Source organism: Mesoplodon mirus, assembly GCF_964341445.2.
Source record: "Mesoplodon mirus genome assembly, chromosome: 10".
Taxonomy (NCBI): Eukaryota; Metazoa; Chordata; class Mammalia; order Artiodactyla; family Ziphiidae; genus Mesoplodon; species Mesoplodon mirus.
The window spans coordinates 71,207,691-71,279,779 of record NC_138986.1 but is presented as its reverse complement, the minus strand read 5'-3'; the positions used below and the strand labels follow the sequence as shown (position 1 = coordinate 71,279,779).

The 72,089-nt window shown below is 42.0% G+C and overlaps 1 protein-coding gene across 3 annotated transcripts; it reads left to right on the top strand.

Annotated features, from left to right (window-relative positions):
• Positions 1 to 17,887: 17,887 nt before the first annotated feature.
• On the top strand, positions 17,888 to 71,458 carry MRAP2 (melanocortin 2 receptor accessory protein 2). 3 transcript variants are annotated; one of them, XM_082633339.1, is made up of 4 exons: positions 17,888 to 18,091; positions 33,728 to 33,860; positions 55,101 to 55,200; positions 69,880 to 71,458. In XM_082633339.1, the coding sequence occupies exons 2-4, from the start codon at positions 33,734 to 33,736 to the stop codon at positions 70,271 to 70,273; spliced, it is 621 nt and encodes a 206-aa protein (XP_082489465.1). In that variant the 5' UTR covers positions 17,888 to 18,091; positions 33,728 to 33,733; the 3' UTR covers positions 70,274 to 71,458. The 3 variants fall into 3 exon arrangements, with proteins under 3 accessions (XP_082489465.1, XP_082489464.1, XP_082489466.1); XM_082633338.1 differs by lacking the exon at positions 17,888 to 18,091 and adding an exon at positions 18,768 to 18,862; XM_082633340.1 differs by lacking the exons at positions 17,888 to 18,091; positions 33,728 to 33,860 and adding an exon at positions 48,271 to 48,373.
• Positions 71,459 to 72,089: the final 631 nt, after the last annotated feature.

Sequence of the window (72,089 nt, the reverse complement as noted above, 5' to 3'; positions counted from 1 at the left end):
ATAGTGGCTGTATCAATTTACATTCCCACCAGCAGTGCAAGAGGGTTCCCTTTTCTCCACACCCTCTCCAGCATTTATTTTTTGTAGAAGTTTTGGTGATGGCCATTCTGACTGATGTGAGGTGATACCTCACTGTAGTTTTGAGTTGCATTTCTCTAATGATTAGTGATGTTGAGTATCCTTTCATGTGTTAGTTGGCAATCTGTATATCCACTTTGAAGAAATGTCTACTTAGGTCTTCTGCCCATTTTTGGATTAGGTTGTGTTTTTTTTTTTTTTGATATTGAGCTGCATGAGTTGCTTGTATATTTTGGAAATTAATCCTTTGTCAGTTGCTTGGTTTGCAAATATTTTCTCCCATTCTGAGGGTTGTCTTTTTGTCTTGTTTATGGTTTCCTTTGCTGTGCAAAAGCATTTAAGTTTCTTTAGGTCCCATTTGTTTATTTTTCTTTCCATTTCTCTAGGAGGTGGGTCAAAAAGGATCTTGCTGTGATTTATGTCATAGAGTGTTCTGCCTATGTTTTCCTCTAAGAATTTTATAGTGCCTGGCCTTACATTTAGGTCTTTAATCCATTCTGAGTTTATCTTTGTGTATGGTGTTAGTGTTCTAATTTCATTCTTTTACATGTAGCTATCCAGTTTTCCCAGCACCATTTATTGAAGAGGCTGTCTTTTCTCCATTGTATACTCTTGCCTCCTTTATCAAAGATAAGGTGACCATATGTGCATGGATTTATCTCTGAGCTTTCTATCCTGTTCCATTTATCTATATTTCTGTTTTTGTGCCAGTACCATACTGTCTTGCTTACTGTAGCTTTGTAGTATTTTTTGAAGCCTGGGAGCCTGATTCCTCCAGCTCTGATTTCTTTCTCAGATTGCTTTGGCTAGTTGGGGTCTTTTATGTTTCCATATAAATTGTGAAATTTTTTGTTCTAGTTCTGTGAAAAATGGCATTGGTAGTTTGATAGGGATTGCATTGAATCTGTAGATTGCTTTGGGTAGTATAGTCATTTTCACAAGGTTGATTCTTCCAATCCAAGAACATGATATATCTCTCCATCTGTCTGTATCATGTTTAATTTCTTTCATCAGTGTCTTATAGTTTTCTGCATGCAGGTCTTTTGCCTCCTTAGGTAGGTTTATTCCTAAGTATTTTATTCTTTTTGTTGCAGTGGTAAGTGGGAGTGTTTCCTTAATTTCTCTTTCAGATTTTTTGTCATTAGTGTATAGGAATGCATGAGATTTCTGTGCATTAATTATGTATCTTGCTACTTTACCAAATTCATTGATTAGCTCTTGTAGTTTTCTGGTAGCATCTTTAGAATTTTCTATGTATAGTCTCATGTCATCTGCAAACAGTGACAGTTTTACTTCTTTTCTGATTTGGATTCCTTTATTTCTTTTTCTTCTCTGATTTCTGTGGCCAAAACTTCCAAAACTGTTGAATAATAGTGGTGAGAGTGGGCAACCTTGTCTTGTTCCTGATCTTAGAGGAAATGGTTTCAGTTTTTCACCATTGAGAACGATGTTGGCTGTGGATTTGTCTTATATGGCCTTTATTATGTTGAGGTAGGTTCCCTGTATGCCCACTTTCTGGAGAGTTTTTATCATAAATGGATGTTGAAATTTGTCAAAAGCTTTTTCTGTACCTATGAGATTATCATATAGTTTTTATCCTTCAATTTGTTAATATGTTGTATCACATTGATTAATCTGCATATATTGAAGAATCCTTGCATTCCTGGAATAAACTCCACTTGATCATGGTGTATGATCCTTTTAATGTGGTGTTGGATTCTGTTTGCTAGTATTTTGTTGAGGTTTTTGCATCTATGTTCACCAGTGATATTGGCCTTTAGTTTTCTTTTTTTTTTTGTGGCATCTTTGTCTGGTTTTGGTATCAGGGTGATGGTTGCCTCATAGAATGAGTTTGGGAGTGTTCCTCCCTCTGCTATATTTTGGCAGAGTTTGAAAAAGATAGGTGTTAGCTCTTCTCTAAATGTTTGGTAGAATTCACCTGTGAAGCCATCTGGTCCTGGGCTTTTGTCTGTTGGAAGACATTTAATTACAGTTTCAATTTCAGTGCTTGTGATTGGTCTGTTTATATTTTCTATTTCTTCCTGATTCAGTCTCAGAAGGTTGTGCTTTTCTAAGAATTTGTCCATTTCTTCCAGGTTGTCCATTTTATTGGCATAGAGTTGCTTGTAGTAATCTCTCATGATCCTTTGTATTTCTGCAGTGTCAGTTGTTACTTCTCCTTTTTCATTTCTAATTCTATTGATTTGTGTCTTCTCCCTTTCTTTCTTGAAGAATGTGGCTAATGGTTTATCAATTTTATCTCCTCAAAGAACCAACTTTTAGTTTTCTTGATTTTTGCTATTGTTTCCTTCATTTCTTTTCCATTTATTTCTGATCTGATATTTATGATTCTTTTCCTTCTGCTAACTTTAGGGTTTTTTGGTTCTTCTTTCTCTGCTTGCTTTAGTTGTAAGTTTAGGTTGTTTATTTGAGATTTTTCTTGTTTCTTGAGGTAGATTTGTATTGCTATAAACTTCCCTAATAGAACTGCTTTTGCTGCATCCCAAGGTTTTGGGTTGTCATGTTTTCATTTTCATTTGTTTCTAGGTAGTTTTTGATTTCCTCTGATTTCTTCAGTGATCTCTTGGTTATTTAGTAGCATATTGTTTAGCCTCTATGTGTTTGTATTTTTTACAGTTTTTTTTTCCTGCAATTGTTATCTAGTCTCATAGTGTTGTGGTTGGAAAAGATACTTGATACGATTTCAGTTTTCTTAAATTTACCAAGGCTTGATTTGTGACCCAAGATATGGTCTATCCTGGAGAATGTTCCATGAGCACTTGAGAAGAAAGTGTATTCTGTTGTTTTTGGATGGAATGTTCTATAAATATCAGTGGAGTCCATCTTGTCTAATGTGTCATTTAGAGCTTGTGTTTCCTTTTTTTTTTCATTTCTATGGTCTGTCCATTAGTGAAAGTGGAGTGTTAAAGTCCCCTATTATTATTGTGTTACTGTTGATTTCCCCTTTTATGGCTCTTAGCATTTGCCTTATGTATTGGGGTGCTCCTCTGTTGAGTGCATAAATATTTACAATTGTTAAATCTTCTTCTTGGATTGATTCTATGATCACTATGCAGTGTCCTTCTTTGTCTCTTGTAATAGTCTTTATTTTAAAGTCTATTTTGTCTGATGTTAGAATTGCTACTCCAGCTTTCTTTTGATTTTTATTTGCATGGAATATCTTTTTCCAACTCCTCACTTTCAGTCTGTATGTGTCCCTAGGTCTGAAGTGGGTCTCTTGTAGACAGCATATATACGGGTCTTGTTTTTGTATCCATTCAGCCAGTCTATGTCTTTTGGCTGGAGCATTTAATCCATTTACATTTAAGGTAATTATTTATATGTATGTTCTTATTACCATTTTCTTAATTGTTTTGGGTTTGTTTTTGTAGGTCTTTTCCTTCTCTTGTGTTTCCTGCCTAGAGAAGTTCCTTTAGCATTTGTTGTAAAGCTGGTTTGGTGGTGCTGAATAAGGAAGCAGGAGTTATTGATTTAAACCTTCCATCTTGTATAGAGCTAAACCTCTCCCACCCAAAGAGATGTCTGAAGTGGAGCCCACAGTTGATTGCTCTTTGATGATTCAGTGTTCATTCTGCTTCCAAAATCTTTGGGGACATCCATTAGAGTTTGGCAAAAACTGTGCTCTCTAGTCAGCAGTACAAGCCCTGAGTTTTCCTCAGAAGCTGAAGGGAAAAACTGTTTTTCAAACAATGTAATTGCTATCTAAAGCCAGAACTTGCCTCATTTGTCAGATTTTTGAGTTAAATGATTTCACCTGGTCCTGGGAGGGAACTGACAGCTCAGTGTCTCATCCAACCTCTACGGATAACTGTTTCTGGTGACTAAAGGAACTACAGGCACATTCATAGTCTGAATTTAATCAGGTGACATGCTGCTTATGGATTCATTTAAGCAGTATATAGCTTAATCCTCTCCGGAAGATTAAAGGGCACTGATTTTCCCGCCATGATGAGGAAGAAAGTGCTTTGTGAACGTCTGATTTTTTCTTATATGGCAAATAACTTACCAAGGCTGAACCCACAGGGCTAAAAATGAAAGAGGACATGGTAGAAAATTAAAATAATTGGGAAGTCCAGGGACAAAGGTGGACTCAGGTGGTGGGGTCGGTAAGAGGCATAGCTGGAGGTGGGATGAAGGGATGGGTGCCCAGTGACCCACTGATCTGCATGCTACCTGGAAAAGACCTCTCTTCCCACTTGGCATGTTTGTCTTGCTTGATTGACTGCTTCTATTCAAATATTCCACCCATCTGTCTAGATTTGACATGGTTTGGTATAACCATTCTGCTCTAATATTATGAGTTTAGCTAAATCAGATTCCAAGAGCAGTTTATAATGAAAGCCATTTATTTATTTATTTGTTTGTTTATTTATTTTTAATAGCTCTTTATTGGGGTATAATTGCTTCACAATACTGTGTTAGTTTCTGTTGTACAACAAAGTGAATCAGCCATATGCGTACATATATCCCCATATCTCTCCTGAGCCTCCCTCCCACCCTCCCTATCCCACATCTCTAGGTAATCGCAAAGCACCAAGCTGATCTCCCTGTGAAAAGCCCTTTATTTGGAATGTGAGAGAAATCGGTCTGATGGGAATGACATCTCCACCTTAGTTTCTCAGTTCCATCCCTTTCTCCTTTTGACATTCATCTAGCCTATCTTGGTGGACCAAGTCCCAGGTCCTTACCTCTGGCAGATCTCAAAGGTGATTCAAAATGGGCACCTGCCCATTTTGCGAAGGGTTTATGGACCCTCCCGAGAAGGTATGAAGCTCACTTAGCAGACTGATGCCTGCTACTTGACACTTGAACAAACCCCTCCCTCTTCCTTCGCCAGACTCCTGACTGATCACAAGATGAGACTGTCCAATCAGACTCAAAGGAATCAGATTTTATCCAGGGTGGGTCAAACTTTCCTGGTAATTTCAAGGAGACAACTAATCAAAAGGCACAGGGTAAGCAGGGACCAGCCTAAGACTGTCAACACAGGTCTTCAGGCCCTTTCTTGAAGTACTGGACCCACTCTAGCTCAGGGGAATACAGGAGGTCTCTAAGGGATGTGCCCAGGTCATATCACATACAGAAGAGGACGGATTTAGTCTTGCAATCTCTCCTTTTTATACTTAGCTGGTTACAGAGCTTAAATGCCTGTGAAAGGGAGCCCTGCCCCAGAAGTTCACAAAAACCATGTTTGTTTACAAGAAGCAATCCTAGGCAACCTAGTACCCAAACCTTTCCTTAGGGAAGAACTCTCCCACGAGGAATTCAATTGCTTTGCTTGGCAGGAGACCTGTCATTAGCATCTTTACAAGGAGATTAGACCAAGCTACCTTCTTTGTTTCCTAGGGGCACCTCTGTCCCCTTAATGAGGAGAGTGGGTTGCAGACCTGCTGTTGAATCTTGTCCTCCCAGAGATAAAGTGCCTTCTCCCTTGGAAAGCCTGAGGGAGCCCTGCACTGGGGAATCCATGCTGAGAGCAAATGTCACAGAGTCCATTTTTCTCAGCAAAGGAAAATGATGTTCTGAGATCTCCCAAAATAGCAGATAGTGAAAACCTTCTTTTCTGTTTGAAAACTACTGCCTGGGGAGTTTTCCCCCCTCATTATGTTTTGCTTATGTGCCAGAGTTTGAGTTCCCTAAGCCATTATCACATCTTGTGAAAAGGAAGCAACCCAGCTCTAGAAAATATTCTTGGGCACAGAGAAAAACCACAACATGGACATGAACTACAACAAGCAGCTGCATCATCTCCCTGGGAGAGGTTCTAGTTTCATGGAAAGCCTACTGGAAGCAAAACCCACTCAGATCTTGGGGTGAGGCTGTTTTTTTTATTTTAAAAATTTTTTTATTGAAGCATAGTTGATTTACCATGTTGTGTTAGCTTCAGATACACAGCAAAGTGATGCAGATATAGTTATATGTACATGTACACATATATGATGGAAAAGATACAGGATATAGCAAGACATTCAATATAATTCTCTGTGCTATATAGTAGGTCCTTGTTGATTATCTATTTTATATATAGTTGTGTGTATATTTTAATCCCCAAATCCTAATTTTATCCCCCTGCCCACCACTTTCCCCTTTGGTAACCATAAGTTTGTTTTCTATGTCTGTGAGTCTGCCTCTGTTTTGTAAATAAGTTCATTTGTATCTTTTTTTTTATATTCCACATACAGATGATATCATATGATATTTGTCTGATTTACTTCACTTAGTATGATAATCTCTGGTCTTCTGCTTGGAAGTAGGCCATCCTTGATTCCACTTTTCATGTGACTCTGGAATTGAAACAAAATTCGTTGTTACTTGTGAGGATTGGATGGCTGATGCCTTGTTACCAAGAGGAGCATGAACAGATTCATTGACTTGCCCAGAGCACAAAATTACTTACTTTGGGACTCGGACTCAAAATCTCGTCTTTTCTCCACAAGGCCAAGACTGTGGCCATGTGATTACTGCCAACATCATGAACAGCTAGGTGTAACCGCTGCTGCCCCTGATGAGTATTTACCTGTGACAGACACCATCCTAAGCTCTTCACATAAGTGACCTCCTTCTAGTTGCAACAATCCTGGAGACAATGTTTATCCCCATTTTGCAGATGAGGAAACTGAGGCACAGAAAAGTGAGTGGCAGAGCAGAGATTCGACCCTGGGTCTCTCTAACTCGGCCCCTGCCTCCTCACTGCCTGCTGCAATTCTTCTCCTTCACTGCTCTGAGCCCACCAAACAACTTCATTCCATTCATTGATTTTTAACTTTTTTTTTCTCAAATGAACAAGGGTGAACAATTATTTTGCTAGGGCACAGACACTGTGAATTTTGAGCTCTCTTCAGGACTGAGCTTTTGCAGGGTTTCCCATCTGCCTAGATAGATGTGAGTTTCACATAGTTTTCACCTGACATCCTTTCCCTTCCACTGAATATTCCCTCTTTGTCATATATTACATATAGTATATTACACGTAGTATATAAATAGTCTATATTTTTATAAATATGATACATTTATGTTTATATATGTATGCATACATATGCATATGTATATTGTATGTGCATATATACATATGTGTATGCATATATACACACACACACACACACACATAGGTACATATATACATATCTCCTCTCGGATTCTAGGTCTAATCTGGCTTTGCCCTCAGGTAATGAGAACTTGAAGAGGTAGCATGCTATCATCTTTTCATTAACTTCTCCCTCTAAAAAGAGACCTGCTAGAAACCTGCCAAGGAAAGATGTGTTTACTTTTCTTAATTTCCAAGTGCAGAGAATGCCTGTGATGTCCCAAGATGACTGCACTTCTGGGTAAATAAAATCCAGTCGTAATAATGGATTATACAATCCAGTTCAACTATTGGAAAGCAAAAAGGCAACATTTCATTAATCAGAACATACTGAAATCACTGAAAAAATAATCATGCAATTCTCAAAATAACCAATGCTTGAAGGTGGAGATGAGGGCAGACCCCTGTTTCATCCAGACATCACTCCTACACATGGACCAGCATTTCTGTTGTACCAAGCATTTTTGTTATCCATACTCAGATCCTTATCTTACGCTTCTAGTTTCTTTGAAGTCATATGAAATGGCATAAGTTTCCATCTCTGAGGTACTGTAATTTCATGAAAACAGCATACTTTAGAAACACAATGTAAGAACAGCATTTGATCTTTATGAGTTACGGTTCTCTATGAACAAACGTGGATAAAGCACGTGCTATGTGCTGGGTATGGAGTTTAAAAACATGGATAAAATACAATCAGCCTTTGAGAACTTCACAGCTTAGGAAAGAAAATATATTATGCTTGTAATGAGCACTGCTTCTGAGGTTTAACCTCTTTGCTATGTTAAAAATGCAGGAATTTTCAGGGAATTCAGGATGTGTTGCCCACTCGGGAAGTCTGAGTTGGGATAGCAGAAATCCAGGCCCATAGGTCAGGATGTGGCTTGCACAGAGCCTTGGGGCAGGGGCTCGTGAGGCTGGATTTTCCTCTTTCCCCATGACTCAGGGTGCGCTCCTGGGCCACTCACTGGACACTCTAAGCCTTTGCTTTCTTGTGTGTAGCAGGGAGAATCCCTGATCCGCTCACCTCGTGCCATCATCGTGAGGTCAAATATGAAAAAAACACACAAAAACATTTTGAAGGCTGTGTCAGGTATCTGTAGCCTCCACGAAGGCATTTTTTTTTTCTTCCTGTTTTGCTCACTCTTGCATCCCTAGCATCTAAAATAATGCCCAAATCATGATAGATGCACGATGCATATTTATTGAATGAATGCATTCCATAATAAAAGAACTTGGCTTTTTGCTTTAAACTATTCCAATTTATGGTAATTGATTCTATTCTATTTTCTAAAAGCAAAAACTCATTTTATATAACTTCTAGAGTCACCGCATCTCAGGGCTGGAAGTGATCTTACACAGCACCCAGCCCCACCTTGCAGGATGACTTCAATTCCCTTTGAATCCTTGCTTAGTGGCCTGTCCAGCCTGTTCCAGATCACAGCCTCTCTCAGGGCCCCTGGGCAGAAGTTCCCCTCACTCAGCTGAAACCTGCTGCAACCTGGGGCCACAGAACGATTCTCCTCCCAACTCCTACCCCTTCACTTATTAAAGGTATCACCTCTCCCTGAGATTTCTCACATACAGCCTAAATTGTAATTTCTCATTTATAAACTTAGGGTCCTTTATAACTATATTTCTTGTTAATGAGATAAGTAGAAATTTAGAATTTTTAAACAAAACAAAAACTCTTACTAGTACATGACTGCTGTTATCCACTGCAGGCTCTTGCAAAGGTGAACGCTGCTGGCACCACCTCTTGGCAGACATCTGAAAAATGTCCGCAAATGTAAAATGAATATTCAAGTATAAAGAGAATAATCGCTGTGAATTTTGTCGTATCTGCCATTATATAAGATAAACACGAATACCATGGCAGCAAACTTATAGTAGAAAAAAAGTGAAATATACCAATCTCTCATGAATGAGATATATTGTGGCACCTACTCAATGAAATATTACAGCTATTAAATGGGATGGTCATCAAGATTATATAAAAAAATAGAAAATGCTTACAGTATAATGGGATTAAGTGAAAAAACATATACAAGTTTGTGAGCACCATGTGATTATGATGTAAACATAATTGTAAACAGCCATGCTTTACAACTGTCTAAAAGTAAGGGCAAAATGCTATCATTGGTAGTTTTATTTTATGGTGGTGAAGTTATATATAATTTTCTTCTTTTTAACTTTCTGTTAAGTGCTGGGGCTACTTTTAAAATAATAAGAATTTTGGGACTTCTCTGGTGGCCCAGTGGTTAAGAATCCACCAGCCAATGCAGGGGACATGGGTTTGAGCCCTGGTCTGGCAAGATCTCACATGCTCCATAGCAACTAATCCATGAGCCACAGCTACTGAGCCTGCGCTCTAGAGCCCGTGAGCCACAACTACTGAAGCCTGTGAGCCTAGAGCCCGTGCTCTGCAACAAGAGAAGCCACCGCAATGAGAAGCCCGCGCACCACAACGAAGAGTAGCCCAAGCTCGCCGCAACTAGAGAAAGCCTGCGTGCAGCAACCAAGACCCAATACAGCCAAAAATAAATAAATAAAATAGGGCTTCCCTGGTGGCGCAGTGGTTGAGAGTCCGCCCACCGATTCAGGGGACGCGGGTTCATGCCCCGGTCCGGGAAGATCCCACATGCCGTGGAGCGGCTAGGCCCGTGAGCCATGGCCGCTAAGCCTGCGTGTCCGGAGCCTGTGCTCCACAACGGGAGAGGCCACAACAATGAGAGGCCCACGTACCACAAAAACAAAAAACAAACAAACAAACAAAATAAATAAAGAAATAAAATAAAAAAATTTATTTTAAAAATAGTCTTTAAAAACATAATAAGAACTTAAATGTTTTTACATTTATTTAAATTTTTTTTCTGAGATTTTATATGCAAACACGTATACCCAGATGCACACACACTCACACAGACTCACAGACACACACACACACACACATCCTCATTATTCATCTTCTTCACTTTGAGTCAGCTTCTACAAAATAGAGACATGCATTTTGGTGGAGCCAGAAATATGAAACATAGTTTTAGGGATAGTTTGAGGTGAGGCTGAAGTATGCTGAATGCTTTCAGCTCATAGGGGCATATTTCTATCCTTGTTAAGCATTAGTTTCCACATCTATAAAATGGGGATAAGCAGCAATTTCATAGGATTGTTGTGAGGATTGAATGTGATGTCTCCAAAGCACTTGGCATGGCATGGAGTAAGAGCTCTGAGTATTACTGTCTTCTACTCTGAGATCATTGTAAAATTGCAGTGGATTGAAATTGTGTGTGTGTGTGTGTATGTGTGTGCAAACGAAGAGTAGCCCCCACTCACAGCAACTAGAGAAAGCCCGCGGGCAGCAACGAAGACCCAACACAGCCAAAGTTAAAATTAAAAAAAAAAAAAAAAAAAAAAAGATGGTGAGTGCAAAATTCCCCTGAGGCAAAGTTACCAGGAAGACAAAGGTGGAAGGAAGGTGGACTCCATGGGAAGATGAAGCTATTCAGGGCTGCAGGACCTCATCTTGTTCTCACTGGTAGGGTTGCCATGCAGGTAGGTAGCATGCAGACAGAGAGAGGCGTGCCTGTGGAAGGGACACCCACATGGCTGTAGCCTCCAGTATCAGAGCTAGCGTGAATATAGGTTTTTACTCTGGAATAATTCCTGCACGCCTTGTATTGGCTGTGATACAGTTTAAGGAAAAAGAAGGTGCAAGTAGCCAGGACAAGCCAATCTCTCCTTCTTTGCTGTCAGACTCGATCAGCCCAGAGCCAGCAGACTGAATTGTCCTCATTATTGCGTGATGGTAAACAAGCAGCCACCAGAAATTCACTCCAAAATTCACAATTTGATTTGGAGGAAAAGAAACATGCAAGCGTCTTACCCCTAGGTTCTTCATGACCATTTTTTTTTCCTTAGATTCCATATATATGTGTTAGCATACGGTATTTGTTTTTCTCTTTCTGACTTACTTCGCTCTGTATGACACAGACCTACTAGAGCATGGACTTGAGGATATGGGGAGGGGGAGGGGGAGGCTGTGACGAGGTGAGAGAGTGGCATGGACATATATACACTACCAAACGTAAAATAGATAGCTAGTGGGAAGCAGTCTCATAGCACAGGGAGATCAGCTCGGTGGTTTGTGACCGCCTAGAGGGGTGGGATAGGGAGGGTGGGAGGGAGGGAGACGCAGGAGGGAAGAGATATGAGAACATGTGTATATGTATAGCTGATTCACTTTGTTATAAAGCAGAAACTAACATACCATTGTAAAGCAATTATACTCCAATAAAGATGTTAAAGAAAAAAAAAAAAAAAGAAACATGCAAGCATTAGAGCCTCTAGCTACAAGTTATCACCACAAGGCTATAGTTTCTCCCTGAGCCACTGTCTCTCTCTCCCTGGTGGTGTAAAATGTATTCTAGTTGACATTAAAGAGTGGCTGACAGCTCCATCGTCTTGACTGAATGCCAAACATGAACTAAAATACATTAGGTGTTTTGTCCGCCTGGTGCCCCGTCTGTGGGTGGACGCCTGCACCATTCTGCCGGAGGAGCAGTAGGATTAATGGCAAGGGAGAGCTCCAAGCAAATGCTCACGTCTCGTCTCCGAAGGGAAGGGATGGGGTGGATACCCCGAGGAGGGGGTCTGTGTGTGCACGTGTGTGCAGGCGGCGTTCCCAGGCGTGCGTTTGCTGCACGCAACAAAAGGGAACAGTTTGCGAGGGAGAGCAGCTTACCTGCACTCGGGAACAACTGTGCTAATTTGAAGAGCCACAGGACGACCAAGACAAGGCAACGACATTCAAGTTATGCAAAGAATAAGGAAAAGGTGACAATTCTCAAATCACCTAAGAAAATTGGTGGAGAGCTCCTAGTATGGAAGACTTGAGAGAGATTGTCTACTGGAACGTGGCCGGCTGCAGCCTGTGCCCCTCACGTCATAGGTTTCTGAACCCTCACCCTCCTATTTATTTTAGGAAACTTCATTGAGCAACTATATAGAGGCCAGGTGTACTTTCTGCTCCCCTGGATAACTTTGCATAGTGGAGTGTGTGTGTGTGTGTGTGTGTGTGTGTGATTTTGCCTTGGATTTGGGTTGATTTTTTTTTTTTTTTACATTTTTTTCTCTTAGATTTTGCAATGAAGGGAAGAGTTGGCACACAAATAATGGCTAAGGACAAATTATAAATTTTACACCATCTTTTTGATTAAAATGGAAACTGTATAATGTTTTTATGATAGATTATCCAGTTCTTTGAAGAAAACAATTGAGTTACAGGGTTAATGCTGTTGTACTATATAGTTTAACATCTGAATACAATGTCAATTTTTCGTTCCCATCGTTTTCTTCAGTTGATCCTCGCCTCATTACTGGGCTCACTGAATCATTGCCAAGTTTCCCTCACCCAGACATGTTAGCTATTAGGGATGTGTCCTTCTGTGAGACAAGTCTGGATTTTTACTGCTTCCTGCTGGCCCATTGGCATGAGTCCTGGCCAAATGGAAAATAAATGGGGCTGTCCCAGGTCTTGGAGCAGCACTGAGCCCTGCCTTCAGGTCCTGGAAGCTGCCCACCAGCCATCGCCAGCGGGTCACGCTGAGCCCACGCTCCCTTCTTTACTCCCCCCTTCCTTTTCCCTATCCCCTCTCCACCTCTGCTGTGATTTTCCTAATGCCTCCAGGTTTTTTTTCCCCAGTTCATTCTGCTTCCAAATCTTTCCTTGTTGTCCAGACACTTGCTGTCTTTCATTGTCATTTATCTTTTTCCATGAGAAATTTCTTAACCAGCTGTCATCCTGAACAGCTGGAAGGGAATCTCTCTTATGTTTCCTTAAATATCCACCCTTCCCTTCCCTAAATTTCCCCATCCCCGGTAGGGTTCAGCATAAAGCATGGTACGCACCATTGAATGAACAAATGACTGAATTTCTCAAAAGTAATCCAGATAACTACTCTTTTGTCCCCAGCTGTTATCTTAATTGATTTTCTTACTCTGGTGTATTTCATCAATGATTTCCTCTCTCAACTCTGCCTTCAAATTCTCTCTTCCCTCTGGACCCTCGCTGTCAATCTATAAACAGGTTTAAGTCTCTTTTGTTGGTTACAAATGAATAAAGGCAAAACACATGCAACTTCTCCCTTAACTCCGCATCCCATTCATTTATTCAACATATATTACTGGGCCTGCTGTGTGCCGGTGTTGCTGCCGGTACCAGATGAAGACAGAACAGGTACTGCTCTCATAGAGACAGTGAGGGGTGCAGGTGATAAATATACAAACACGGAAAGCTCTAGCTGGAGCTCTGTTATTTAAGGCGAAGCCGCTTGGTGCCTTTGTTAGAAGACTTTCTATCCCCCCTTCCTGCAGGTTGATATGCCTTGGTGACAGAGTGTGGGCTGGATTTCAGTCTCCTGGTCCCCTGGGCCTTCATAGGCCTGCACAAAGGTCCTCAGCAGTCGCACCCGCCCCCCTCCCCAGCCTCCTTAGAGAAGTAGCCTGCAACTGCAGCCCTTATTCCTGACGCAGCAGCAACCTGGTCTCAATTCTTACCACGTGACCTCCATGTAAAGGCCAATGGGCTTTGGTTCTTAATCACATGACCTTGGGCCTTAGACACTGGTGCCCATTTCTCCGTCGGGTTCCATCTTCCTCCTCTTTTCCGCCCCCAATTTCCCTAGTTGCTCTTTCCCTCCCTCCCTTCCTTCCTTCCTTCCTTCCTTCACCAGCCCTCTCCTGTTTTCACTTCACATTCCCAGGGATCAATCTCACCTCATCTCTCCACTGATGAATCCCAAGTTGTCTTCAGGTTGTTGTTCCCGTATTTCCAAGGCCTAGCATCATGGGCATGGGGCCAGCATGGAGGCCTAGGACTCCACGCTTAGGAGGGCCTCATCTGAGATTTAATGCTCTGTGGTCACCATATTGAAATGCTTAAAAATTTTATCTTTGAGTTTTGAATTTGTGTTTTATAAACCTATGAGTTTGCTAGGGCTGCCATAACAAAACACCACGGACTGGATGGCTTAAAGAACAGAAGTATTTTTTCTCACAGTTCTGGAGACTGGAATTCCAAGATCAAGATGTCTGCTGTGTTTGGTTTCCTCTGAGGAGAAGAAACGACAGGATCTGCTCCAGGTCTCTCTTCTTGGCTTGCAGAGGCCCATCCTCTTGCTGCCTCTTCACATGGCTATGCCTCTGAACAGGCCCTGGTCTCTCTCTTTGTCCTAATCTCTTCTTCTTATAAAGATGCCAGTCAGTTACCCCCTCCTTTTGCCTTTAGAGTGGACCTGGGTGCAGATGCTGGGAGGGTTGGGGTCCAGCCATCCTTGCCCAGGAGTGGCTGCACCACTGCCTGTTTTGAGGTGAATTAGCAGCGCTCAGCCTTGCGCCCATGCCCACATATCCAGAGCATCCTGGCTGATGTTGCAATCCCTTGGGGGTCACCTGTGGTCCGTGGATTGGGCAGCAGGCCATGGCAAGGGAAATTGACTTCCCTATCTCCCAGTCGCGGGTCAGTCAGCCCCTTTGAGAATTTGACTAAAGCTAACAGACCTCTCCTGTGAAAAGTTTCCATACAAAGACATCCATGATTTCATACATGTTCGGGGGTAATGGACTCCAGTGAAGCTAATGTGTGGACCACCTGTGGTCTGGCTCTGCTTACCTTTCCAGCCTCGTCTCAATACCTGTCTCACCATGCTGCAGGCCTCCTGAATTGCTGTAGCCCTTCTCTGAATGCATTTTCTCCCATGCTTCCATAGTTTTGCATATGCTCTTTACTCTGCCTGCCATATGCTTTTCTTGGTTATCATTATAACAGACTACTATATATCCTTCAAAACTAAAATTACATTCTATCTCCGTGAATCCTTATTGCATTACCTAAGGTAAAACAAAGTGCTCCTGTCAGGCTTCTGTGCATCTCTTTTATAAGATTTATAACACTAAAGTCTGATTATTTCCCAATTTCTCTGTCCCTTCTACTAGACTGCAAGCAGTCTTGAGGGCAAGACTGTGTTTTAATCATTTGCCATTTTCACAGTGCCTGATGCAGAGCTGAGCACAATAAATAGATATATTTGTTGATCACGCAGGTGAATGCACGTGTGAATGGATAATTGAATGAGGAGATACGTGAGGTTGTGGAGGAGGGTGTGAACTTTGGAGTCACACAGTCCTGGGTTTAAATCTCGTCTCTGTCAATGACTGGTCTTGTGGCCTTCGGGACGTTACTCTTAAACCTCAGTTTTCCAGTTTCAGAATGCAGCAAATAGAATTTACCTCAAAGTAAACTGTTGTCCATTTATACTGACAAACAACAACTATGACTACATATAACTGAGTCCTATCACTAAATTTCTGTGAGCTTGAAAGGTATTTTGGAATGAAGAGGCCAAATTAAGGGACAGTGGACAGAGGAAGATAGATACAGTATGATGTCACTTATATGTGGACTCTAAAAAATACAACAAACTAGTGAATATAACAAAAAAGAAACAACTCACAGATAAAGAGAACAAACTAGTGGTTACCAGTGAGGAAAGGGAAGGGAGCAGTGACAATACAACGGTAGGGGATTAAGAGGTACAAACTCATATATATAAAATAGCTACAAGGATATAAAGTACAACCCAGGGAATATAGCCAATATTTTATAATAACTATCAACGGAGTATAACCTTTAAATATTGTGACTATTGTACACCTGTAACTTATAATTTTGTGCATCAACTATACACCAGTTTTAAAAAGGGATAATGAAGCTGGGTTCTTATGGATTAATTTATGAACAAAAAAACCTCATTAAATATTATTTAAATAATAAAACTCTGGATGCAAGGCACTCTGCTAGGACCTGTAGATAAATTAAATATAAAGTGGTCTATGGAGGAATTGGTAGAGTCTATTAGAGTGCAACTCTAAAATGACAGGCGCCGTAAGAGAGGTCTAAGATTTTAGAACAAGAGTTCATTGGTAGCTGGGGCAGCAAGGAAGGCTTCCTGGAAGAAGTAGTCCAGGAAGAAGTCCATTTGAGTTAGACCTCGAAGGAAAGATAAGAAGATGCTGCTGGCACTGGGGGAGGGAAGAAGGAGACGGATGCAGCCACGGGGAGGCAGAGATACCTGGGAGAGAAACGGGAGCTCTGCCATCGTGTTGATGACGCTGCTCCCACTGGATGCTCTAATTTCAGCCTCTGACACTGACGGTGTGCAGTCTTTTCCACATGGTACGATGCGCCCTTGTTCTCTGCCTCATGAGCCATTGGCACTCTTCCCAAAAGTAGCCACCTGACTCTGACAGCTAAGGCAGAGACGGTCCTGCTTGCACCTCTGCTTCTCAGCAGCAGTGATTCTGTGGCTCTGATCTCCGACCGGCTTCACCACACCCTGCTGCCCTGTGTAGTACAGGCTCTACTGTGTGGGTGACAGATCGCAACCTGGTGACCAGGAATGTGCAACTGGAACCAATGTGGAGAATTAAGGAAGGACTGGTGAATCTCATCACAGATGGTCACACTATGTCACTTAGAATTCAACTGCCTTTGGACGAGGCTGAGGAATATAGTTGTAAAGATGGCTGGCAAAATATTTCATTGGACATGGAGTAATGAAATTAGCTTTAAAAAAGGTGAATCAGCTGGCATTTCTAGGAATCCTTTTCTGGCACCGGGAGAGCGGGTTCATCACACAGTCACCAACCTGCCTGCGTGTTGCTCTTGCTGCATTTCTTCCACTGCAGTGCAGTGGCGGTTAAACTTCGGTTCTGGGGTGCCAGGCTTCCTGAGCTTGAAGGCAAGCCCCTCCGTGAACTAATATGTGACCTTGGGCAATTCATGTAACATCTCTAAGCTACAGTCTTCTTGTTCTTAACATGGAAATGGTTATAATCGCTGCCTTATAGGTGCCTGTGCGTGGGAAAAGAAATGATTCATTCCGTAAAACCCATCTCAGTGGCTGGTCCACAGCAAGTGCTTTCGCCCCAGATACCAGCAGGATTTGATCCCTCATCTCTAGATCTTTACTCAAAAGCCATCTCCATGGTGAGGCCATCTCCGATCACCTGGTTTAAAACTACACCCCCGCCATCAACATTTTCTGTGCCCTTCCTGAGTTAGTTCTTCTCTACAGCACGTGTCGCTATCCATATGGGACATGTACTTATTGGTTCTGTTGACTGCCTGTCTCTACACTAGAATATAGGCTCCAGGAGGCTATTTTCTCAGCGCCCAGATCAGTGTCCGGCATGGAATATGGACTCGATAAATATTTACTGGAAGAGAGGAGTGCGCCACGTAGCTAATTTGAAACTACGCCCGGCCCAGTCCTATCCTTTGGGGGCCCCGTTTGGAGGATATTTGACTGGGTAGGCGCCAGTACCAGGAGGCAGGAGGAGATAAATTTGAGGTAGTAATTAAAGTAGCACATGATGGAGGGTCCCAGCACAACTGAATATGAACCCTGCTGCTGAGGATTCTTCCTAACCCTCATCCATCCTGCATCACTCCTTCTCGCTCAGCTCTTGGGCTCCTGTCACTCAAAGTTGGCTAAGGGGACGCACTGCCCAGCCGGGAGGGCGAACAATTCTCTCCGGTCCCTTTCCCTTCCTCGCGGAAGGCTCTCATCCAGACGGTGCGCGAGCGGCCCCAGGCGCAGAGGGTTCCGCAGAGCTCGGCGCCCTCGGGCTCGTGGGGTGGGGCTGGGGGCGGCCCCGCGCCCAGCGCAGCCTCCGCCGTAGGTCGGGAGCGCGCGTCCCCGCCGCACCGCATCGCCGGGAGCCACCCGCCGGCCGGGCGGCTGGAGGCGGCGGCGGTGGCGGCGGCGGCGGCGGCGCTCACGCACCTTGCCGGAGCCGGTAACCGCCCGCGGGACGGGGCGCCGCGGGCGTGCGCCTCCAGCTCCCAAGGTCGGGCTCGCTGGGGTTTGGGGGTGGTTTTTAGTTTGGCAGAGTTGGAGGATGGGAGCGGGGAGGGGAGATCTGGGGCTCGAGGGTGCCCAGGGCAAGAGTGCGGGCCCGTGGAGAGCACCCAAGTTCAGAGCCTTCTTCGCAGCGGGATGATGTGCGTGTCCTGCGCTAGGGCGTCGGAAAAGGCTGAAAGCGCGGCGCTTGGGGCTAGGGTGGGCTTCCTCCGCTCGCTCCCGCTCACTGACCAGTCACACCTTCTCCCGCCCGGGGGGAGAACGGCCAGCCCCGATGTGACCGGCAAGCGAGAGAGCCCCCCGACCCGGGCGCGGGGGACCTGCTGATCCAGGCGGAACGCGCTGCCCGTAGCCCTCGGGTGCGGGCCCCCTGCCTTGGGCCGGGCTCTGGGAATGATGCCGGTTTGACGGTCGGTTAATTCATTTCGTTTGCGCTGGGGCGCCTGCCTGCAGGTCATTTTACTGATGAGAGGGAAATAGCGGTTTCGTTTTTCTCCCTGTGTCCATCCTTTCTGCGTAATCAATTGAGGAAGACAAAGAGTCGCCTCATTAGAAACTTGTTCGGAGGCTTTGTGGTTTCCGCCGCGGTTTAGATGACACGGGCAATCCCAGATAATACTGTGGATTTCATCTGACGAAAACGAAACCTTCCGTGGTGTTCAGAAAGCAAAGGGAGCTTGGGGGGAAACGTCCCTGCTACTCCGGGGAGGAGAAGGGAACCCCCACGTGTAAATTAATTCTCATGAAAACCCTAGAGGTAAGTGGTCGTATTTCTAGCTTACATGTGAAGAAAATTAAGTTGAGATATGAAGTGAGTTTTCCCAGTTGAATCCCCCAGTTAATAGTGGGGAGGACTGGAAACTAGGACTGTGAGCCAGTGGCCCTTAGGCCCTTACATCACTTGGGGGCGCGTCACTGAGAACGCAGGCAGGAAAGGCCCCCGGCTGGAAGGATTGGGTCCAGAACGCAGGAGAGGCTGCCAGGATCCGGGGTGCCCAATAATAAAGAGTTTTGTTCGGATCGGGAATATCACCCAGTGTTTATGGAAGATGCGGTGATATTAACAGGTGACAGGGGAAGGCTGAGTTGCTACCAATAGGTTTCCTTCTTTTCAATGTGAGAAGAGCAGCCTAAATCCCTTTAAGAGGATCTGGAAACCCTGAAACCAGGCTGGATTGTTCAAGGCCCAAATAGCAGGCATCCTAGAGCAGTGAAAGCGTTCACAGTTCCTCAGGCAGGCTTGAGAAATGAGAGCGGAGCCAGCAGACTTCAAAAGAAGGAAACACTGAATCCTGGCAACTCTCCAGAACAAATTCTTAGAGAAGCTAGCTCAAGACCACCTAGGAAAGGAGAATTTACAAATTCAATTTATGCTAAACGGACTTCTTTCTCTTTTCTAGCAACCTACTGGGGCTGCAGATTGGGGCACGCCCTATCCACTGTGGGCTGTGACTCTTTAGTGGAATGCCATCAGTGCAGTGAGTTGCACCAGCATTTTTTAAAACATGAAATTCAAAGGAAGGGGAGAGAAAGCATCAGAGTGCATTGTATGTGCAAGGGCAGGTATTGTTTTTATGAATCGTGTGTGTGTGTGTGTGTGTGTGTCCGTCCTTTATCGTACTGCCTATGGGCCTGCATACCTAACCCCGGCTGCCCCATTGTTTCTTCCAGGCTAACTTCATCTGCTCACAGTGGGGGGCTGTCTTTTACCTTGCAAATAATATCATCAACACCTTCCGGAAAATGTAACCTTCCTCCTCCCCATTTCTCTAGGCTCCCAGATGTTGAGATATTTTGCCAATCGGAATTCTCAGTCCCCTCCCCCCTCCCCATCTTGGATGATCTGTCCTGCCTTTGCAGAGGCGGTTTACGAAATATCATACTATCCCTAAGGATAAGGCGTGGGAAGAGTGGACACACCACAAGGCGTCGTCCCTGAGTCTGCACCTCCTGGTGTCACTCATCAGGAGAGAGACATAGAGGGGACATTTATCAGAGCTGTGGCAATTACAGATCTGGGAGGATACTCTCTGAGACCCATTTTATCTCTGGACAAGAGATAATAACACTAGAATGTTTTGGCTCACAGTAGAGTTGAAGGTCCTCTTCTGCATTGGGGTTCAAAGAATCAATGAAAAAAGTAAAGGATGGGGTGGCCCCGTTAAGCAGCAGTTCATGTGAGAGAAGAAACCTGAGGGTTTTAATGGCCCACCAGGCCCAAATGAACCATCGTGTGAAGTAGCTGCTCAATAGCAAACGTGGGTTGTGATAGCAGTGATGAGGACAGGCCTTTGTAAAAAGTAGATATTCTCATGGAGCTTATTACGTGCCAGGCAGAGTTATGAGTGTTTTGTAATTTTTTCTCAATCCTGTAGCACCCCCATGAAGTAGGGAATATAATTATCACCATTCCCATTTAACAGATGACGAAACTAAGGCACAGAGGGATTAAGTATTTGGTCCAAGATTACATAGAGGATCTATGAGATGCTAAAATGATGGATGTTTTTTAAAAGTCTCGGTTTAATTATTGCTAGTGTCTGTGTTACCCAGATCTATGTAATTTCCCCCTGCCTAGAGAACATTGGTACATTTCATAACCCTTCAAGTGAAAATAATTTATAAGGCTCAAGTAATTCTCCCTAAAGGTGCGCTTGTTTTCCTCATGCATATACTTGGGAACAGCAAAAACAATTAAAGGCAAAGGTGAGGCAGCTGTGGGAGCTGCTTCCTTAAGGATTGGCTCTGAATTTGCCTGGTTGAATAAGAAAAAAAAAAAAAATTAGGAGATGAGTGAGAGTATTGGTTATAAACATTATCTGTCTTTCTCCTAAACTTTGTGTAGATTTTCCCAGAAAATATAATTTTATCTTCTGTTAAAAAAAAAAAAAAGGAAAAAATCAGAAATTTATGATGAAGATCTGAAAATCTGGAAACTACTAGAAACTATATCATGTAAACCTACATATATTCCTACCAGAGCTTCTTTAAAATTTCCACTAAATTACCTCAATAGGCGAGGAGAGTTATCCCGTTTTTCTGGGAGTCCAAAGCGGAGGCCAAGGCTGCCAGAAGCAAGTAGATGTTTGTCTTGAGCTTCCATTTGATATTTGCAGATAACTTCGTAACGTGTCTGCCCTTTTTTAATATAAAAATGTCTTCCAAGTTTTCTCTTAAAATTGATGCTCCAGGAGGTTGAACCAGGTATGACCCAAGATTTGGGGGCTATTTGACACCTTCAGTCCTAAGCAAGCAGAGGGGAGACCTAGGAGGGATTAGATAGTTAGAAAATGATCATGAGAAGATGTAGCTTCCCTGCTGCTCTGTCTCCAGCTCTTAAACCACTGCTTTCGTTTGAATTTCCTTTTCTGTAGAACAGAGATTGAAATACCTGGTCCCATTCCTTTCTTGCTTGTTTTTATCAAAGGAATGATTCAGCTCAGGGCTGTAAGGAACAGCGTGTGCTGCTTGGAGATAGAGTCCATCAGCAATAAATACAAAGTAGGCTTGTTTGCCAAATCGTCCTCAAAGTGATTTAAGAGATGGCCAATCTCTCTCTCCTTAGTCTTATTCGTGCCAGGTGTTTCAAAAATTCCACTAATTAAAATGGAAAGGGCAGTCGTTTCCCTAGTGCCATTAAAACGTTAATTCATCTGGCCGGCATGCTTTATACTAGCATCTATAAATCAGTATGAGGGTTCAGTAAGAGACACTAAGGGAGTCTGACTTACACCGTCTTGTTATTAAAATGACAGATTTAGGTAATCCGTGGGATGGGATTTGAGAAAAGGGAGAGAGTCCTCGGGGGCTGAGATAGTTGGACAGAATTCCATGGGGGAAACGGTGACTGAGCCCTACTCTCCAGGGTAGGCAGGAGTCTGGAGAGTGGGAGATGGCAGTGCAGGCTGGCAGGTGGGACAGAGTGGGCAGAGACTCAGAGGGCCATCTCTGAGGGTCCCCCCACCCCAGGCTCCTCTGCCATAAGGAGCCCTTCCTTTCTTAATGACTCTGTTGCACATGCTATCTGTTTGTGTCATCAGGCTTTCTTGAGGCTTCTCAACCTGTGTGTGTTTGTGTGTGTTTAAGAGGGTGAAATTCAGCAGGGGAAATCATGGTTCTAAATTCAAGCCTGACATGGACATTATACACTACCAAAGGTAGGGTAGACAGCTAGTGGGAAGCAGCCATATAGCACAGGGAGATCAGCTAGGTGGTTTGTGACCACCTGGAGGGGTGGGATAGGGAGGGTGGGAGGGAGGGAGACGCAAGAGAGAAGAGGGATATGGGAACAGATGTATATGTATAACTGATTCACTTTGTTATAAAGCAGAAACTCATACACCTTTGTGAAGCAATTATACTCCAATAAAGTTGTAAAATAAATAAATAAATAAATAAATTCAAGCCTGAATTCTCTGGATTCTTTGAGGGTACAGGCCTTGACTTTTCAACCGCCACTAAATCACTCAAAGTCAAGCTCACAGTGATGAGAATATCCTTGTTGGGCTGAATTGGCTCATACTAATTTTAACGTGTTCATGTTCTTTGTCCTTGAAGGACATGGTGATGAGGCCGTGATCAATGTAGTGGCTAAAGATGGCATATAGTGGGATAGATGAATGGCGTTTGGTTTTCTTTCCAAAAATGTATTTGTTATTTGGTGAGAGTGATTGGTATAAAGTAAGTTATTTTTAATGGCTTTTCTAGGAGAGTTTGTCTAAGTAACCCATCAAAGAAAACATTGGTTTTAAACAATTACTTTCAGCAGCTGTATTAGTATGCTAGGACCACTGTAACAAAATACCTGAATCTGAGTGGCTTCAACAACAGAAATGTATTGTCTCACAGCTCTGGAGACCGGAAGTCCAAGGTCAAGGTGTCAGCAGGGTTGGTTTCCTCTGAGGACCGTAAGGGAAGGGTCTGTCCTGGTCCTCTCTGTTTAGCTGATAGATGACCATCTTTCTGCTGCCTTTTCACAAGGTTGTCCCTGTGCATGAGTGCTCCTGGTGTCTCTCTGTGTGTCCTAATCGCCTCTTCTTATAAGGACACCAGTCAGATGGCATTAGGGCTCATCCCAACAGCCTCATTTTAACTTAAGCACCTCTTTAAAGACTCTGTTTCCAAATGTAGTAGTCACATCCAAATGTATTGGGAAGTAGGATTTCAACCCATAAATTTGGGGGGACACAACTCAGCCCATAGTAGGACCTTATCCATATTGTACTACACACACACACACACACACACACACATACATACATACATACACACACAGTTTTCACAGACAGACACACATCATTGAGTTTGTGATGCAAGTGGAAAGCAACTTAGTCTTTTATTAAGCCCTGGAGTCATAGGTCTGGAAGGGAATTTCACGATAGCTCTTTTAGTCCTTTCTCTTTGCTGTCAGAGAGAGTGAATATTTAAGCCATTCCAGGTAGCTATCACATGAGTGCAGTGGCCAGAGGCAATGTAGTGCCGACCTGCATGGAACTGTCTGCTTGCTCTGAAAATACTGATGCCAGACGGCCGACTTCCCTTTCTTGCAGAAGACTGACTATTTTTATTGTGAGATTATATCTCTCCTACTTGGAGGGTGCTTAAAATAAGTTTTTGTCTATGAAGTAATAATTGTTAATGATAGTTGTTTTTTACACATTTCCTTACTGGCAAAATATAAATGTCAGCATTCCAATTTTCCGGGTCCATGAAATCCAGCTGGTCTCCAGGAAACATTTCCCAGAGACTGGGGCCAGTTTTATGAGATTGAGGCACTTCCTTTTTGTCCTGGGGAAGCAACAGACTTTAAATGTAATCCATGAGAAGGCCCTGGAAGCTTCGGAAGAATAAATGATGGTGGACTTATGCTGAAATGCAGTGGGCTAATGACAGGGACCATAGGAGGTGAAACTTATAGAAAGGAGAGACTGGGAAGCAGTCTATTTCCAGGACTAGTCTGAGTGGGAGGACCACGGCTGGCACAGCATAAATATTCTGCCAGCTTCTCCCTGGCATAGGGAAGCGTGATTCCTCACAGCCTGGACAGAGTATTCCTTTTACTTGGCAAGAAGGTGCCACAAGGGCTCTTGAACTGAGCAAAGCTGGATCCTTGAAGGTTGGCTGTGGAGGAAGGACCCACACGGGGAGGGTGCCTGGATGTTCCAGCACTATCTTTTGTCCCCTGGGGTGGTCTTTTACTTTGGGGAGCTCTCAATTACCCTCCCCCAGCTATAGTACATTGGTCAGGAAATGTTGATTTTTATTATTATTCTTTTCTTGTTTTAAAATTTTTAGAACTTTTTTTTTTTTTTTTTTTTTTTTCCGGTATGGGCCTCTCACTGTTGTGGCCTCTCCCGTTGCGGAGCACAGGCTCCAGACGCACAGGCTCAGCGGCCATGGCTAACGGGCCCAGCCGCTCCACGGCATGTGGGATCTTCCCGGACCGGGGCACGAACCCGCGTCCCCTGCATCGGCAGGCGGACTCTCAACCACTGCGCCACCAGGGAAGCCCTAGAACATTTTTGAGTGAAATATACATAACAAAATGTACCATATTTAAGCATACAACACAGTGGCATTAGGTGCATTCACAGTGTTATGCAGCCATCACCACCATCCGTCTCTAGAAGTTTTTCATCTTCCCAAACTGCAACTCTGCATCCATTAAACAAAAACTCTCCATTCCCCCCTTCTCCCAGCCTTTGGCAGCCACCCTTCTACTTTCTGTCTCTATGAATCTGAGTGTTCTAGATACCCCATATAAGTAGAATCATGCAATATTTGTTCTTGTGTGTCTGGTTTACTTCACTTAGCATAATATTTTGAAGGTTCATCCATGTTGTAGCATACGTCTGAATTTCCTTCTTTTCTGAGGCTGAATAATATTCCGTTGCACGTACATACGACATTTTGTTTATCTGTTCATCCACCAGTGTACATTTGGATTGCTTCCTCCTTTTGGCTGTTGTGAGTAATGCTGCAGTGGTGAGGTACAAATATCTCTTGGAACCCCTGCTTTCTGTTCTTTGGGGTATATACCCTGAGGTGGAAATGCTGGGTCATAAGGCATTCCATATTTACATTTTTGAGGAACCACTATGCTACCTTTCATAGCAGCCGCACCATTTTATCTTCCTAACAACAACACACAAGAGTTCCAATTTCTCTGCATCCTTGCTAACACTTAACTCTTTTCTGGTTTGGGTTTTTTTGTTTGTTTGTTTGATGATAGCCATATTCAAACGGGTGTGAAGTGTTATTTCATGATGAAGCACCAATTTTTAAAAATAAATTTATTTATTATTTATTTATTTTTGGCTGCATTGGGTCTTCATTGCTGCGCGTGGGCTTTCTCTAGTTGCGGCGAGCAGTAGCTACTCTTCGTTGCAGTGCGCGGGCTTCTCATTACGGTGGCTTCTCTTGTTGCGGAGCACGGGCTCTAGGCACGCGGGCTCAGTAGTTGTGGCTCGCTGGCTCTAGAGCACAGGCTCAGTAGTTGTGGTGCATGGGCTTAGTTGCTCCGCGGCATGTGGGATCTTCCCGGACCAGGGCTCGAACCCATGTCCCCTGCATTGGCAGGCGGATTCCCAATCACTGTGCCACCAGGGAAGCCCCGAAGCACCGCTTTTTGATAGCTGGTTCTTTGACTTGACTCTAGTACTTTAAAAAAATTAATTTATTTTTAAATTAATCTCATTGGAGTATAGTTGATTTACAATGTTGTGTTAGTTTCAGGTGTACAGCAAAGCGATTCAGTTATACATATACATATATTCATTCTTTTTCATTGTAGTGCTGCAATGAACATTGTGGTACATGACTCTTTTCAAATTATGGTTTTCTCCAGATACATGCCCAGGAGTGGGATTGCAGGATCATATGGTGGCTCTATTTTCAGTTTTGTAAGGAACTTCCATACCGTTCTTCATTGTGGCTGCACTAGTTTAGATTCCCACCAACAGTATAGGAGTGTTCCCTTTTCTCCACACCCTCTCCAGCATTGTAGTTTTGATTTGCATTTCTCTGATATTTAGTGATGTTGAAAATCTTTTCACGTGCTTTTTGGCCATCTGTATGTCTTCTTTGGAGAAACGTCTATTTAGATCTTCTACTGTACTTTTATGGAAGGCTCAGGAATAAAGCAAAAATAAATAGTAATAGGAACCCAAAAAACCTAATTATAAGAGAGTGGTCAACTTGGGCTTCTACTGGTGTCCTCAACATTCCTAGACTATTTTGAAGTCCAGACCAAGAAAAGCAAGGTCCAGAAAGAGGCAAGAGTTCACTAACCGGATGACATTTCCATGGTGGGGACACCAACCCCACCACCAGTGAGAGTGTCCTCATTTTGTGGCTGCAACAGGGCATCCATGTTGGGATACAAGACAAACAGCAGAGCATCCTGTCTTGTGTGCAATGGGGTATATTATGTAACATGATTCCTTTGCCCTAATTCCACATTCACCAGCTAACGTGGTGAATCTAATCTTCAATTTTGTTTCCCAGACTGTGTAAAACATGTGTTCTGATCTGCTTGGCCATTTTGTTCGTTATTGTAATACCACAAATGGATGCTCTGGTTATAAGTCATTCTCCTTCGCTTGGTCAGCGTGACCGCCTCAGCCCTGGAGGACTGTGGAAACCCAGCTCCCTAAATCTGCAGAGCTGAGGGCAGTGTGCCGGCCACCTCCACACACATCTCAGAGCCATGCCTTTTCACTTCTTAGGAAATCCTTCCCAGATGGAGCCTTTACAGCCTCTTTCTTGGGTGTTTTTTCCCTGTGTGGGTCTGATGTTCTTGTCTCTGTCCAGCTGAAGTCTCTGTTAGAATGGGAGAACACTGCTCTCGGGTTTAGTGTTGAGAAAGGGTGAAAGAAGATAATTTTGTGGCTTTTCCACATCATGAGAAACCGACTCGATAAGTATTTATTGCATGTCTGATATGAGCCAGGTTTTGGGTGGGTTGCTGGAAATACAGCGGTGAGCAAGCAGGGGAGGCCCCTGCCCTGATGGAAAAGAGACCAGAGGGAAGAGAATGCCACCGGAGGATTGGTTCAAGTGCTCCTAGCATAGCCTGTACTGTGGTGTATTGCAGAGGTCTGTTACCATCTCCAGAGACCCCTCCAAAGGGCTCAAGGACAGGCATTGTGTCCCCCCCACCTCCAGTAAGTCATGCAATAACTGTTTGCTGGGCTGACCCAGGGAGTACCACAGAGCCGTGAAGCACCAACTTTAAAAAGTACTTTTCAGCCTATTTACGACTATGTAGGTGCCCAGAATATAACTGGAGGAGGTCGGTGTAGGACCCACCCCATCCTCTTATCCTCTTTGAGGCAACAGCTGGTGGAGGAAGGATGCCTGCTCGTTAATTCAGCATCTCTGCATTTCAGGTATTGGCTGAATATCTAGCTGTACAAAATATTAAGTTTCGTCTCTAGTTTTAGAAGTTGTTCTTCTATTGGCATTGATTCTGATATTCAGACAGGAAATCTTAAGGCTTGCAAACACTTTTTGTTCCATGTTTTGGTCCTAGAAATAAGTTGCTGCTGTGCAGTGGAGAAGTAGGGAGAGGCAGGGGGAAGATACATCCAGAATTTCTCTGCCAGCTGTCAGCCACCACGTTTTTGAAGTCCGCTGAGTAACTGAGTACTTTCTAAGAAATACCCAGGAAGGCATAAACCCTGATAATGTAGAGAAATTTGGGAGGTATGTCCTTTTGAGAAGGGAGGAGGAGCCCTGTGTGTGTGTTTGTGTGTGTGTGTGTGTGTAACATCTCTAGCCTGAAGTGAGTGGCCAGAATCTCAGACTTCAAAAGTAAGATGCAGGCTCAAGTCAAAAGATAATAATTAGGAGGAAGATTAAAGTCTAAAGTCCTGGAAGCATTGCCTCTTTAATTGAAGAAAGTAAAAATCCACACCCTCAAAAGAAGTTGCTGACTTAAAATGGACTCACAGAAAAGGAATCTGCAAACTTGAGAATTAAAGTGATGAGTGCAGGTAGAATGTGGTTTGCACGGAATCTAAAAAAAAAAAAAAAGCAGTGTGGGGCTTCCCTGGTGGCGCAGTGGTTGAGAGTCCGCCTGCCGATGCAGGGAACGCGGGTTTGTGCCCCTGTCCGGGAGGATCCCACATGCCGTGGAGCGGCTGGGCCCGTGAGCCATGGCCGCTGAGCCTGTGCGTCCGGAGCCTGTGCTCCGCAATAGGAGAGGCCACAGCGGTGAGAGGCCCGCGTACAGAAAAAAAGAGCAGTGTGCTGGGAAGAAGACCATGTCAGCGTTTGTTAAGCACCTCCCAGGGAGGTGACCTTGGAGGTTCTGATTTTCGGGGTCAAACGTGATTCCTTGCTGGGATGTAGTGCCTTTTAGAAATGCTTTAGGAATATCCAGCTGGCTCTGGTCTAACCATGAGCCCGACTCAACCTTGCAGACTCTCATTTTCTCTGTTTGGTCTTCCCCACATAGTTGCAGGTAAGGCGAGTGCACCATCGGTTCTGATTGGGCCCCTGGTCAGACCTCTGCACAATGAGGGAATTAAGCTTCTAAAGCTGTGCTTCTGAAGTTCTGACCTTGGGCTCCTCAGTGACCAGAATGTAGCCTGGCCACAATTTACCTTTGGTTTTTTGGATGTCTTGGCTGGGAGAGAGAAAGGGTGATGGGTCAAGAGTGTGACTTCTCTGTTGTGATGGGGATAGTTGTTCCTAGGAATAGAAGGAAAAAAGAGATAAGAATAAGTAATTAATGAGACCTCCATGGCCCAGGTCAGAATGGAGGTTGGCATCCTGGGTGGCATGCCCACTTTTGGACTTTGGGAATTGAACAGAAAGAAGATAGAATGACTGCAATTGGGAATTTTGATCTCAAATCCAAATGGGTCATTAGGTCTGCCTCCATACAAGCTGATCACCTTGGGTCTTTGGGTCTGTGGCACTGGCCAACAGCTGCTTAGAGTATCTTCCTGGCTGTGTTGTCAGTTTTGTGTGCGTGCGTGCACGTGTGCTCATTTTTTAGGGTTTATAGGCATTTTTGGTTCTCTCTTTAATGTGCTAGTCCCGTGCCTGAGTTGGTGGCCACTTGGAAAACTCACGTGCTGATGTCTACCCCTTAACATGGAAATAAAGGTCCAGTTCCAAGGAAATAGCTCCCCTGGCCCATGTACCCAACATGACCCACCAAGGCTATCGATGAAGAGTTTTTAGTCACTCCATGGGAGGTTCCATGTCCATATACATCTTCCCAAATTCAGGGAGGCTGAGAGAATTGCTTGACCTGTCTTTAAGAAGGCAAGAGGGTGCCCAGGAGTGGTGTGGGAATCTGGGTTGGAGGAGGAAAGGCTGGATAATTGAAAGAAGAGATGAAAGTGTTGGGAATGTGGGTGGGAGAAGAGGGCTGTTTAGACTGCCATGAGAGGTGTCTGGGCCTGCTAATATCTCTCTCTGTTTGCGTTTGAGGTCTTCCCTCCCTCTCCCACCCCCGTAAGCTGGCCTAAACTACGCTGTGCACACCTGGAAAAGGTAAACTTCCTTTTCAGGTGGGGCTGTGAGGTGCAGTCATAATTTTTCATTATTGTTGTTGGCAAGACTCTCAAAAGATCAATTAGTCTCTCCATGCAGCTCCTGGAGGCTTGTTTGGGATATGTTTCCTCTGGAAGAAGTTATTTTTAGTGATGCTAATATTATGAAGAAACCTGACATTAAGAGAATCTCAGGAGGGGGTGTGCAGGAGCAGAGTGGGTGCAGAAGGCAGCCACACACTGAGCTCTGTGTTTCCTCTTTGCTGTGTTCTGAACAGAGCAGCTGTCTGATTCCAGCACCCCGTGAGTAAGCCTCTGTGCCCACCCCGCTGCCTCTCCCTCAGTGTGTGTTAAGGCCCAGACATTCCTCACTGTGATGAGAATATCACCCTCTGGAGGCTGATACCCAGACATGCTGGCAGTTTCCAAATGGTGAAAGTGCTAGCTTCTGTGTCTGCAAAGCTCAGAAAGGCAATCTTGGACTACGACATTGGACATTATACAAAATCCTGCCTTCTGTTTGTTGTTTGTCCTTGTGCATGTGATGGCCCAAGCTGGTTGATCTGAGACTTGCATGAAAACATTACCTCATGAGCTTTTTCAAGGGTGCGAGGTGAAAGCAGAAGCCAGAGGTTCTGTCCTCCAAATCTATCTTTGGAATTCAAGAACTGAGAGGAAATAGCCAGTGAAAACACAAGCCGCTCCTTTTATCTGAAGTCCTCCACAACGGTGGCTGCTTGGGTGGGAGGGGGGTGGCCGGCATCCTATTCTCTGCTTCCCCAGAGAACCTCTTGTCTCCAGGCATCCGTCAGGTGTCCTCTCTTAAAGGGCAGCCTTTCCACTCTCAGGACCTTTTCGCCTATGGTCTCCCTCCATCCTTAAATAGTTCACTTAGAAGAACAGGAATGATTTAAGGGAGAGAAAAGAAGGAGTGAAAAGACACTCTCTGTGGTAGGTAAGTGGTCGATGCTTCTTGGTATCTGACTCTTTTACAGATATTTTGCTTGTTAGTTCCTGGCTGACCCTGTACAGGTGGTGTTAATGCTTCTTTCTGAGCCGATAGGAAGACCCTCTGGTCCCATGGGCCTGGGCAGCCACGGATGGGGACCCACTGTGCATGGATGTGGAGAAGAGCATAGCCATGGGGAGTGATGCTCGGAGCATGGAAAACACTCTCTCATCTTTATTTTCTCCATTGTTTCATGTACTGTTTTCTATTTTCTATTTTTGACACCAGATGAAGCCCAGCGCCTCCCTCTGCTTATTACATTGGCTGTAATGCTGATTTCCAATAAAAATGATATGCTCAAACCAGACTTCATCTTATTTTCACAAAAGGAGAAATTATTTCACAAAAGGAGAAATTTCACAAAAGGAGAAATTATTACCATATTTTTGACTTGATGAGACATCGTGAATCCCATTATGTACATTTCTCATTATGTACGTTTCTCATAATTCCATGATGTACGTTTCTCATTATGATTTTTAAACCATTGAAATGAATGCCTTTTGACTTATTTTTTATTGTAGTAATTTTATTCATTTGTCTAGACCACACAGATCCATTAACCACATGGTGAAGTTGATAGGAACTGGCTGACAGGGGCGTTGGTGTTGTCTAAGGAATAAACCTAGGCTTTTCTATCCCAGACTAGCATTTCTTAGCTTATAATAATAGTGCTGGCTACTCTTGACTGAGCTCAACCTGGGTCCTGGCTATGCACATTTCATGCAACATCACATTGAATCTTTACAGCAACTCCATGATGTAGGTACTGTTATCACCTTCATTCTCCTGATGGGAAAATAGAAGCTCAGATCATTTTTTTCCCATGGCTCTCAAGGCGGGGAGGGTTTGGCAAACTTTTTCTATAAAATATCAGAAAGTAAATGTTTTAGGTTTTTGTGGCTCTACTGTCTCTGTCACAACTACTCAGCTGTTATAGTGCTAGAGAAGACAAGATACAAAAACAAACGATGGTAGCTGTGTTCCAATAAAGCCTTATTTATGGACTCTGATATTTGAATTTCACATAATTCTCTCAGGTCATGAAATAATATCATTGTTTTGATTTTTTCCCCGACCGTTAAATATATTAAAATATTTTTCACTTGCAGGCTATACAAAAACAGGTAGTGGGCTGGATTTGCTGATTCCAGTATAGATGACAAGAGTATGCAGAGAAGGAGAGGTGGGTTAGGATGAAGTGGTAGGAGGAATTCTCCTGCTGGAGGGAACAGTATGTGTGCCCATTGCAGGGAGCATGAAGTATTTGAGGAACTGCAAGAAATCCAAGTGCGGCTTGGTATAGGGGAGGAGGCAAGATGAGAGGAGACCACAGGGCTCAAGCCATGACCTTGTAAGACATTTTAAGGATTTTGGACTTTGTCCTTGGAGCAATGGGAAGCCATTTAAAAGTACTAAGCAAAAGAGTGACAAGGGCAATTTGTCTTTTTAAAAGATCTTTGGCTGATGTGTGGAGAATAGATTGCAACGGATCCATAAGAGTAGAAGCAGAAAAAACAGGGGGCTCAAGAAGTGGGCCAGGTGGATGGTGATGGTGTCAATTAGTGACTGTAGCCAGACCACTTCCTGCCAACAACAGGAAGTCAGGATGGTCGGTTTTGCAGATGAGGAAAATGTGGCTGGGAGAGCTGAAGTGTCTTCCCTGGCAACATAGCAAATGGAGGGAGAACAACGATGAAGATCCTCATCTATTTCATCGTCGAGGGAAATCAACTCTTGTTCAAATACTAGAAATGCCAGAGAAGATATGGTGGTAATGATTTTATGTTATTTTTGTGCCAGTATTAGGAAGGTAACTGAATCCTTACTCAAAGGTCAGCTTTTCTTAAAATGTGTGTAGCTTTCTTTCCCAAAGGACAATTGGTACATTCTCTTCTACCTTTGGAGGAGTGATTCGCCTGGCTGGGCACTCAGAGTCACCCTCTAATTCTGATACTGGCACGCATCTCTGGGTCAGAGCACACCATCTTTTGAACAACAGAATGTGAGGGGTTGGAGTCTGTTTCTCTGGGGTCCAGGACTGGCCTGGGGAAGAACAGAAGAGGGAAAGGTGAGACTTGTACCTTGGGCCAGAGGGGTGGTGGTGATTTTGCCTCAGTTTCTCTGGGGGTTGTGCCCTAATGGCAGTGGTGGGTGGTACTGCCCCATGGGGGGTGGGAGAAGGGGAGCTTCAGAAAGCTCCTGTGGAGTGGGATCCAGTGGTTATACTGCTCAGTGGATCTTGGTTTTGGCTGGTACTTTATTCAGATTTTCCCTTATATTACTGTTGCCACTTAGTGTTCTTTCCCCATTATTAGGGGAGGTCTCTGGAGTCCTGGTCTAGCATCTCCTCCTCGCCCACCATGTATGGTGCCTCACATATAGCAGATGCTCAGTACTGAATATTGGCTCTGTGGACTTGTCACCTTTGGTATCCATGCTGCACAGTACAACCTCGTCTCGCAAAGAAGTCAGCATTTTTAAATCTCAAATGATAACAAACAAGGCATTGGGACATCCTGCAAATAGGACAGATTTCAGGAATTAGCAGTGACCAAGATTGGAGATTCCACTGAGGATCTTCTCCAATGATGTGACTTTTGTTGTCCCTCTCTTTTTTCTCCATCCCTATTTCATAAGACATAGGACGCATGTCTTTATTTTTGCATGGTAGGTGCCCAGTGGAGGTCTACTGAGCTTCTTCTCTTCTGATACTGATTTTATTTATTCTCTGTCGGCTCTGCATAGGTGGTGGTAGGTGATGAGGTTGAAGTCGTGAGCTCAGAGATTTTGATACACTCTCCCCCTCCTTACTTCCTTCTTTCATCAGTTATTGGAAGTTGGTTATGTGCCAGGCACTGGGTTAAGTTCTGGGGGAACAACCATGAAAGAAGACATGGCCTCTGGTTGCAAATAATACATATCAGTCTCTTGGAGAGATAAAAGGAAGTAATGGCCACTGGGAATGCAGGCAGCCAGGGAGGGCTGTCCCTGACCTGGTGGATAGGACCTCCCTGAGGCCGTTGCCTGCTGACCTCCTGAACGTGGTCAAGTACAATGTGGATGCGTTAACAGACTCTACACTTGTCTTTCTCCATTTCTGCAGGTGGAGATGTCTGCCCAGAGGTTAGTTTCTAACAGGACGTCCCATCAATCTGCATCTAATTCTGATTACACCTGGGAATACGAGTATTATGAGATTGGACCAGTTTCCTTTGAAGGACTGAAGGCTCACAAATGTAAGTCTTGTGCAATTCCCCATTGTAAGCATGATGTGTGTTTGCTTTAACCTGTGAAATCCCCAGTGTTTACTTTTCCTGAACATTCTTTTTATAGAAATCTGTCCTCTACCCCCAAATCCCTGGAAAACACCCCCTCCAAATATAGGCTCATTGCTTAAGGATGTATAATATGAGTGATGAAGAACTTGAAAGATTCCCTTAGTGGGGGAACATGAATCAATGTCACTTTCAAATTGAGATTTAAAAAAAATTAATGATGCCAGCTCTCCAAAACCATGTGAACATTTGGACCATCAAAAATGTGTACACAAATAGAATCTGGAACTCTAATTTGAAGAACCTTCTCTTGTAACAGTCCGCAACATCCTTTCTGTGGAAAGCAGTCTGTCTGTGTGTGTTCGTAGTGATGGACCAGAATAGCCCACAGTCATTCCCAGCTCTGTGTTATAGGCATGCATTGTGTTTTGTGTAATTGGAGTGATTAATGATCCAGCACAGAGCAAGGAAATATAACTCTATGAAAGGTTACCGTCCACCTCCAGTCATAACTGCCTGCTGGCTGGCCAGCTTGAAGCAGCTCAGTTTCCTTAAGCAGAGTTGACATAATAAGCAGAAACTGCTGCCCACTACTGGGTCCTGTCGTGGTTACCCCATAAATATTCCAGAGATGTTTGCTTGTTTCAGAATGAATGTCCGCAGCACCATAAAAGTCGTAGGTTCTTATCTGGCTCAGATTAATGGAACATGCTAGGAAATACAAGAGAGACTAGAATTGAAGATGCAAATGTGGCGAAGGAAATGCTTTCACTTCTTTTGTGTTTCCTGGCTGCTGCCAGTCTAAGCTGTCTTGGCATTCATGATTCCTCACTCCTACTTGCAAAGTGGGCTTTCTATTTTTTTCAGCTTCATTGAGGTATACCTAACAAATAAAATTGTAATATATTTAAAGTATACAAAGTGATAATTTGATATATTTTATATATTGTGAAAAGATTCCCCCCGTCTAGTTAATTAACACATCCATCACCTCAGGTATGTATTTGTTTGGTTGTTTGTTCATTGGTGAGAACATTTAAGTTCTATTCCCTTGCAAGTTTCAAGTGTACGAAACAGTGTTATCAGCTATACTTTCCATGTTATACATTAGATCCTTAGATCTTATTCATATTATAGCTGAAAGTTTATATTCTTTTACCAACCTCTCCTGATTTCCCAATCCCCCAGCCCCTGGCAACCACTTTTCTACTCTGTTTCTATGAGCTCGACTTCTTTTCTTTTTTTTAGAGTCTACATATAAGTGATATCATGCACTATTTGTCTTTTTCTATCTAGCTTATTTCAGTTCATATAATGCCCTCCAGTTTCACAAATGTTGTCATAAATGACAGTATTTCCTTCTTCTTAAAGGCCAAATAATACTCAAATATCTATTTATCTATCTATCTATCTATAACATTTAATTAATCCATTCATCCATGAATAGACAGTTAGGTTGTTTCCATACCTTGGCTATTGTGAATAATGTTACAATGAACATGGGAGTATAGATATCCTCTTCAAGATAACGCTTTCATTTCCTTTGGATATATATCCAGAAATGGGAGAGCTGGATCATATGATAGTTCTACTTTTAATTTCTTGAGGAAATTTCATGCTGTTTTTCTTAGTGGCTGCACCAGTTACATTCCTACCAACAACACACAAGGGTTCCCTTTTCTCCGCATCTTCACCAACAGTCGTTATCTCTTGTCTTTTTGGTAACAGACATTCTAACAGTGGTGAGGTGATATCTCTTTGAGGTTTTGAATTGCATTTTTCTAAAGATTAGCAATGTTGAGCTCATTTTCATGTACCTGTTGACCATTTGGATATCTTCTTTGGAAAAATGTCTATTCAGGCCCTTTGCCCATTTTTAAATTGCGTTGTTTTTTTGCTCTTGAGTTGTATGAGTTCCTTGTATATTTTGGATATTAACCCCTTACCAGATATGTGATTTGCAAATGTTTTCTCATATTCCATAATTTGCCTTTTCAGTTTGTTGATGGTTTCCTTTGCTGTGCAGAAGCTTTTTAGTTTGATGTACTCCCACTTGTTTATTTTTGCCTTTGTTCCCTTTGCTTTTGGTGTTAAGTCCAAAAAATCATTACCAAGAGTGATGTCAAGGAGCTTACCCCTATGTTTATGGCCATTATTTTGAATTCTCACTAAGATCTGTTTCTGGAGATTTATCTTATTCTTTTGCTTGGAACATATTCCTCTATTTATTCAGTCTCCTTGACTCTCTGTTTTGGTTTCTGTGCATAGATAAAAGAGCCACCACTCCCAGTCTTAGCAGAGTGGTCTTATATAGGAAATGAACCTTGTCATTCAGCCAGGCCTGAGATCTTAGTTTTCTCTCAAACTTGTATGATTGTTCAAGCAAAATTCTTTGTATTAGTAGCTCCTACTAATTGAGGGTGTGTCAAGACCTGTCTGTGTCTGGAAGGAGAGGATTGTGGTCATTGCCTAGATGCAGTTTGATTAGAAACAGAACCTCAGGCAGCAGCTGCAGAGTAAATAGTTAAATTCTTTCCAGAGAGAAACTGGGGAATGGGCATTTTGTCTGCTCCTTCTGTGCTGAGCCTGGTGGAGCGCCATGGAAGGGTGCTGTCAGGCTTTTTAAGAACTACAGTCCTGTCGGACTCATGGCTATCAGAGCTAGGGTATCAGGCAGTCCCTTGGGCAGCAGCTGCAAAAGCTGGGACATCAGACTTGTATAAAATCTCCTTCCAGGGAGATACTGACAAGTTGGTTTTTTATTATTGGAGTGGGCTAGAGGGAGAAGGCAGGGAAGTATCTCTTGGCTTCACTGGTCCCTGGGAAGGATCACAGCTGACCCCTAGATGCCTGATAATTTAGAAGTCTGGCCCTCAGGCATCATCTTTTAAAGTAAGCAGATAAACCCCTTTCAGAGAAAGACTGGGAAATGGGTGTTTTTGCCTGCTCCCCCTGCACTGAACCTTGGGGAGATAGTCATGTGCGCTCATGAAGAACTGCTCCTTTGTTTCCTGTAACCTTGGATTCTCATGGCCACGAGCCCTGTCTGCTTTCAGAGCTAGATGTTTAGGAAGCTTGTCTCTCTAGTGGGAGCCTTTTTTCCTTAATTGAGGTAAAATCGGTATATAACATTATGTAAGTTTCAGGTGTACAAAATTCTATTTTAACATCTGTGTACACTACAAGGTGATCATCACCAAAAGTCTAGTTATCCACCATAACCATACAGTTGACCCCTTTTACCCATTTCACCTGTCCCCTAACTCCCTTCCCCTTTGATAACCACTGATCTGTTCTCTGTGTCTATCAATTTTTTTGTTTGTTTTGTTTGTTTGTTTTAGGTTCCACATATGAGTGAAATTATACAGTATTTGTCTTTCTCTGTCTATGTATTTCACTTAACATAATACCCTCAAGGTCTATCTATATTGTCTCAAATGGCAACATTGCATTCTTTTATATGACTGAATAATATTCCATTTTCTCCGTGTGTGTGTGTGTGTACCATCTTCATTATCCATTCATCCACTGATGGACACTTAGGTTGTTTCCAAATCTTGGCTATTATAAATAATGCTGCGGATTGGTTCAAGGTGGCAGAGTAGAAGAACGTGCTCTCATTCCCTCTTGCGAGAGCACCGGTATCACAACTAACTGCTGAACAATCATTGATAAGAAGATGCTGGAATTCACCAAAAAAGATACCCCACATCCAAAGACAAAGGGGAAGACACAATGAGATGATAGGAGGGGTGCAAGCACAATACAATCAAATCCCATAACTGCTGGGTGGGTGACTCACAAACTGGAGAACACTTATACCACAGAAGTCCACCCACTGGAGTGAAGGTTCTGAGCCCCACGTCAGGCTTCCCAACCTGGGCGTCCGGCAACGGGAGGAGGAATTCCTAGAGAATCAGACTTTGAAGGCTGGCGGGATTTGATTGCAGGGCTTCAACAGGACTGGGGGAAACAGAGACTCCACTCTTGGAGGGCACACACAAAGTAGTGTGCATATCGGGACACAGGGGAAGGAGCAGTGACCCCATAGAGACTGAACCAGACATGCCTGCTAGTGTTGGAGCATCTCCTACAGAGGCTGGGAGTGGCTGTGTCTCACCGTGAGAACAAGGACACTGGCAGCAGAAGTTCTGGGAAGTACTCATTGGCGTGAGTGCTCCCAGAGTCCACCATTAGCCCCACCAAAGAGCCCCGGTAGGCTCCAGTGTTGGGTTGCCTCAGGCCAAACAAGCAAGAGGGAGGGAACCCAACCCCACCCATCAGCAGACAAGTGGATTGAAGTTTTACTGAGCTCTGCCCACCAGAGCAACAGCCAGCTCTACCCACCACCAGTCCCTCCCATCAGGAAACTTGCACAAGCCTCTTAGATAGCCTCATCCACTAGAGGGCAGACAGCAGAAGCAAGAAGAACTACAGTCCTGCAGCGTATGGAACAAAAACCACATTCACAGAAATATAGACAAGATGAAAAGACAGAGGGCTATATACCAGATGAAGGAACAAGATGGAACCCCAGAAAAACAACTAAATGAAGTGGAGATAGGCAACCTTCCAGAAAAAGAATTCATAATAATGATAGTGAAGATGATCCAGGACCTCGGAAAAAGAATGGAGGCAAAGATCGAGAAGATGCAAGGAATGTTTAACAAAGACCTAGAAGAATTAAAGAACAAACAAACAGAGATGAACAATACAATAACTGAAATGAAAAATACACTAGAAGGAATCAATAGCAGAATAACTGAGGCAGAAGAATGGATAAGTGACCTGGAAGACAGAATGCTGGAATTCACTGCTATGGGACAGAATAAAGAAGAAAGAATGAAAAGAAATGAAGACAGCCTAAGAGACCTCTGGGACAACATTAAATGCAACAACATTCGCATTTTAGGGTTCCTAGAAGGGGAAGAGAGAGAGAAAGGACCCAAGAAAATATTTGAAGAGATTATAGTGGAAAACTTCCCTAACCTGGAAAAGGAGATAACCACCCAAGTCCAGGAAGCACAGCGAGTCCCACACAGGATAAACCCAAGGAGAAACACGCCAAGACACATAGTAATCAAATTGGCAAAAATTAAAGACAAAGAAAAATTATTGAAAGCAGCAAGGGGAAAACAACAAATAACATACAAGGGAACTCCCATAAGGTTAACAGCTGATTTCTCAGCAGAAACTCTATAAGCCAGAAGAGAGTGGCATGACATATTTAAAGTGATGAAAGGGAAGAACCTACAACCAAGATTACTCTCCCTGGCAAGGGTCTCATTCAGATTCGATGGAGAAATCAAAAGCTTTACAGACAAGCAAAAGCTAAGAAAATTCAGCACCACCAAACCAGCTCTACAGCAAATGCTAAAGGAACTTCTCTAAGTGGGAAACACAAGAGAAGAAAAGGACCTACAAAAACAAACCCAAAACAATTAAGAAAATGGTAATAGGAACATACATATCGATAATTACCTTAAACGTGAATGGATAAAATGCTCCAACCAAAAGACACAGCCTCGCTGAATGGATACAAAAACAAGACCCATACATATGCTGCCTACAAGAGACCCACTTCAGACCTAGGGACACATACAGACTGAAAGTGAGGGGATGGAAAAAGATATTCCATGCAAATGGAAATCAAAAGAAAGCTGGAGTACCAATACTCATATCAGATAAAATAGACTTTAAAATAAAGAATGTTACAAGAGACAAGGAAGGACACTACATAAGGATCAAGGAATCAATCCAAGAAGAAGATATAACAATTATAAATATATATGCACCCAACATAGGAGCACCTCAATACATAAGGCAACTGCTAACAGCTATAAAAGAGGAAATCGACAGTAACACAATAATAGTGGGGGACTTTAACACCTCACTTACACCAATGGACAGACCATCCAAACAGAAAGTTAATAAGGAAACACAAGCTTTAAATGATACAATAGACCAGATAGATTTAATTGATATTTATAGGACATTCCATCCCAAAACAGCAGATTACGCTTTCTTCTCAAGTGCGCACAGAACATTCTCCAGGATAGATCACATCTTGGGTCACAAATCAAGACTCAGTAAATTTAAGGAAATTGAAATCATATCAAGCATCTTTTCTGACCACAACGTTATGAGATTAGATATCATTTACAGGGGAAAAAACGTAAAAAACACAAACACATGGAGGCTTAACAATATGTTTCTAAATAACCAAGAGACCACTGAAGAAATCAAAGAGGAAATCAAATACCTAGAGACAAATGACAATAAAAACATGGTGATCCAAAACCTATGGGATGTGGCAAAACCAGTTCTAAGAGGGAAGTTTATAGCAATACAATCCTAACTCAAGAAACAACAAACATCTCAAATAAACAATCTAACCTTACACCTAAAAGAACTAGAGAAAGAAGAACAAACAAAACCCAAAGTTAGTAGAAGGAAAGAAATCATAAAGATCAGATCAGAAATAAATGAAAAAGAAACAAAACAAAGCAAAGGTCAATAAAACTAAGAGCTGGTTCTTTGAGAAGATAAACGAAATTGATAAGCCATTAGGCAGACTCATCAAGAAAAAGAGGGAAAGGACTCAAATCATTAAAATTAGAAATGAAAAAAGAGAAGTTACAACAGACACCACAGAAATACAAAGCATCCTAAGAGACTACCACAGGCAACTCTATGCCAATAAAATGGACACACTGGAAGAAATGGACAAATTCTTAGAAAAGTATAACCCTCCAAGACTGAACCAGGAAGAAATAGAAAATATGAACAGACCAATCACAAGTATTGAAATTGAAACTCTGATTAAAAATCTTCCAACAAACAAAAGTTCAGGACCAGATGGCTTCACAGGTGAATTCTATCAAACAGTTAGAGAAGAGCTAATACCCATCTTTCTCAGACTCTTGCAAAAAATTGCAGAGGAAGGAACACTCCCAAACTCATTCTATGAGGCCACCATCACCTTGATACCAAAACCAGACAAAGATACTACAAAAAAAAGAAAATTACAGACCAATATCACTCATGAATATAGATGCAAAAATCCTCAATAAAATACTAGCAAACAGAATCCAACAACACATTAAAGGATCATACACCATGATCAAATAGGATTTATCCCAGGGATGCAAGGATTCTTCAATATACACAAATCAATCAATGTGGTACACCATATTAACAAACTGAAGAAGAAAAACCATATGATCATCTCAATAGATGCAGAAAAAGCTCTTGATAAAATGCAACACCCATTTATGATAAAAACTCTCCAGAAAGTGGGCATAGGGGGAACCTACCTCAACATAATAAAGGCCATATATCACAAACCCACATTCTCAATGGTGAAAAACTGAAAGCATTTCCTCTAAGATCAGGAACAAGACAAGCATGTCCACTCTCATCACTATTATTCAACAAAGTTTTGGAAGTCCTAGCCATGGCAGTCAGAGAAGAAAAAGAAAGAAAAGGAATACAAATTGGAAAAGAAGAGTAAAACTGTCACTGTTTTCAGGTGACATGATACTATACATAGAGAATCCTAAAGATGCCACTAGAAAACTACTAGAGCTAATCAATGAATTTGGTAAAGTTGCAGGATACAAAATTAATGCACAGAAGTCTCTTGCATTCCTATACACTAATGATGAAAAATATGAAAGAGCCAAGGGGGAAAAGTGGCGGGGTGCAGTGGGGAGAGGTGGGATGAATTGGGAGACTGGGATTGACATATATACACCAATATGTGTAAAATGGATAACTAATAAGAAGGTGCTGTATAAAAAAAATAAATGAATTTAAACAATAATGCTGCAATGAACATAGGTGTTTATATATCTTTGCGAACTAGTGTTTTCATATTCTTCAGATAAATTCCTAGAAGTAGAATAGTTGGATCATACGGTAGTTCTATTCTTAATTTTTTGAGGAATCTCCATACTGTTTTGTATAGTGGCTGCACCAATTTACATTCCTACCAATAGAGCTCAAGTGTTCTCTTTTCTTCTCATCCTCTCAAACACTTGCTATTTCTTGTCTTTTTGAGAGCCATTCTAACAGTTGTAAGGTGATATCTCATTGTGGTTTTGATTTACATTTCTCTAATAGTTAGTGATATGGAACATCTTTTCATGTGCCTTTTGGCCATCTGTATGTCTTCTTTGGAAAGATGTCTATTCAGATCCTCTGCCCATTTTTTAGTAGAGTTGTGTGTGTTTTTTGTTGTTGTATTGTATGTGTTCTCTATATTTTTTATATTAACCCCTTTTGCATATATGATTTACAGATTTCTCCCATTCAGTAGGCTGCCTTTTTGTTTTGATGATGGTTTCCTTCACTGTGAAGAAGTTTTTAGTTTGATGTAGTCCCATTTATTTATTTTTGCTTTTGTTTCCCTTACCTTTGGAGTCAGATCTCTAAAAACATCACTAAGAAGGATGTCAATAAGGTCACCACCTATGTTTTCTTCTAGAAATTTTATGGTTTCAGGTCTTATATTCAAGGCTTTAATCCATTTTGAGTTAATTTTTGCGTATGGTGTACGATAGTGATCTAGTTTCATTCTTTTGCATATGGCTGTCCAGTTTTCCCAACACCATTTATTGAAGAGACTGTGCTTTCCCCATACTATGTCCTTGGCTCCACTGTCATAGATCAATTGTCCATATATGTGTGTGTTTATTTCTGGGCTCTCTCTTTTCTTCATTGAACTGTGTGTCTGTTTTTATGCCAATATCATACTGTTTTGATACTATAGCTTTGTAGTATATTTTGAAATCAGGGGGTATGATTCCTCCAGGTTTGTTCTTTCTCAAGATTGCTTTGACTATTCAGGATCTTTTGTGGTTCCATACAAATTTTAGAATTATTTGTTTTAGTTCTGTGAAATATGTCATTTGTATTTCGTTAGGGATGGCATTGAATCTGTAGCTGGCTTTGCATAGTATGGACATTTTAGCAATGTTAATTTTCCCAATCCTTGAATGCAGAATATCTTTCCATTTATTTGTGTCTTCTTCAGGTTTTTTTTGTCAGAGTCTTACAGTTTTCAGCATAGAGATTTTCACTTCCTTGGTTAAATTTATTCTTAGATATATTATTCTTTTTGATACAATTGTAAATGGAATTGTTTTCTTAATTTCTACTTATGAAAATTCATTATCAGTGTATAGAAATACCAGAGTTTCTGTATATTGAGTTTGTATCCTGCAAGTTTACTGAATTCATTTTTATAGTTGTAACAGTTTTTTGGTGGAGTCTTCAGGGTTTTCTACATATAGTATCATGTCAGCTGCAAATAGTGAAAGTTTTACTTGTTCCTTTTCAATTTGGATGCTTTTTATTTCTTTTTCTTTTCTAATTGCTAAGACTTCCAATACTATGTTGAATAAAAGTGACAAGTGTGGGCATCCTAGTCGTGTTCCTGGTCTTAGAGGAAGAGCTTTAAGTTTTTCCCTGTTGAGTATGATGTTAGCTGTGGGTTTGTTATATTGATACATGGCTTTTATTAAGTTGAGGTATATTTCCTCCATACCCACTTTTTTTCCCCATGCTGTCTGTTACATTTAATCTCAGCAACTTGCATCCAAGGACTCGTTCAAGAGAACATTATATAAGTTTATAAGCCATATTAAGTTGTACCAAAAAAGCTTTGCTCTCCTATAAACAGCCCTGGAAAACATGGTGTTTCTACTTGGTACTTAGATGATACTTTTTTAAAAAATTAAAGTATAGTTGATTTACAATGTTGTGCCAATCTCTGCTGTATAGCAAAATGACTCAGTTATACACATACATGCATTCTTTGCCATTATGGTTTATCCCAGGAGATTGGATATAGTTCCTTGTGCTGTACAGTAGGACTTTGTTGTTTATCCATTCAAAATGTAATAGTTTGCATCTACCAACCCCAAACTCTAACTTGATCCCTCTCCCTCCCCCCTCCCCCTTGGCAACCACAAGTCTGTTCTGTATAGCTGTGAGTCTATTTCTACTTTGTAGATAAGTTCATTTGTGCCATATTTTAGATTCCACACATATGTGATATCATATAGTATTTATCTTTCTCTTTCTGACTTATTTCACTTAGTATGATCATCTCTAGTTGCATCCATGTTGCTGCAAATGGCATTATTTCATTCTTTTTTATGGCTGAGTAATATTCCATTGTATATATGTACCCCATCTTCTTTATCCATTCATCTGTCAGTGGACATTTAGGTCACTTCCATGTCTTAGCTATTGTGAATAGGGCTGCTATGAACATAGGGGTGCATGTATCTTTTTGAATTACAGTTTTGTCTGGGTATATGCCCAGGAGTGGGGTTGCTGGATCATATGGTAGGTTTATTTTTAGTTTTCTGAGGAACCTCCATGCTGTTTTCCATAGCAGCTGCAGCAACTTACATTCCCACCAACAGTGTAGGAGGGTTCCCTTTTCTCCACACCGTCTTCAACACTTGTTATTTGTAGGCTTTTTAATGATGGTCATTTTGACTGGTGTGAGGTGATACCTCACTGTAGTTTTGATTTGCATTTCTCTAATAATTAGTGATGTTGAGCATCTTTTCATGTGCCTATTGGCCATCTGTATGTCTTTTTGGAGAAATGTCTATTAATATAGTCACTTTGTTGAGAGTTCTTGTAAATGGATGTTGACTTTTGTCAAATGCTTTTTATGCAATGATTGATATGATCATATGATTTTTATCTTTCATCCTGTTAATGTGGTGTATCATGTTGATTGATTTGCAGATACTGAACCATTTTTGCATCCCTGAAATAAATCCCTCTTGTTCATGGTGTGTGATCTTTTTAATGTATGTTATGTTAAATTCAGTTTGCTAATGTTTTGTTGACAATTTTGGCATCTATTTTCGTCAAAGATATTGGCCTGTGATTTTTTTTCCCTTGGTATTCTTGTCTGGTTTTGGTATCAGGATAATATGGCCTTGTAAAATGAGTTGGAAACATTTCCTCCTCTTAATTTTTTTGGAACAGTTTGAAAAGCATAGGTATTAAATCTTCTTTGAATGTTTGGTAGAATTCACCATTGAAGTCACCTGGTCCTATACTTTTGTTTGTTTGGAAGTTTTTTAAAATTACTGATTCAATCTCCTTACTAGTAATTGGTCTATTCAGAATTTTGATTTCTCTGTAATTCAGTCTTAGAAGATTGTGTGTTTCTAGAAACTTATCCATTTCTTCTAGGTTGTTGAATTTGTTGGTATATAATTGTTCTTAGGAGTCTCTTATAATCTTTCGTATTTCTGTGGTATCAGTTGTAATTTCTCCTCTTTCATTTCTGACTTTATTTATTTGATTCCTCTCCCTCTTTTTTTTTTCTTGGTTAGTCTAGCTGTTGGCTTGTTGATTTTATTTATCTTTTCAAAGAACCAGCTCTTAGTTTCATTAATCCTTTCTATTTTTTTTCATTTAGTTTGGGCCTGATCTTTATTATTTCCTTCCTAATGCCAACTTTGAACTTTGTTCTTTGTTTTCTAGATCCTTTAGGTTTAATGTTAGATTGTTTATTTGAGATTTTTCTTGTTTCTCGTGGTAGACCTGTATTGCTATGAACTTCCCTCTTAGAATCTCTTTTGCTTCCTCTTATAGATTTTAGTATGTCATATTTTTGTTTTCATTTGTCTCTAGGTATTTTTTAATTTCTCCTTTGATTTCTTCAAAGATTCATTGGTTGTTCAGATTAAATGTTGTTTAATCTCCACATTTTTGTGGTCTTTACAATTTTCTTCCAATATTTGATTTCTAGTTTTATACCATTGTGGTTGGAAAAGATGCTTAATATGATTTCAAACTTCTTGAATTTATTGAGACTTGTTTTTTGGCCTAACATGTGATCTAGCCTGGAGAGTGTTCCATGTGCACCTGAGAATGGGTACTCTGCTGCTTTTGGATGAAACACTTTGTATATATCTATTAAATCTGTCTGCTCTAATGTGTTGTTTAAGCCTAATATTTCTTTATTGATTTTCTGTTTGAATGATGTATCCATTGATGTAAGTGGGGTGTTAAAGTCCCCTACCGTTAGTTTGTTGCTGTAAAGTTCACTCCTTAGGCCTGTTAATATTTGCTTTATGTATTGTGGAGCTCCTACATTGGGTGCATATGTATTTTTTAAGTGTCACATCTTCTTGCTGCATTGACCTCTTTATCATTATATATATTCTCTTTGTCTTTTATTACATTCTTTGTTTTAAAGTCTATTTTGTATGATATGAGTATAGCCTTATGGGGTTTCTCTTGTATATGTAAAGGGTTTTTTTGTTTTTTGTTTTGTTTTAGCTACTTTTAAGATTCTCTCTTTATCTTTGCCTTTTATCATTTTAATTATGTTGTGTCTTGGTGTGGATCTCTTTGGGTTCATCTTATTTGGAACTCTCTAGACTTACTGGACCTGGATGTCTATTTCCTTCTTCAGACTAGGAATGTTTTCAGCTAATATTTCTTCAGATAAGCTTTCTGGCCCTTTCTCCTCCTTTTGGACCCCTATAATGTGAATGTTATTCTGCTTGACATTGTTCCAAAGGTCCCTTGAGATGTCTTTACTGTTTAAAATTCTTTTTTTTTTGTTTTTGCTCCTGTGTCTTAGTGAGTTCCATTGCTTTGTCTTCCTGGTGTGTTCTGCTTCATCCAGTCTGCTGTTGAACTGCTCTAGTTTATTTTTCAGTTCAGTTATTATATTCTTCAGCTCTTTAACTTCTGTTTAGTACTTTCTTATATTTTCTCTTTCTTTGTTGAAGCTCTTACTGTGTTTCTCCATTCTTCTCCCAAGTTCAGTGAGCATCTTTATGACCATTACTTTGAACTTTTTATCAGGTAGATTGCTTATCTCCATTTCATTAAGGTCTTTTTCTGAGGTTTTGTCTTGTTCTTTCGTTTGGGACATATTCCTCTGTCTCTTCATTTTGAGTAACTCTCTGTGTTTGTTTCTGTGTATTGGGCCAAAAAGCTGCCTCCTCCAGTCTTGAAGGAGTGGCCTTGTGTAGGAAATCCTGTGGGGCCCAGACGCCCTGGCCACTAGAGCTGGGCACTCAAGGGGCTTCCTCTGTATGGGCTGCATGTGCCAGCCTGCTGCAGTGCAGGGGTGGGCAGGGGTCTTGCCCAACCCAGCTGTGGCATGCAGCTGTGGCACAGGGGTGGGTGGAGCTCTCAGTGGGGCACACCTACTGGCACTAGCAGGTTAGAGGGAGACTTCCAAAATGGCACCCACCAGTGCTGGCATTAGCAAGGTAGAATGAAATCACAAGAATGGCATCTTCCAGTGTGTCCATCACCAGAAAGAGTCCCAGCAGGTTCCTGCCTTTCCAGCAGATGCCTGAAGATTAGTTATTGGGTCTCCTTCATGAATATTCCAGGTGCTTTTCAAACAGGTGTTTTTGTGCTGGATTCTGGGGCAAGGGAGTCTGTGAGCCCTTTACAAAGCAGGTTCTCCATTCCCTACAGATCTATGTTTTTCCTGGACGTAATCCCCATTGGTTTTCAAAGCCAGGCATTTTGGGGGCTTGTCTCTCCTATGCAGGATCTAAGATTTGGGGTGCTTGCTTTAGAGCACAGACCACCTCACTCCTTAGAGAAAAGTTCTCTATTTTTGAGATGCCTCCCAATTGTGGGTCGCTGCACCAGGGTGGAGATTTTTTGGGGGGGGTGAAACTGTGTTTCTGCATCTCCTAACTGTCTCAATGTTGTCTTTTTATCCTTTGTTGTGGAGGCTCTGTTTGTCCAGTTTTCAGGTCTTTTTTAGAAGGAAGTATTCCCTATGTAGTTGTAGATTTGTTGTGTCCGTGGGAGGAGGTGAATTCAGGATCTTCTTACACCACCATCTTGAACTGCCTCCAGTGGGGCTCTAGATGTGTGGTCCGAACCCTTCCTCAGGGAGAATGTGGGAGTTGGGGGTTACCTCAGATTGCTATGTTGCTGTGCTGGGGGTGGGGTTAATGGCAAGAGTGTGTCTCAGCCTTTCCTATTCATTTGGATGTGAGTAGGAAATCATTTGTCAGATGTGTAGGAGTTGCTCAGCTAGTTTCTGGATCTCTTTCAGAGGGAATTGTTCCATATGTAGCTGTATATTCCATGTGTCTGTGGGAGGAGGGGAGCTCAGGAGCCTCCTGAGTCTCCATTGTGGTCAACTCCCAATTCCAGCTGATAAAGTGCTTAGCCTTTGTTCCCACTCCCTCGTTGCAGGAAGGACCACAAGAGCCGGGGCTTCATGTATAGGTCCTGGGACCTGGATGCTACTGATTGCTGATGGCTGTGGCAGAGCGTCTGGCTGGACAACTAGAGGGACAGGGGCAGGGATACCCTGGCTGGTTCCTGCCCTCTGGTCTCCAGAGATGGGACTGTAAAGGGCTTCGGAGTTACTAAGTTCCTGGATCAAGAGCTTTCTATTTTTGTTCCTTAAAAATCGTTAACTAAGCCACATATCCTTTACCCCTGAGGTGAATAGTAATAATTACATGCTTTTGCTCATTCCTGTATTGATGTCTTCTCAGTAGTTCTTTGTGGAAGTAAAAAAAGAAAAAAAAAGAAGTACATGGAATCCATTAGGATGTGCTGTCGTCAATGATCTGATGGAGGGCTGTTGCCGTCAGGGTGTGAAATCACCCCCTTTAACTTACTTTGATTCTTTAATCTATTATTTTCTGGGAAAATCTGTAGGTAAGGATACTTGCTGTTAAGAATTTTAGTGGAAATAAGAATGACTGGGCAAATTGCCATATATTTCCCTGTAATATAAGCTTTTACAGCTTGGCAACACAGATTTTATTTTTGTGTCATTTTGCTCCTGTCTCTTTTTCTTAGTTTAAGGGGCAGAGAAAACAGCCTGCTGCTGTAGTTTTGGTTGGTGCATTTCCAGAAACAGTTGAAAATCTCTTTGGGGCATATTATATTTAGAAATGATTATAGCTGGAAAAAATTCCTGCAAAATGTAGGGAGAAGTATGATACACTACATACTGACTTTACTTACTATATCATTAATAAAGAGTGCTTTTGTTTTAACATTCCCATTAGGAAAACCCCAAAATTCCTGGGTGGGTCCTTACTGTTTTGATTAAGAGATCTGATTAAAGTAGAGGCCCTTAGCTTCAGGAACAAACCCCAAGACATACAGGAAAGTAAGTCAACTATTGTACTGTGTACCTTGGTATAGTCTCTTCCACTTTAAAATGCTGTAATTCTGGCCTTCAAGTGTGTCTCCTTGTTTGGCTGAGCAAAATTCAAAGCCAGTTAGGTGCAGTTTCAAAAGAATAAAAGCGAGTCATTTCAGTGGGAAGCACTTATGGAGATAGGAATGACCATAGCCATTACCTTCATTTATTTGACCTGTAATGGATCTTCATAGCAGCAATAGCTACATCTCTAGTTAGACTAAGTTCTCCTGCCTGCTGAAATTAAGATTCCTACCTCCAAATGGTCTTTCATCTGAGAAACAACCTCTGATGGTCATTGTAAATTCGCCTTTTGCCTTCAGTTTTGGATCTGGTTTTGGATTTGGACCTTATCAGAAGTGGACATATATCTGACATACACTGGGTACCAGCAGAATGGACATTCATTCACTCATTCATTCATTCTGCATGTATTTGTTGAGTACCTGTTATGTGCAGCATTATTTTAAGCACTGGAAATACAACAGTGAACAGAAAAGACAAAACTTTCTCTTATGGATCTAGTATTTTACTGGGAGAGAGAGATAATAAGTAAGCTAAATAGATGAACTATGCCAGATGGTGATAAAAGATAGAGTAGGGAAAGGAGATGTGGAGAGTCGAGGTGAAAGTATAACTAGAATGGCCATGGAAGCCCTTCCTGAGGAGAAAAATGATAAAAGACCTGAAGGAAGTGAGAGATTAAGCTATAAGATACCTTGGGAAGAACATTCCAGAAAATGCTCCATGGCAAGAGCAAAATGGAACACACAAGGAACAATGAGGAGGTCAGCCTGGTGCCAGAGGGGTGAATAAGAGGCAGAACATTAGGAGACAAAGTCAGGTGATGGGGAAGAGGGCACTGGGGCCTTAGAGGTCAAGCCAAGGACTTATGACTTTTTCTCTGAGAAGTCATTTGAGGGTTTGGAGCAGAAGCGTGGTACCTAGCTTGGGTTTCAGTAAGATCACTCTGCAGCTGGGCAAGGAAGGGGATGAGATCGGAAGCAGAGACCAGGCAGGGGGCTACTGCAAAAATCCAGGCAGCTGCTGAGGTGACTTGGACCACGGTGGGGGCAGTAGAGTGTAAGAAGTACATATAATCTGGATCTTTTTGAAGATAGATCTGACAGGATTTGTCAGTGTATTGGAAGTAGGGTGCAAGGGAAAGAGAAGGGCCAAGGATGATTTGAAACTTGTGATCTGAGTAACTGGCAGGATGAATTGCCATTGACTGAGATGGGGAAGCTGGGAGAAACAGCACCAGCAGGAGCTCACTTTTGGACTTGTTCAACTGAGACCCGTCAGACCTCCAAGAGGACATGAGGGGAGAGGTAGGGTTACGGTGAAGGTATAAATTGGAGAGTCCTCAGCATATTCAAACCCAAGAGACTGGTTGAATGAGTATTGATTAGAAAACTAAAGAGGTCCCAGAATTGAGCCCTGGGACACACTAGCATTTAGAAATTGGGGGATGTTCAGAAGAAAGGAGCAAAGGAGTTTGAATGGAATTTATAGAAAGGTAAGAAGAAAATTGTGCAATTGTGGTTTCCTGGAGGCCAAGTGAAGAAAGGGTTTCAAAGATGAGACCATGGAATGTGTCACATGTTGCTATTATGGTCAAGTAAGCTGAGGGCTGAGACTTGACTCTTGGATTTACAGTAGAAATTAATGGCAATGACCTTAAAAACAGTTTCAGTGGAGTGTTAGGAGTAAAAACTGCTAGAATTGGTTCAATAAAACATGAGAGGAGAGGAACTGGAGACAGTATGTACAGACAGATCTCTCAAGAATTGTGTTATAAATTTAGGGAGGAAGAGAAATGGGGGCATTTATGAAGGGCTTGGCTAGGTGAGACATGGTGTTTTTGATAAGCAGAAGCAAAAGCCTGTGAGTCGATGAGTTTACATTTTAGCAGGACCACTCTGGCAGCTGTGTTGAGGTGAGATTGAAGGAGCATCCTCTGATTCTGAGCCATCAGTGGTGGCCACAGTCTGTACTTTTGTCATGTGCCAACTTGCAGATAATGCCAGATACACGCATGGATGAGTCAGCCGGAAGCTGGCTCATCAAGATAGGAAACAGAGCTAGAGCTAGTGAAGGCTTGGAGTAAGACATGTGATCGGGAGCACAATAGAGACAAATACTAGAACCCCACTGTCAGCTCCTTGCCAGGAATTCATACCACAGAACTGACCCTAACACCGTAGGAACCAGAAGTGGTGTGAAGACAGTGCTGGCTCTGGTGTCCTGAACCCCTCTTTAAGCATTAACCCTCATTTTTCATACAACCACGAGATGGAAAGGTCACAATTTATTCTTTTTTTTTAAATTTTATTTTAGGGACTTCCCTGACAGTCCAGTGGTTAAGGTGGACCTTCCAATGCAGGGGGCGTGGGTTCAATCCCTGGTCAGGGAGCTAACATCCCACATGCTGCATGGTGCAGCCAAAAATTTAGAAAAAATAATAAATAAATAAATAAAATAAAAAATTTATTTTATATTGGACTATAGTTGATTTACAATGTGTTAGTTTCAGGTGTACAGCAAACTGATTCAGTTATACATATACATATATCTATTCTTTTTCAAAATCTTTTCCCATTTAGGCTATTACAAGATATTGAGCAGAGTTCCCTGTGCTATACAGTAGGTCCTTGTTGGTTGTCTATTTTAAATATAGTCGTGCGTATATGTCAATCCCAAACTCCTAATTTATCCCCCCCCCACCTTTCCCCTTTGGTATCCATAAGTTTGTTTTCTAAGTCTGTGAGTCTGTTTCTATTTTGTAAATAAGTTCATTGTATCATTATTTTAGATTCCTCATGTAAGTGATGTCATATTATATTTGTTTTTCTCTGACTTACTTCACTTAATATGACCATCTCTAGGTCCATCCATGGTGCTGCAAATGGCATTATTTCATTCTTTTTTATGGCTGAGTAGTATTCCATTGTATATATATATATATACCACATCTTCTTTATCCATTCCTCTGTCGAAGGACATTTAGGTTGCTTCCACGTCTTGACTATCCTAAAAAGTGAGGCAATGAACATTGGGGTGCATGTATCCTTTCAAACCATGGTTTTCTCTGGATATATGCCCAGGAGTGGGATTAGTGGATCATATGGTGATTCTATTTTTGGTTTTTTAAGGAACCTCCATACTGTTCTCCATAGTGGCTGCACTAATTTACATTCTCACCAACAATGTAGGAGGGTTCCCTTTTCTCCACATCCTCTCCAGTATGTATTGTTTGTAGACTTTTTGATGATGGCCATTCTGCCTGGTGTGAGGGGTGGAGAGGAGGGGAAATGGGATGGGATAGTTCCTCCCCTATAGTGGAAAACATGGAGAAACAGATCATACCAGTGAAAACTGTGTAAGCTGTCAGCTTTCAGCTCTGTTTCATTCCATTTATTAGAGGTCAGGCTAAGGGAAAGTCATTTTATTATGACACATCCTATTTGGAATTCCTCTGGGCAATTTGCTCTACTCTCTTACTATAATGGTCTCCAAGTAGCTCAGTCTCTAGACAGGACAGAAGTAGCTGTTTGGCTCTATTAGAACCCCCTGTGGAAGGCTTTCTTGGCTTCCTTAATGAACCAGGCTCCTTGGAGCCTCACTCACTCTATGTAAACCTCTGTTCTGACTTCGTTCCAAGAAAGGGTGCTTTGGGGAAGACCAGAGGCTCTGCATTCCTCCTTTTACTGCAATGCTCACCTCCGTGAAACTTGGCATATAAATAGAACTTCAAGAGAGTTTGGTTATTCCTGGGATGAGATGGAGATCTCTAATATTCTCTGAAAGGGGCTCAGGGTGAGAAAGTGCCCTGGGATTGGGCCATGTGACAGAGGATGAGGTGGAGGAGAAGTAATGGAAATAATCTGAGGAAGCAGAATTTCCTTTGGAGAAGAATGTGAATAAGCAAAGCTGCTTAAAGCATATTGTGATGAGAAACGTGGATACCACATTATCAAGGAAACATCTGAAAATGCCATTGGATCATGGGGATTTTCAAATTCTAACCAAAGCTCTCCTCATTCCCACTCTGTTCCCTCGTGACTTTGCTGAGGGCTGAGACCCTCCCAGGTCCCACGTTATTGTTGCTTTTTGATCCGCTCCCTGGGTCACTAGAAGGATGGGGGCAAGGGACTAGGCTGGGTCAAAGGCACCCTCCTCCATCCCTGCCCACTCTGGGCTAGGGGACTGGAGGACTCAAAGGGATCCAGCCACCACTGGCAGCGTGAAAGCTGTCCTCATGAGAAGCCCTTCCTAGTAAACAGATTTGAAAATGAATCAACACGGCTCGATTAAATTCTCAGCTGAGGATTTTATAATTCTTGTGGGTCATTATAGAATTTGCTTTTGCTATGCAGGCAGTTGATGAAGTGTAGGGTACTGAGCTGTTGTTTATCTGCACAATGATGCTCTGCAGTCTGTGACCCCATAACTGAGATGCTATTGTTACATGCTGCACTTGTGCACATGTGTTTTTTTTTTTTTTTTGGTACTTGTCCTTATGTCTTGTTTAGGCCTCATTTCCATTAGATTGTAAGGCAAAATCTACAATTCTTCTTTCTTTGGCACTCTTAACCCCAAGAAAGATAAATCAGTTTTTCATCCAGAGTGCTGAATAAATGTTGTTGAATAAAAGTTGTTAACCTCTAGGCTATAGTATATGTAGAATGAAAGTATGAATTATGTGAAGTCAATTACTGATCTGATTTCTTCATGTTAGAGTGCTATATACTTATAATTTAGTTAGAATAATGCTTTGTATTTAAACACATTTAGTGTATAAGTTCTGTTCACCTTTTTTTTTTTAATTGCTAAGTATCCTCATTGTATTGCCACATAGGTAAACTTCTTAGAATAGATCAGAAAATGTAAAATAATTCAACTCTGTTGCCTCTCCCAGACTTAAGACCCTATTAGGAAGGTACCAGGTTCTGGTAGACAGCCTGGTCTCATCCCCATCCGAGAGACATACGCTAGTGACTATTACCCATGATAGGATCAAGGAGAGACCCATGTAGAGAAACACAGACAAAAATGCCATGGGGTTCACAGGAGACAGCAAGCACATCAGTTGGGGAGATCAGGCTTTGTGAAGGAGATGGTGTAAGGAATGGGCTTTGAAGGATAGATAGACTTTCATTAGCTCCAGCCTGGAGACATTTGTTCCAGCTGGTGAAGGTACGGGCCCCTGAAAAGGTGTGGGTATTAGGAGGCTGGGCCTAAGCGTTCAGATAAGTACAGGGATACAATGTCCCCTAGTCCACTTGGAAACACGAGTTTTAAAGTAGGGGTAAACTGGGAGAAAATGATCATTTTAACAATAATAGCCTGCAAATGTGGGCTACCTTTTTCTCAGATGCCAGACGTTGTACAAGTTCTTTGTATATGGACTGTCTTCTAATCTGAAAAAAAGTCAGGTCTATTTTCGTTGAAGGGTTTTTCATAAAAGAGCAATATTGTCAGAGCTATGATAAAGCAGATTTGTACAGAGATGAGGCACAGGGAAAGGCCAAAGTCAGGAAGAGCACTCAGGAGGCCATTTGTGTGTTCTCTGCCAGATGTAATGAAGAGCTGAGTTATGCCAGCAGGAGCATGTGTGAAAATATAAAATTGGGTTGGTTTGGATCAGAAGTCATTTTAAACTTCATATTGCAGTTTCTGCTAAAAATTGGATTTTCTAACTCAAAACACTTCAGTGGAATCTTGAGGGCCTAGACAGCCCATTTTCTATCTTAGATTCCTCCATTGGGATGTGGAAACCAAGAGTCTGGAGGGCTGACATCTCTTAGTAGTACCTGAGACAGAAATCCAGAGGCACAGACTCTTCCTTCATCCCTGCATCTTTCCTGTCCCCTGGTAACTGATGGGTCAAGATTGTCTCAGAAGATTGTTGACATCTTTTCTCATTTCATGTATCAAAAAGCACAGGTTCCTCAATTATTTAAGTTTTATGCTGCTATGAAATACTAATCCCAGTATTAACTGTCTTGCAGATTCCATTGTGATTGGATTTTGGGTTGGTCTCGCGGTCTTTGTGATTTTCATGTTTTTCGTGCTGACTCTGCTGACCAAGACAGGAGCCCCACACCAAGAGTAAGTTTGGGCTGTTCCTAAATGTCCGTTAAGCTCCACAGGGGCCAGAAGAAACAGAAATGGGATCCGGGGCTGGGGTTGCTTCCAGTGGGTGGAAAGATGGACCTGGTTATGGATGTGCTGTCTGGACCCAGTGCCTGTTGTGTGGGACCTGCCTTCCTCCTGGTACTTTGCCTCTTGCCTCTGGGGCTCATTTTCAAGTGAACCCTTATGCAGCTGGGTTTCTTGGTCCTTTCCAGTAGTCTAACTGCTGATCCACCCTCAATTTTTATTTTGAAAGTATTATTAATTGGGATGTTTTTTCTCCTTATTCCCAAAAGAATTTAGATGACTCACCAGACTGAAGACAGTGAAAAAAGACAATAGCAAAAATAGGATGAAAACTAGCTTAGAAAACGTTTTGAGGAGCAGAGAAACAGTTGTTACTGGATACACGACTGAATTAATTATTAACAATAGTCACTGAAGTCAGCATTAAGTTTCCTTGAAATGAAATAAAATGGAAACATTAAGGATTATATAATTCTCATGGCGTGGTAAAGAACATCCATGTTGGGCTTTGAATTTATGGAGGAAATGATAACATGGATGTTTAAAGAATGCTGAGTAACGTCACAATGTATTTGGTCAGTTATGGTTTGCAAAACACTCAGAAATGTTTTAGAGTATTTTCTTTTATCCCAACTCTTCCAAAGAAGGGAAAAATAATAACTTATGTTGGATACCTTATCAGTCAGTCCCAGCAGGCAACAGATAGCACACTCAAATTAGATAATTAGAAGAGCTTTTTTTTAAATTTATTTTTTATTGAAGTATAGTTGATTTACAATATTGTGTTAATTTCTGCTTTACAGCAAAGTGACTCAGCTATACACATATATCCATTTTTTTAATATTCTTTTCCGTAATGGTTTACCCCAGGATATTGAATATAGTTCCCTGTGCTATACAATAGGACCTTGTTGTTTATCCAATCTATATGTAATAGTCTGCATCTACTAACCCCAAACTCTCAGCCCATCCCTCCCCGACTCTTGGCAACCACAAGTCGGATCTCTATGTCTGTGAGTCAGTTTCTGTTCTGTAGATACGTTTATTTGTGCCATATTTTAGATTCCACATATAAGTAATATCATATGGTATTTGTCTTTCTCTTTCTGACTTACTTCACTTAGTATGATAATCTTTAGGTCCACCCATGTTGTTGCAAATGGCATTATTTCATTCTTTTTTTCTGGCCGAGTAGTATTCCATTGTATACATGTACCACATCTTCTTTATCCATTCATCTGTCGATGGACATTTAGGTTGTTTCCATGTCTTGGCTGTTGTGAACAGTGCTGCTATGAAAATAGGGGTGCATGTATCTTTTTGAATTAGAGTTTTGCCTGGATATATAGAAGAGCTTTTAATAAAGGGACTAGTCACAAGTTGTGGCCCAGGAAGAGGGTGGCCCCCAGGATAGTGCAGGATGCCAGGGCTCAGAACACTGAGGAGTAGATGCACTAGATCTGAAGGGAGTCCTGATTGGCAACCAGGAGTCCTGCAGAGAGGCTGGCTGAGAGGAACAATGACTCAGGTCAAGGGTCACAGTCCAGTGTGACCTCTCAGTGAGGGAGCCTCCAATAAATATCCAGACCTTTCTTCTCCTCTCCTACCCCTTTCTTACCATTGTTCCCCACTGGTGAAGCCCACACCACAACCAGTGGCCAGAGCCTCCATCAAAGGTCAGTTTCCTGGGGCACGGAGCAGGATGAGGACGGGTGGAGAGCGACCTGAGAGAGTAAGTGGAAGAAACTGAGCACAAATCCTCACATTTCCATTGGTATCTCCCTTCATCCTCACATCCTGGCAGGGGCATTCTCATTGTTGTGTCTCATCACACAGTCTGAGGCATCTGCTGTTCAGTCTTCAGCCTGCACTTGAACTATAACAACTAGTTATAGGTAGAGGGAAGAGTTCAGCCCATCACGCACCTATTTTCAGACATTGAGGTCTGGAAAAAAATTTAAACACATGTTAAATGAAAAGAAAAGATCATTTTATTGAAGCATATGGAGATGCATGGTTGAGAATCTCTATAATAGCCACTAAAAAGCCACTAAAAAAATATGAACTTTCCCTTTTCTATCTCCTGTTCTCATAAACATCTGAACATGCCTTTACCTCATTTTATTGGTCCAGGAAATTTAAAAATATGGTGTGGATTACAGCAGTAGTAAGAGAAGCCAAGGACAAACTCAGATTAGGGTACATCTTGTAGAGTGGCCAGGGAATAATAACCCCCTTTATCTACCTTCTCCTCAGAGGGACAGATGGATTTTTGCAGGGTTATTGAGATCTATTTGTTTCATGTAGGATGCAGGTGATTTTACAGATGGGAACACCCTAGCCCAAAAGGGAACACGACTTCCTGTAATGATTAATTTTATTTGTCAATTTGTCTAGGCCATGGCACCCAGATGTTTAATCAAACATTATTCTAGATGTTTCTGTGAAGGTTTTTTTTTTAGATGAGATACCATTTCTGAATAAAACTGATCATCCTCCATAATATGGGTAGGCCTCATCCAATCACTGGAAGGCGCTCCTGGAAACAGATGGACCTCGCTTGAGCAAAAAGGAACTCTGGCAGAGGCCTGCCTTCAAACTCTTCCCTGGGTCTCCAGCCTGCCAGCCTAACGTACAGATTTTGGACTTGCCAGCCTCCACCATCACATGACCCAATTCCTTAAAATAAAACTGTCCCCCTCCCCTACCCCGGATGGATGGATGGATGGATGGATGGGTAGATAGATAGATAGATATAGGAACACACACACACACACACACACACACACACACACACACACACACACACACACACACACACACACACACACACACACACACACACCTGTCAGTTCTGTTTCTCTGGAGAACACTGACTAATACATTTCCTTAACATTTCACATTGACCCTGGGTAGCTGAGACTTGAATTTCCAGTCTTCCAATAGGCAGTTCATCCTTCTAGTAGATGGTTTCTCTCTTGATGGTGATTCTGCGTCATCTCAAATAACAGGGGTCATTGTAACTCTACATGCTTTTAATGAGGCTAAGGAGAAAGTCTAACCTTTTTTAATTTTTAGTACAATAATGGATCAGCCCTCAGGACCACATTTTAAATGCTTTCTTGAGTCTGAGGCAGTGTAAGACATGGCATTTGGCTGTAGTATATCATAAGCAAACTGAAAGAAACAGACAAGTGGAAAAATCCCTAAATGGAGCAATTAAAAAGGATTTTAGATCTTGTAAACTTGACATTTATATGGCAGGAATTTTTTCTAAAATAGACATTATTTTTTCCATTCAGCCAACTTTAATATAAAACAATCAAATTTTAAGTGTACCTGTGATAATTAGGCATGGAGGAAAGAATGCTAAATCATTGAGACTAATAATAAAAGCAGTTTTTTAACATTTGCCACATGCCAAGGTTTGCTGATCATTTTATATGTATAATCTCACCAAGTCCTCACAAAAAGATGAAGTAAATCCTATAAGTGTTCAACTTATAAAGTTTCCCACTTTACGGATGAGAAAAATGAGGCTCAACCACTCATACGACAATTCACAGGTTAAAAAACCAAACCAAAACAAAAAAAACCTTTGGAGCCAGGCCTCAAACTAAAGTCTCTTTGACTCTAAAGCTCCTGTTATTAATACTACATTAAATTATCTCATGTCAGTAATTTTAAATCTCCTTATATTACAACAAAGATATTAGCAAGCAATCAGATTTGTTTTCTTTTATCACATATTGGATCAAGCATGGGCTCTGGAGTCAAACCTTTCTAGATGTACTGGAACAGTTTACTAGATTCTTAATCTCTCTCTGCTTGAGATTCCTCATTTGTAAAAATAAAATAGTATCTGCTTCCTAGGAGTACTGTAAAGGTTAAGTGAGCTGATGCCTGTGGAGCTGCTGATACATGCTGGGCTCACAGCGGGCGGCTCTCAGTGAAGATCAGTCCACCCCTGCGTGGCTGGTGGAATCCTGGGGAGAGCTCAGGGGTGCAAGCAAACAGCAGGAGGGAGAAGAGGACACCCATCCTCCCGCGAGACAGCCAGGCCCTATGCATTCACGTTGGAGCTACACATGCCAAAGTGTAGCTTCCTTCTACCCTAGCTTCACCTTGGGTGTGTCTCTCAGTGAAAGAGTAAGATGATTTTAGAAAGGAGACTAAGCAGAGAATCTTGGTCATGGCTCGGAAGGATGTCTGAATTCTGACTGCTTTATATAACAGGCTCTCTGGGCAGTTGGTCACAAAGAACTTCCTCAAGTAGTATATCAGGCAGTAAGTATCTTTTTGGAACATGACTCCGACATTCTGGTTAAGATCCCCAGTCAGGTGTGCAAGCTCAAAATGGACTAGTGTTGAATCTACCACTCAGTTCCATCTCCTCCTCCGTGGAGGTGTCCCGGGCAGGCTGAGCATCTCCCTAGGAGCTCATCATTGCTGACACATGGGAAGAGCACAAGCATTCCCTTGAAAGGAGTAAGATACAAGGATGACAGATAGGCTTCCTCCCTGAAGTTTCCAACTTGGGATCATATTAGCATAAGAACTTCAATTTTAGAGTCACTGCCTACTCATTGGCTTCTGTTCAGGAGAGGATGTATCATAATCGGACTATGAGACAATAACAAACAGCTCCGCAAATCTAGTAAAACACAACATGGGTTTACATTGTGTTCAAGCTACACATCTTCTGAGGGTCGGCAAGGGGTGGACAGAAGCTTCTCCACTGTAGCTGCAGCACCTCCAAGGCTCAGCCTCCCGGGTTCCTGTGCCAGGGAAGGGGGCATGAAGAGATCTCACACCTGTCCTTCAGCCAGGAAGTGGCACACACCCCTTCCTCTCACAGATCATTGGCCAGAAGCAGCCACAGCCACCTGACCGCCAGGCTGGGCAGGGTAATCTGTGTTCCCAGGAGGAGAGAAGAACCAGATATGAGTGAGCACTAGTAAAGCTGACCAAAGAGGGAGAAAGACTCTTATAAAGCTGACATCGCCTTTCTTAAAAGCTTCTAGGTCCAAGAAGCAGCTTTAATGGGGATTATTTTTCTCATGGAATATCTGCTGTTGTGTGTGGGGAAAAAAAACCCTCTTACCTGGATCCTTTAAAGACAATGAAGATAAAAGAGCCATTTTTCTTGTGCTTTTTCCGCTAAGGAGCTATTTACTCTCTTTACCGTCTTGTTAAAGTATTATAACCCCATTATCATAAATCTGCCAGAGAGAAAGAGTAAGGGAAAGGCTTGGACCACATTTTTATGTTGAATATTCTGGACTTTTTTTAAAAAAAACGATCAAACCCCAGACATCATACACCTCAAATACCCTCCTTTTGTAGCCTTTGCTAAGTGCACTTTGTCCAGGTGGGGATGGTCTTCGGTTAGGGGTGAGGACAGGATTGCTCATGACCTTGTAAAAATGGAATTTACATTTTACCTTGAGTTGCAATTTTCCTGAATATGATACTCACTAAAGGAGGGGTACAGCGCACCTAAAAGCTAATAGCAAGAGAATGTCTGTGCTCAAGGTCTTTGATAATGACCGAGGTCACAGGAACCAGTTAAGTGCAGATGTAGTGCAGAGTGGTTCCCAAGGAAGACCCGCCATTCTGAAAGGTCTCCATATGTCAACAGGTAAAAAATCCAACTGCTTTATGTATCTGATTCAAGTTATACACCTTTGTTCAGGAGTCACTTTTAATTCCCCATCAGTTACAAGGTGTTTCCTGAGTGCACAGCTCTGGGTGTGCTGAGGGTCATCCTAAGGTAGTAGAATCTTTCTTGCCTCAGAGAGACTGAAATCTCCCTGGCAAGTTGGAACTACCAACAAAAGCAACCAAAAGGCACTTTCACACACACACGAGGATTTGGTTGGTGCCTCTGTTAGGGCTTGTTACATGAGATAAGACTCTCAGCACAGGCTGTGGCTCCTGTGAAATGGTTATTATTATTTTCTCACTGGTGGTTCATCACAGAGTTTAGTAGGTCTTTGTTTCGCTTACGCATCTCTAAAAGTCCACTGAAAGTGACTGCTGGAAACACTAGGTTCCCACAGGCTGGACTGCCCACCACTTTTCATGACTGAGGCGAACCTGAGGATAGTCAGGCATGCTAAGACTCAGTACAGCAGCAGGCACTCCATTTGTAAAAACTCATCATAAATGTGGAAAATTCCTAAGGGAATAACCCAGGATCTTACGGGTGTTTTCCCTCTGCCAGCGAAGGTGGGAGAAGTCTGCCCTCCTCACCTGACTTCTCGTAGGGCCACAGAGGAAGGAGCACATCCCTAAACACTGGAGGTGGCTGTGCCTTTCACAGGAATCAGGGCTCTGGACCACCTGCAGATACAGCCGTCCGGTGCATTGATTGAGGGTCGAATGATGGCAAGGCCCTTTGAGAGATGCAAAGATGAATAGCATACAGCACAGCAGTATATGGGAGAGGAAAGATCATACCAAATAGCTCTGACATGAGACAGGAAGGGCTGCGTCCTGTAAGGCAAGGTCAGTAAAATCGAAAGGAGCACAGAGGGGGGCAGATTCCTTCCTGCTGGGAGATCAGAGAGTCTCCATGGAGGCAGGGACATTTGAGTTGGACAGAAAAGGACATATTTGATTTTGACAGAGAAGGGGTAGGAGGAACAGCACAAGCAAAGGCTCAGAGGGGGACAGTCAGGTCCCATATGGCCGGACGGTAGGGTTGGCGAGGGGACTGGTGGGAGTGGACACTGGAAAGGCCATGTGATGTGGGAGAGGATGGTCTGAAAGATCAGGCAGAAGAGTTTGGGGAATCAATGAAAGTTTTCTGAGCAGGGGAGTGTCATAGAAGCAAATGACATGTACTGCAAATGCCAGAGGACTGGATGGGTGCTCACGATGGAGGATCTCTGTTCTGGTACAGAAAATCCCACAGGTTCAGACAATACATGACACAACCCAGAGTGAGAAGAAGAAAAGACCAAGAATCAGAACAGTCTGAACAGTCTTTTTACTCTGGCTGGTAGAGTTTGGGGATGTCGCAATCAGTAGGTTCGGTCCAAATTGCATTCCTTATAACAAGCTGAAAATGAGGAATAGAGATTCTTAAATAAGTAAAACAAGTGATTTTAAGATTCTACCAAAATAAACAGTTGTCATTTTTCAAAAGTTAGGATGACACGGGAGAACTTGCAAACACGCTAGCTAGATCTCAGTTTCATGATGACAAAATATAGAATAGGTAGGAATGTGACAAAAATAATGAAAGGCACTAAAATTCTTGGTGATTCTGAATTTTCGAATTGTCTTCGTACGTTCAGTCTCCTATAAATACCATAGGTATTTACTAGATGGCTTGTAAGTAACAGAAATTTATTTCTCACAGTTCTGGAGGCTGAGAAGTCCAAGGTTGGGGTGCTGGTGGGTTCAGTGTCTGGTGAGGACTTGTTTCCTGGTTCATAGATGATGGGCTTTTTACTGTGTCCTCATATGGAGGAAGGAGAGAGGGACCTCACTGGGGCCTCACTTGGAGGATTAGGTTTCAACATGGGAATTTTGGAGGAACACAAACATTCAGTCTATAGTACAAATATTCTTCAGTATCCTTTCTTTTCTTTAGGATACTTATAACATGATATTAATTGCTAGCTCAGTCAGCATCTCACAGTTTCTCATTCTTTCAGTGTTCCAGTTATTGAAGTTTATGGTTTCTGGTTTTAATTATCATTCTAATCAAAGTGGTATTTAAGATGTTAGCCCTTGTAATTTTTAATTTTCACAGGTGTAACCAAGGCTGTGGAAGAACAAGTTGATTTTCAATTGTTTTAACTGCTCTGATAGTTGCCAGTGAGCATTACTTTTCCATATGCCAACTGAGTTTCAAAGGATGGGAAACTCGCAACTAGCCTCTTCTCTCTGTCATGGCACTCAGGTTATCTACCAGGACGTGTTTTATAAGGTTGGAAAGACAGCCTTAACAATATGGCACATGTTTCCTGAAAACTGAATTAAGGCAACATCCAGCAGCAGAACCCCCCCTGCCTAATTAGTGAGCATCCTTTGCTATTCCAACATTAAGTGTACAAGAACATTTTCAGGTGTGACTCATGAGGGCTAGTCTGCTTTAAAGACTGGGTAACCACTGGGTGGGGAGAAAGTTCACTGGGCTTTCTTGAAGCCATTCTTACCGATAAATGGTGGGAAGTCTCTCCCGTGGAACCTGAGTCTCCTGCAGCCTCCAAAGTGGGCCAGTTATAGAAGGTGCAAGATGTTCTTGCAGTAGCTCTGTGGTCTGTGAGCTCCAACAATGCAAGGCAGGAGGCGCCATAGAAGACTCTAGGACAGAGCTTGGGGATGTGGGGAGCACTGCGGGTACAGTCAGAGATAGTGCTTCCCTTGGCCAGAAACAGGTGCAGGGCAGTCCTAGATGTGGCTAGTTTGCTGAATCTCTTGTATCTCTGGAGCTGGAGTCACACTCAGGATCTCTAGTAACAGACCGTCTGTCTATTATGGCTCACCAGTCCTTCTTTTCAGCCTTACCTGGGTATGCCCTCAAATTGATTGCCAACCCTGAGTATGCCCTTGAATTGATTTCCCCAACTGTAGGAGAGGCCTCCTGCCAAGGCAAGAGTTGCTTGAGTTTTGCGATCTCTTCATGATTGATGCATTCATTCATTTAACAAAAACTTAATGAGCACCTACCCTATGCCTAGTACCGTGCTGGGTACTGAGGACATAGACAAGAAACACACAACACCTGCCAGAAGAGCTGATCGTCTTAAGAAAGGTGCCAGACAAGTAAAGAAATGGGCTTAATACAGAGTGAGAAGGCAGATGGAGAGAAGCACCCAGTCCTCTGGGAGAACATCCCAACTGACTGGAGAAGTCAGGGAAGAAGGTGGCACCTAAGATGATTCATGAAGGGCCAAGAGGAATTAGGCAGATGGGTTCCAGTTTCAGTAATGGTAGAGTAGCATGTTTCAGTATAACCTTGCAGATAACAATTTAAAATCTGGACAAAGGACTTCCCTGGTGGCACAGTGGTTAAGAATCCACCTGCCAGTGCAGGGGACACAGGTTCGATCCCTGGTCTGGGAAGATCCCACATGCCACGGAGCAACTAAGCCTGTGCACCACAACTACTGAGCCTGATCTCTAGAGCCTGCAAGCCACAACTACTGAGCCCGTGAGCCACAACTACTGAGCCCACAAGCCACAACTACTGAGCCTGTGTGCCTAGAGCCCATGCTCCACAGCAAGAGAAGCCACCACGATGAGAAGCCTGTGCACTGCAATGAGAAGCCCGCACACTGCAATGAAGAGTAGCCCTTGCTCACCACAACTAGAGAAAGCCCGTGCACAGCAACGAAGACCCAATGCAAGCAAAAATAAAATAAATAAAATAAAATCTGGACAAAATATAATGAATGACTACTGTAAGGTATTGGAGAGTGAACGTTAGCAGACAAAAACAGAAGGGAGAAGGGCTTTTGGCCCTTGAAGGAAGGAAACTTCAATAGTTTATGTCTATGGTAATATGGCTTTTAACCTGAAGTCTGCCAATCCACAAACCTGGTATATCTCTTCATATATTAAGGTCTTCCTTAATTTCCCTTTGCAACATTGAAATTTTCAATGGATGGGTCTTACACATCCTTTGTTAAATTTATTCCTAAGTATTCTATTCTTTTTTTTGATGCTGTTGTGAATGGATTTTTTTTTTCATTTTCTTATTCTTTATTACCTGTGTGTAGAATACAATGATTTTTGTATAAGGTCAAATGAAAAGAAAGTTTTTCTTCTTCTTCTTCTTTTTTTTTTTTTTTTAACAACAGTCCTGGAACAACAGGATAAACATGGGAAAAAATGAACCTTGACCCCATCTCAACATAGATCATAAACCCAAAGTAGAAGCTCCTGGAACAGCTCTGTCCAATAGAACTTTCTATGATGACAGAAGTGTTCTCTGTGCTGCCTAATTAGGTGGCCACTGGCCACATGTGGCCATTGAGCACTTGAAATGTGGGTAATATGACTGAGAAACCAAAATTTAAATTTTACTTAATTTAAATGTAAATAAATAGCCATCTGTGGTCCGTGGCTATTGTATTGGTTCTAGAAGAAAGCAAAGGGTTTGTGATATGGGGGTCAACAATTACTTCTTAGAGAGGATATAAAAAGCACTAACATAGAAGATAAAAGTTAATAATTTGAAGTTAACTGAAATGTAAAGCTTCTGCTTATCAAAATACATCTTTAAGAAAATGAAAATGCAAGTCGGGCAAAATTCTCACACACAGGCTCCTCACAAAAGAAGATAAACCAATAGCCAATAAGGGCATGAAAAGATGCTCAATATTATTAGACATCAGAGAGATGCTCATTAAAATCACACTGAGTGTCACGTCACTCCCACAAGAATGACCGACATTACAAAGATGGAGAGCACCCAGTGCTGACAAGGATGTGGAACAGCTGTAATTCTCATGCGTTGTGGAGAGAGTGTAAGATGGTACAACCACTTTGGAAAACTCCGCAGTTTCTTATAAAGTTAAGAAACATCTCCTATACGACCCAGTAACTCTACTCTTAGTATTTGCTCAAGAACAATAAAAATGTGTATCTACAAAGAGACTTGTCAAGAAAGTTCATAACAACCCCAAACTGGAAACAACCCAAATGCCCTTTAACAGAAGAATGAATAAACAAATTGTAGTGTATTTGTACAACAGAATATTACTGAGCAAGAAAAAGGACAAACTACTGCTGCGTGCGACATCATGGATGAACCTCAAAAGCATAATGCTGGGCAAAAGAATATAGGTACAAAAGGCTATATATTGCATGCTTCCATTTGTATGAATTTCAAGAACAGGCTAAACTAATCTGCAGTGATAAAAATCAAAACAGATTGCCTCTGGGAGGTGGAAATTGACTGGACATTCAAGAACAGGCAAAGCTAATCAATGGAAATAGAAATCAGAGCAGTGTTACCTGAAGGGGCTGGAAATTGAATGGAAGGAAACTTTCCAGAAGAAAGGAACTATTCTATATCTTGACTGGGAGGGTGGTTACATGTGTGTATATATCAATAAAAACACATTGAATTTTACATTTAAGATCTATCGATTTCAGTACGTAAATATTGCCCAACGATGAGATGAATAGTAACTGAATAGAAGCAAGCTGTGTCCGTGATCACAATTTTTCACATACAGGTTTTTTTAGTTTATCAGTCAGGGAAACAAAAGAGGAAGAACAGGATGGTCTGTTGAGTATTTAATGTTTACCAGACTCTAAGAGAACAAAGATGGGCGTTTCCCTTGTTCTCAGGAAGGAAGAAACAGACAGATTGCTCTGTTACCACACCCAGAGATCATGGGGAGAGAAAAGAGCGGGGGTGGGGTGGTGGGTGGGGGGTCGGGGTGGGGTGGTGAAACAGGGAAGGCATCTTAGTTTCTATCGCCTGGACTCTGCCCTGGGGAGGGGCAAAATACTCTTGGTCTTCTGTACCTTTGTTCTTCAACAAGCGGCGGGGAAGGTGGTCAATGGACTCAATTTAATCCTGAGAACATGTAGCCTGGGTTATAGAAGAGCTGCTGTACACAGCTGGGTTTCTGGGTCCGCCTTCACACTCAGCTGAGACTCCAGGCAAGCTGGAAAGCTAGTACTCAGAGCTTCTTAGCCTGGAATTGGAGGTGGTGTGACCCCAGCAGTCCTAACCATGCTTTTTCCAAACATGTTAATCCCCTCTTTTCCTAGTTGACATTTTAGCTTCTTAGGTCACAGGTTGCTGGCACACTCATCGCTGTTCTCAAACGTCTTTTAAACTTAGGTGAAATGACAACGAGGGGAAGAAAATCACTTACTGAAAGATAAGACCTATTCCTATTAAATTTGCATTAAAGTAGAATTCCATCAGTCTCTCTCAAATGATTTTTCTCTGAATCCTGAATACATGACCTAGTGAATGTCGTACTCCTGTGTCAATCATTGATCTTCACATCACCTTGTGGAGTGGGCAACGAGACTGGTTAATCAGGCTTATCACTACAAGGAAAAACTCAGGCTTCTGAGAGGAATTCCTCATCTGATGTCACCCAGGTCATCACAGCAGGAGATAAATCTGATACAAAATTCCCTCTGCTGCCTGGATGGCAAAGCTTCTAGGATTGCTGAGCCCTAAAATCCAGGTGATTCTTGATAATTTGGAAGTTAGTTTTTTCTTTTTTATTGAAATAATACATAATTTAGTAGGTGAATGCTTGGCTTCAACTACACTAAGTAATGAGATGTTTGCTTAAATTTTTCTTCAGTTTATATTTATTTATTTATTTATTAGCATATTTATTGGAGTATAATTGCTTTACAATGGTGTGTTAGTTTCTGCTTTATAATAAAGTGAATCAGTTATACATATGTTTCCATATCTCTTCCCTCTTGCGTCTCCTTCCCTCCCACCCTCCCTATCCTATCCCACCCCTCTAGGTGGTCACAAATCACCAGAGCTGATCTCCCTGAGCTATGCGGCTGCTTCCCACTAGCTATCTATTTTACATTTGGTAGTGTATATATGTCCATGCCCCTCTCACACTTTGTCACAGCTTACCCTTCCCCCGCCCCATATCCTCAAGTCCATTCTCTAGTAGGTCTGTGTCTTTATTTCCGTCTTGCCCCTAGGTTCTTCATGACCTTTTTTTTTTTTCTTAGATTCCATATATATGTGTTAGCATACGGTATTTGTTTTTCTCTTTCTGACTTACTTCACGCTGTATGACAGACTCTAGGTCCATCCACCTCACTACAAATAACTCAATTTCGTTTCTTTTTATGGCTGAGTAATATTCCATTGTATATATGTACCACATCTTCTTTATCCATTCATCTCTTGATGGACACTTAGGTTGCCTCCATGTCCTGGCTACTGTAAATAGAGCTGCAATGAACATTTTGGTACATGACTCTTTGAATTATGGTTTTCTCAGGGTATATGCTGTCACTGTTTGCAGATGACATGATACTATACATAGAGAATCCTAAAAATGCTACCAGAAAACTACTAGAGCTAATCAATGAATTTGGTAAAGTAGCAGGATACAAAATTAATGCACAGAAATCTCTGGCATTCCTATACACTAATGATGAAAAATCTGAAAGTGAAATTAAGAAAATACTCCCATTTACCATTGCAAGAAAAAGAATAAAATATCTAGGAATAAACCTACCTAAGGAGACAAAAGACCTGTATGCAGAAAATTATAAGACACTGATGAAAGAAATTAAAGGTGATACAAATAGATGGGGAGATATACCATGTTCTTGGATTGGAAGAATCAACATTGTGAAAATGACTCTACTACCCAAAGCAATCTACAGATTCAATGCAATCCCTATCAAACTACCACTGGCATTTTTCACAGAACTAGAACAAAAAGTTTCACAATTTGTATGGAAACGCAAAAGACCCCGAATAGCCAAAGCAATCTTGAGAACGAAAAACTTAGCTGGAGGAATCAGGCTCCCTGACTTCAGACTATACTACAAAGCTACAGTAATCAAGACAGTATGGAGGTTAGTTTTTAAGATCAGATTTTTCATACCTGTAACTTGATTCCATGTCCCCTGCCCCATGAGAACTTGGTCATAAGTGCTGTATCTTGAGTGATGGGATGGGAAAGAAGAGATTTAAGAACTGAAATCACTGAGATTACAGACTCCAGAGCCTAATTGTTGTCAGGTTCTATTCTGGATTTGCAAGTGTTCGGACATGATTCTTGACCTTACGGAGTCACTACCTGTGTGGGAGTTGCCTTTCTATAAATCTGGAAAGGATGGTGATTAAAGTAGGTGGGTTATCAGGTTATTCAGTTTGCCCCTGATCTTTCTGTCAGGCACTCGTGGGACTCATTGAGAGTTATTTTATTCATCCATTCACCAATTTATTACCATTGAATTGCTAATTTGTTCCACACTAAATGAAACAAGGATTCAGGAACTGGAGTTTTTTCGCACTCTTATCACTGATTGTGTCAATCAAGCAGTAAATCTGACCCCTCCTTACCTTAGCTTATGCCTTTGTGAAATGGGTATAATAATTCTTGTCCTAAGTGACAGCATGGGTCAGTTTTGAGAATGGGGTGAGATAAATGGATATAACAGTGCTTTGACAAACATGAAACTCACCCCTGTGAGATAGTATTGTTGTTCAGGCTGGCCTGTTGTCTGCCAGTGGTTCCAAACCTGACCACGAGTAGTGATCCTTGGGGATTCTATGAAACTACAGACTACCCGTCCCCACCTCCGGAGATCCTGAGGGACTGTAACCCAGAATTCTGCGTTTTAAGAAGCACTTCAAGTAATTCTGATGCAGATGATCCAAGGGTCCCACTGAGAAACACTGGTGTGTGATGCAGAATATCAAGGATCCCTCAGCAAAAGGTCTCTTTTCAGGATGGTCCAAGGGCCCTCACCTTGTGACTTTTGCCTTGGCTTTATTTGTACATGTTCAGAAGTGACGTCTCTCAGTTCTGATGTTTGTCTGCATGCGGTGTACAGGGACTTGCATTCCATAGATGCCAAAAACCATGATTCTGCAGGTAACTAAGCTGGAGTGTAAGCAGTCTTTTATTTTGCTTTTGTTTACAGCAATGCAGAGTCTTCAGAGAAGAGATTCAGAATGAACAGCTTTGTGTCAGACTTTGGAAGGCCACTGGAACCAGATAAGGTCTTTTCTCGACAGGGCAATGAGGAATCCAGGTCCCTCTTTCACTGCTACATCAATGAAGTGGACCACTTGGACAAGGCCAAAGGTGGTCTCCAGACCACAGCCCTCGACAGTGAATTTCAACTCCAGGAAGCCATCAGACGCAGTGGGCGGCCAGAGGAGGAGCTGAACAGGCTCATGAAATTTGACATCCCCAACTTCATCCACACGGACCAGAACTCCTCCTTTGGGGAAGATGATCTCCTGATTTCAGAACCACCTATTGTTCTAGAAAATAAGCCAGTTGCCCAGACCTCACACAAAGACTTGGATTGAGAGGCATGTTTTGTAAAGTGTCTTCCTGAAGATGTTGGGTCTGTCTTTGTATAGCAAGAAATCTTCACTCACCAAGATTATGTGTGTTTGTGTATGAGATACAGAGAGAGAGACAGAGAGACAGAAAGACAGAGAGAGAAGAGAGCCCCCTCAGAAGAATGCTGATTAAGCTGAGTGTTTATACCTTTAAACACATTTGGGGCTTTTTGGGGAACCAAGTATTTACACTGTCTCATCCTCCTTGTCATTGAAAAACTTGGTCACGTATTCAGTGTTAGTGTTCTTGAATGGGGTTTGGCATATTGCATTCCTACCTGCCACTAACATGCTCTACCTTCAGCAAGTTGCTTTGCCTCTCTGGGCTGCTGCCTTTTTAACTGTAAGGTGAGGAGTCTACGGTAGATGATCCATTCCAGTTCTAATATTTTGTGAATTTATTATTTTGTATTCGGATGAGGCTGGATATACCCAAAGCAGTATAAACCAGGCCGCTGCCTCTTAGCTCTTGTTGTAGCATCCCCCAGGTCTGTAACTCCCACTCAACCCTTAACTGAGCCCAGCTTTTGTCAGGGGCCTGAGCATCTACCAGGACGTCAGGAGTCTCATTTCTCATGGTCACTGTGGCTAGCATTTCTATTGCTTGTGCGAAACAGCAGTTCTTAGACCCTACAGCCACCCATGCTCAAACCTGGAGACAGCCCTGCCCCTCCTCTCCTGGGATGAGTACCAATTCATGAGTACCAGTACATTGTAGGACAATCCTGTCCCCAGAAATGTATGGAATGTTGTCGGCTGGAGGAGGGGAGGTGACTCCTGTGTCTCTGTGTTGGTGTAACTGTGTCTGGTCGCACTACTCTGCCATTGGCTAGTGAACAAGAAGAGTGCTATTGCCAGGCTGTCTGTTTACCTGACAGATGTGGAAGTAATGGTCATGTGGCTAGTGTGTGGGCTTTGAGCTGGGATGGTGAATGGGTTATAAATACCCCATCAACAGATATTCAAGGTGGCCTGGGGCAACCCAGAGTTAATTTCATGAAGGAATCAAACCTGCACACTGTTTTGGAAATGACTTGGTTTTGCACAGTCACGTTGCATGCATGGCCAGCTGCTAATCTCTGGGTGGCATTTTCATTATGGATTTGTTTACCACCTGTCTTGCTTAAGCTGAAAAATAAATCCATATATTGCACCAGAATTTTCTCAGCTTCTTTGTTTTCACATATCCAATTTTTCATTTCATTTAAAAATGATTCCATGTTTATAGTGTCTCAATTTCTATCATCTCTAGGATCCCAGTGGTCTGAGTCATGCACCAGATTTCATTTAGGAATTATTCCACCAAAAGAAACCCCTTTCCCATAATGTCTTTTGAGGAAAATATTATCCTTTAAGAATCTAACACTAAACAGTAGGACAAAGCATGGAACATTTCTTGTAGTTAACACACAGTCTTGCAAAAAGAAACTTGCTATTTTCATTAAACTTGCTATTTTCATTCATTAAAATGTTGATTTTAATAACTTTTACTAATGCAAATATTATTATTAATAACTTAAGTAACAAAATTTAAACCATGAGCTATTTATTATTAAGATTTAAAACTAAGTGGTATCTTATTTAGAAATAGATTTATTAGATAACTGAAGGATATTCAAAAGATAGAAAAATATCCATGATGATACCATCATTTTTGTTAATTAAATGTCAGGAACTGTGAAAGGTCTCAGATTTGACCCCTTTTGAAAGCTAGCAAGTTAGCATGACACAGTTCTGTGGAAACTGGCAGAAGACACAAGACTCCTGGGTCAGAGACAAA

Bases quoted from the DNA above. Each gene is read 5' to 3' on its own strand.
- MRAP2 (XM_082633338.1), top strand. The intron at 33,861-55,100 runs GTAAGTCTTGTG...ACTGTCTTGCAG, and splicing joins AGGACTGAAGGCTCACAAAT to ATTCCATTGTGATTGGATTT. The intron at 55,201-69,879 runs GTAAGTTTGGGC...TTTTGTTTACAG, and splicing joins ACAGGAGCCCCACACCAAGA to CAATGCAGAGTCTTCAGAGA.